The sequence below is a fragment of the Helianthus annuus genome, chromosome 3 (genome assembly GCF_002127325.2).
Source record: "Helianthus annuus cultivar XRQ/B chromosome 3, HanXRQr2.0-SUNRISE, whole genome shotgun sequence".
Lineage (NCBI taxonomy): Eukaryota > Viridiplantae > Streptophyta > Magnoliopsida > Asterales > Asteraceae > Helianthus > Helianthus annuus.
This window is the reverse complement of record NC_035435.2, coordinates 42,386,184-42,458,272: the sequence shown is the minus strand read 5'-3', so window position 1 is coordinate 42,458,272 and position 72,089 is coordinate 42,386,184. Positions and strand designations below refer to the sequence as shown.

The 72,089-nt window shown below is 39.2% G+C and overlaps 3 long non-coding RNA genes and 1 pseudogene across 3 annotated transcripts; 2 read left to right on the top strand and 2 right to left on the bottom strand.

The window, feature by feature from the left end:
- Positions 1-41,080: 41,080 nt before the first annotated feature.
- On the bottom strand, positions 41,081-41,732 carry LOC110928170. Its single transcript, XR_002586182.2, has 3 exons — positions 41,619-41,732; positions 41,444-41,549; positions 41,081-41,142 (listed from the first exon to the last, which is right to left on the bottom strand). It is a non-coding gene; the product is annotated as an uncharacterized LOC110928170 (long non-coding RNA).
- Positions 41,733-42,704: 972 nt separating this feature from the next.
- On the bottom strand, positions 42,705-42,922 carry LOC118490591. The gene is made up of 2 exons (XR_004889448.1): positions 42,837-42,922; positions 42,705-42,749 (listed from the first exon to the last, which is right to left on the bottom strand). It is a non-coding gene; the product is annotated as an uncharacterized LOC118490591 (long non-coding RNA).
- A 12,689-nt stretch (positions 42,923-55,611) lies between these two features.
- LOC118490590 lies at positions 55,612-58,086 on the top strand. Its single transcript, XR_004889447.1, has 4 exons — positions 55,612-55,797; positions 57,262-57,353; positions 57,415-57,517; positions 57,937-58,086. It is a non-coding gene; the product is annotated as an uncharacterized LOC118490590 (long non-coding RNA).
- Positions 58,087-58,133: 47 nt separating this feature from the next.
- On the top strand, positions 58,134-61,072 carry LOC110932370 (annotated as a pseudogene).
- Positions 61,073-72,089: the final 11,017 nt, after the last annotated feature.

Sequence of the window (72,089 nt, the reverse complement as noted above, 5' to 3'; positions counted from 1 at the left end):
CGATCGGCTGACAGCCTGATCGATCAACAGCCTGGTTCGAGTGTTCGGTGCGATGATTTTCGATATTTCGATTTCGATTAAAGACGAGACGAGCACAATAGAGTTTCCTATTCAAATTACTTTCAGTCCCAACTACTATATCTAACATACAATCTCCTATGATTCACCCCATCCATACGTTACCATTCGTCGTAGTTCGATTTAGATTGTATTCGATTTGAGTTTCGAGTTTCGATTCGAGTTTCGATTCGAGTTTCGATTGATTCGATTGATCACCACACAAAACATAAAGTAAACACGCACAGGCAACACATAAGGCACACACACACGTATACAACAACCAAGGTTCGCATAATTCGAGATTCGAGTTTGATGATAGTTAGATCGGTTTGATTATAGATTAGTTAACTTTATCGCATTGTTACTTCCTACTGATCACAGTCGTAAATTGGTTTGCATTGATAAAACATTCAATTACTTCGATTCTTCCTGATTACAACACTTACTCCACATAATACAAATAAAACTGAAAATAGACTATCTATAGTCAAAGAAAGTCAAAGTTGACTTGGACTTGGAATTTGACTTTGACTTTGACATTCGAAAACACGGGGTGTTACAGCCTCCCCTTGTTTAGGGAATTTCGTCCCGAAATTAGGCTCGAAGCTGCACAGCACCGTGAATTACAAATTTGACGCTTCAGATCTTTATTTGAACAACTGTGGGTACTTGGCCTTCATGTCGCTTTCGTGTTCCCAAGTGAACTCTACGCCTCGTTTGCCTTCCCATCGGACTTTCACGATAGAGATGCGAGAGCGCCTGAGTTGCTTGGTTTGGCGATCCATGATTTCGACAGGCTTTTCCACGAAGTGTAGCGTTTCGTTGACCTGAAGATCGTCGAGAGGTACAATCAAATCATGATCAGCTAGGCACTTTCGGAGGTTTGACACATGGAAAGTCGGGTGAACGTTACTGAGTTCCTCCGGTAGCTCGAGTTTGTAGGCGACTTTTCCGATCCTTTCCAGAATCTTAAAAGGTCCAACATATCGAGGCGCCAGTTTCCCTTTCTTACCGAATCTGACTACACCATTCCAAGGGGATATTTTAGGAGTACGTAGTCGCCAATGTCAAATTCAAGGGGCTTGCGTCTTCTATCGGCGTAACTTTTCTGTCTATCCCTGGCCTTTGCCAAGTTGTCGCGGATCTGGAGGATTTTGTCAGTCGTTTCTTGTAGTATCTCGGGACCGGTTAATTGTGAATGACCGATCTCGTGCCACACAATAGGCGAGCGACATCTTCTTCCATACAGGGCCTCGAATGGTGCCATTTGTATGCTGGCATGATAGCTGTTGTTGTACGAGAATTCGACTAGTGGCAGGTGTTTGTTCCAACTACCACCGAAATCTATAACACACGCGCGGAGCATGTCTTCAAGAGTACGGATCATTCTTTCAGTCTGTCCGTCAGTTTGAGGATGGAACGCAGTACTCAGATTAAGCGACGTACCAAGGGCCGCTTGAAACGTTTCCCACAGTCGCGAAGTAAACCGAGCGTCACGGTCTGAAATGATATCACGAGGCGTACCATGATTACAGATGATCTCGTCGGTGTAGATTTGGGCTAGTCGTTCCACCTTGTAGTCTTCCCGTATTGGCAAAAAATGGGCTGATTTGGTCAGACGATCTACTATGACCCAAATGTTGTCCTGACCTGATGGCGTGGGCGGAAGTTTGGTTATGAAATCCATAGCTATACTCTCCCACTTCCATATAGGGATTGGAGGTTGTTCGAGTAAGCCGGAAGGTCGTTGATGTTCAGCCTTGACTCTTGCACAAGTCAGGCAACCCCCAACATAGAGAGCGATGTCCTGTTTCATTCCCGGCCACCAGTACTTGTAACGAAGGTCCTGGTACATTTTATCGGCACCGGGATGAATGGAGTATCGGGACTTGTGGGCTTCCTTCATTATAATCTTTCACAAATCGGTCCGCTTGGGGATCTAGATTCGGTCCAGGTAATAGAAAATCCCATATGCTTTGCTTACAAGCTGAGCTCCGTCGTGATATATTCTTTCCTTCTTCAAAGTGCGTTCGTTGAAACAAGCATGCTAAGCTTCGCGGATAAGAGCTTCGAGGTTGTGCTGGGCTCGGGTATTGCGAATACTAAGCAAATAATTCTGTCTGCTGAGTACGTCGGCAACAACATTTGCCTTGCCTGGGTGATAACGAATCTCACAGTCGTAATCGTTAAGAAGTTCTACCCATCGGCGTTGACGCATGTTAAGTTCTTTCTGATTAAAGATGTGTTGTAAACTCCTGTGATCGGTGAAGATCGTACACTTGGTACCATACAGGTAGTGTCGCCAAATCTTCAATGCAAAAACAACTGCGCCTAGCTCGAGATCGTGGGTTGTACAGTTCTTCTCGTGGATTTTGAGCTGACGAGATGCGTAAGCTATAACCTTGTCTCGTTGCATGAGGACACAACCGAGACCTAGGTTAGAAGCATCACACTAGACAATGAAATCGTCGTTTCCATCCAGCAACGTGAGAACAGGAGCATTGCAGAGCTTGCGCTTAAGGGTTTGAAAAGCAGACTCTTGTTCAGTTCCCCAAACAAAAGACCTGTCTTTATGGGTAAGAGCGGTAAGCGGCACAGCGATCTTAGAGAATTCTTCGATAAACCGTCGGTAATAACCCGCTAATCCGAGAAATGATCGGACTTCTGACGAGTTCTTTGGCGTAATCCAACTTTTAACTGCTTCAATCTTCGCGGGATCGACATGGATACCCTGACTATTCACGATGTAACCCAGAAACTGAACCTCCTCCAACCAGAATTCGCACTTGGAGAATTTGGCATAGAGTTGGTTCCCCTGGAGTAACTCGAGGACCAAACGTAGATGTTGCGCGTGTTCGGCCTTCGATTTGGAATAAATCAGGACATCGTCGATGAACACAATGACGAAGCGGTTAAGATAAGGCTTACATACGCGATTCATCAGATCCATAAAAACCGCGGGTGCGTTGGTTAGACCAAAAGGCATAACAACGAACTCATAGTGGTCGTAGCGAGTGCGAAAGGCTGTTTTATGTACGTCTTCTTCCTGAATGCGCAACTGATGATAGCCTGAACGTAAATCGATCTTAGAGAATCACTTGGCACCTTGCAGCTGATCAAATAAGTCATCGATTCGGGGCAAAGGGTAACGGTTCTTGACGGTCAGCTTATTCAACTCCCGATAGTCGATGCACATCCTGAACGACCCGTCCTTCTTTTTGACGAAAAGGATTGGCGCGCCCCAAGGAGAGGTGCTTGGGCGAATAAAGCCTTTTTCAAGTAACTCCTGGAGTTGGTTCGAGAGTTCCCTCATTTCGGATGGCGTGAGTCGGTAAGGGGCTTTGGCAGCAGGGTTAGCTCCAGGAATGAGGTCGATACGAAAGTCGATATCACGACTTGGCGGTAGTCTAGGAAGATCATCAGGGAACACCTGAGGAAATTCGCGAACCACTGGAACGTCTTTGACTTCAACCTTCTTTTTCTTTTCCTTCTCCACTACTACAATGTTGGCCAAGAAAGCGCTGTATTCCTTGCGGAGATGCTTGCTAGCTTGGACACACGACATAAGTTTAAGACCTTTCGAAGCTGTCTCACCGTACACACACAATGAATCTCCATTCGCGAGCGAGAATCGAATCATCTTTTCGAAGCATACAACTTCAGCATGGTTTTCGCGAAGGAAGTCCATGCCTATTATGACGTCAAAACTTCCGAGTTGCATCGGAATAAGGTCGATTGGAAAAAGGTGATTGTTGAGCTCGAGAGTACAATCACGAAGAACAGAGTTAACGGCGACAGTTCTTCCAGTAGCGACTTCGACTTTGAAAGACGAGGGGAGATAAGAACGCTTACGACTAAGGAGCTTCTCGAATTCAAACGACATAAAGCAGTTATCAGCTCCAGTATCAAACAAACATGATGCATATATACCATTCACAAGGAACGTACCATTAACCACGTTGTTGTCAGCCTGGGCTTGACGGGCATTGATGTTAAAGGTTTTGGCACGGGCTGCTTGCTGTTGCTGCTGCTGCTGGGGTTCCTGCTTCACAACCCGGTTCGGGCACATGTTTGCAAAATGGTTAGGGTCACCACATTCAAAACAGACTCGAGCATTGACCGCGGGTGCTTGAGCTGCAGGTTGGCCTTGAGGGGCTGGAAGTAGAGCTTGATGAGCGGCGGCTTGAACTGGGACTTGACGGGGACCATAGCGGCAGTTCGCAGTGAAATGGTCGTAGAGGTTGCAGTGGGCGCAGAAAGGACAGGCGACTCCCACCAGATGATGGTATGAGCATATCGGGCAGAGCGGGTGGGGACCTGTGTAAGCGCGCTTACCTGATGGCGCATTGATCACTGGAGCTTGTCGGTGGTGTGACTGCTGCTGAGCCGGTACGGCTTGCAGAGGGGCAGCAGTTGTTGTCACAGCACAGTTCTTGTTGCTGGAGCTATTGTTGTTGTGCTTCTTTCTTCTTCTTGACGACTTGGAGGGTTGAGCAGTGGTGGTGTCGACGGTTGACGTGGCGGTGGCTTGGTGCAGAAACTTGGATGGCTTATCCCAGAAACCAGATTTTACTCGCTTGTCATTGATCTCGGCGGCAAGCAAGTAGGTCTCCTCAATTGACGATGTCTTGGCGGCGTGAACAAAGTCGGCTACACAGTCGAGTTCAATTTTAGTCTATTTTACTTTGAATTTAGGTCTCAAACTTTCCAGGGTTTATCAATGTCCAATAACACACAGTCTGTGAAATTTTGAGCGAAATCCGACCGTTAAATCTCTCTGAAATGATGAAAGAAGGTGTAGAAATCAGAATTTTCCAGCGAAATCGAACTAAACAGTAAGAACTCTTCCTCCTGAGCTCTGATACCACTTGTAGGATCACGAGACGACCTGACGAGTCGATCAGAAGAGTGCTCAGACTGAACCAGAGGCGGAATTCATTGATTCAGTCTTTGTTTAGCTTGATTTCACTATTAACTGCTGATTGTATTGATAAAATCACAAATACACGTAGTCTTCACACCGGCAGCACCTCGGTATGGAATTCGTACAACTGTTACATGACTTCGCTTATGAGACCCTATATATAGGGTTGGTGATTTCGCTCCAAGGTACATGACCTTATGAGCGAAACCCCTACATGATCAAATAAGCGAAACCTCATGACTATGTCCCTATGAGCGAAATCATCATCTAAGACACATACATTCTCCTATTTTCTCGTAAAACGTGCCCTAATCTATACAATACAATGTAAGACTTGATCCAAGACGAAGTCGACAGATGTAGTGCATCAACATCCAGGATATTATTTCCAAGAAAAACTAAATAGAGGCGTTACTTACGTAGGGCGTGATGTGAAAACTATAAAAAGGTCGTGCGTGTCATGTGTTAATCGCTTACTCTGGCCAGGTAAGTAGTGGCATATGATACCATGAGCTTCTTATAGCGGACACATTTACATCCGATGTAGTAGGGATAGGGTAAATGGGACAAATTAAAAGTACCCAAATGAATCAAATGAGTAGAATATTTGATAAAATGTAAACGCACAGCCGGGTGACGGAAGCGTATTACATTAAGATAATGAGCCCGAGTGAAGGGACAAATATTAATGTATAACGAACTGAAGACTGTGTGGGAACCGCTCATTGGCATATGGTCTTGGTATCAAAATTTCGTTTGATAGATTTCCGATGTTCTAAGATATGTGGCCTTTATGTTGTTTATCATTTGGGTAACATGGTTTTTTCTTTTACCGAAGACAATGGGGATGCAAGTCTAGAACTTCAATGATACTATACATACGTGTTCATGTAACACCCCGAAAACGGGTTTGGTAATCAAACCACGTTAATACTAAAGGATGGGTAAAATACAGTTAGTGGTAAAACCTACCCGGTAAATATTAGGAATTAAATAAATAAATCAAATATTTATTAAAAGGATGAGAAATACTTTGAGAAAGCAAAGTATATAAAAAGGCCCGAGGTTAACGGGACTTAAAAAAATAAAACGGATTATGAACAAGATAAAGTAACTGGGAATAAATGACCTAGTTAGTCATAAGTCTTATAGTAATAAGAAAATTTGTTAAAACACACTATATGTAATTGGTAAACTATAGGGACCAAAGGTGACAAACTTGAAACAAGTTTGTATTAAATAAAACATTCAACACCAAAACACACACTCTAAGTGTGTGTTCTGGTCGAAAATTGCAGAGGAGCCAGGGAACTCCATGCTCAAACCCTAACTAGCAAAAATCAAGCAATTGAGAAGCCAAATCGACTCCAAATCGAAATCTAAGTTTAGATTAGTGATCACCTCAGTGAAAGGATCACAAGGTATGTCAAATTTCATCTCCTAGTTACATCTCGAAATTTTGATGAACCTATGAAATCGAAAATTTGGCTTGCATGAATGTTGTTTGGTTGAAATTAGAATAAAATAGTGTCTAGGAATAAACCCTAGCCATTAGATTGTTGAAATTATGCTCAATACTTGAGAATTCCATAATCTCCATTGAAGGTGTTAAGTGGGTGATGTAGAAGTATGAAGACACTAGGATTATGATAGTTGTACTAGTGTAATTTGAATTCTATAAAGCAATTTCAGGTTTGTTGATGTTAAAATTGATGTGAAATTGCCAAATTGATGTTAACCATGCTAAAGATAACTAGTTAAGAACTAGTTAGTAAATATGTAAAATTATGCACACTAGGTGTTTGTTAAAATGCCTAAATGAAAACTAAAGTGCTGAAATTGTAAATGAAATGCGAGATTGCCAAACTCGATTTATCCCGTATGATATGGGGTAATATGAATTCTAATCATGATGTTGATTTAATTTAAATGGTATTTGTCATATGGATAACGGTAGTTAACTTTTAGAAAGTTAAGCTAACCAATGATGAAGTCGAATGGTAGATTCGACATAAAATTTGTAAGATGGAATAGTCGTAGCTAATAATGACTAAACTAACCGTCTTACGGATTATGATGATAGTTTGACTCATGACAAGCTAGATGGAGGCTTAGGAGGAAGCGGGTCAAACGAAACAAAAAAGAAGAAAAGACGTAACTTGGATACAAGATAAGTTAAACTTACACCCTCTTTTGAATTACTATACACTTACTAGCGAAAATTGATCGTGAATAATGTTAAGTAATTGAAATACGATGTTCCGGCATGATACAATGCAAGTCGGAATGAATAAAAAGTTAGGAAATCATGAATTATGGTAAAATGGGTAAAAAGGTAAATTAGTCATGTAATGACGAACAAATAAAAACGGTTTTGTGTAAAACGAGTTTAAGGGAAAACCGGGATAGTTTAATGGGATGAAATGGTAACTAAATACCATCTCATACGGATAAATGGTCAGTTAGGCTAAATGGGTCAAATGGTGTTGTTAACACCATTTGACAACTTCATTTGACAATTGCTTGTTGAGTGTTGTAATCACAGGAAACAACATAAACGTGCATTGCATTAACTATAAAGATTTAAAGCAAAAAGTTATGTAAACGGGTCAATACCTTGACCCCAGCCAGGTACGCATAAATAAGCTTTTAATTAAACATATAATTTATGGTCAATTATTTAACGAAAGTCCTTCGTCGTAAAGTGGGGGACTAAAGTGGACCAAAACACCCTTGAAGGGTATATTGGGTAAACGACCCATAGGGGTTGTTTAGGAACTTGCATTAAGATTATGGAATCATTAGATATGAATAAAAGTTACAGGAATACACATTCATGGGTCAAATGCATATAAATGGTCATTTGCGTAAAATGACCAACCGATGGGTAAATTTTGGATAATAGGTTAGTTATGCTAAATCCACCATAAAAAAAATAGTTGTGGTGGAACACAAGCAGATGTGTAGATGTGGCCTTACGAAGTATGAAAAGAAAAGAGTTAGTTTTAGACTAAAATGCATAACAGATCCCCTGAACAGGTCAAAAAGAATTACGCCCATAACTTGGGTGTTTGCCGAGTAATTCTCAAAACTTAAGAATCCAAGATAGTTATTTTAAGTTAAATACCTTGGTTTATGATATACAATTAACTAGAAACACGTTTGGAGGTCTTAAATACAAACGGGTCAACATGTGGATTTTGAATAATAAACCGAATGCTTAGAAATCCCGGATTTTATTAGTTTGAAGGTCGGATTTAAAATCCATGAGATGGAAAATCAAATTTCGATCATGTAGGAAGAAACGGAATATCAAACGGATATGCGGATTGAAAGATACGAAAGTTTTCGTGTCAAAAACGGCAGAAATGGAAGGGTCTGATACAGGGGCCACCGTAACTTACGGTGCCCACCGTAAGTTACGGTGGGGTTGTAATCGTTATGCCAGATACCTACTGCCTTACGGTGGATCCATTTTAAATCAGGGGCCACCGTAAGTTACGGTGGAGGCCAGATTCGAGTCCTTGTTTCTGGGATCAAGAGATTTATGTTGGGATTTCCTGATTTTTTTCCTTTAATTCGATTATTTGACCCATTTTCCTTGTGATACTAGTTATTTAATTATCAAAACTGACTTTTATTTTGGTTTTGAACATAGGTGAATGTCAAGAGCCCCGGATGAAGATCAAGCGTCGAGCAAGAACCGAACACGCGTTAAATGAAGCTTCCGCAAGTTGTTTCGTCGTTATTCTAATACGGCGAATTAAATCACAGTATGTTGTATCATTTTAAATTGTAAAAGTTTTTAATAAACCCGTATTTTTATTGTAATTGTGACCGTGATTACATGATTATGGACTTAAATTATATGAAAAACGTAAAATATTACCAAGGGTGTTACAGTTCATACTGCATACGACCTTCAATAAGTGATAATCTTGTCACATCCATCTCATGAATAAGTGATTTTTAATCACATTGCTTACATCTAGCATTAGAGAGTCTACTCACATATGAATAAGTTTGTTTCTTTGTCGGTGCGATGGCACTAACCTGTTCACGGAGTTGCTCTTGTTAATAAGTGAGTCTACTCACATTCATCTACATGCATTGAAAACCAAGTTTCTCATCAATAAGTGATTTTATAACATAGACCTTGTGTCGTGAGAGGATGAACACCAGTCGGTAAGTATTAATCATACCCTAAGCGTATCCCCAAACTATATGATTACATCAGATTGTTGAGTTTAGGTGGACAACAATACTGATAATTATTATACGATACTTATCCAAAATGCTATCTAATTGAACAACAGGTATTTTAGCATGACCGTACGCTGATACGATTCTCTTACCCTCGAATCTTTGCAAAAAATGTCTGCAAATATCTATTTATTGCTTTTTGTCTTTACATTTGAAAAATGAAAAATACCAAAAAGATTTTAGGTGTGTTTTAATGTAAACTTTATAAAAACCAAAATGATTTTTCTTCTATCTCATTTTTGATGGAAGGATGTTGGAAGTCGAATCTATCCACTTAAAATCTTATCTAAAGCCGGAAAAAAATTGTTCTAACTTTACATCTTCATAACGGTCAAAGTTGACAAATTTTGAAAGTTATAGGTCTACAATTGATTTTTTTAAAAACTTTTAAGATGTTGTTAGTTGGTTGTTGTATGATGGTTGGTCACGTATGTGTCGTTTGTTTGAAATCAATGCTTAGTGATGTTTTCATTTGAAAATTCTCTAGAATTGGTTAAAGTCCTAGCTTTGTTCTCATTATGCTTTTAGCTCTATTGTGTGTGGAGATATGGCATCCAAGCAAGCTAAAGGCAAAAAGAACGTGTCAGATGAAAAGTTATAGGAGTGACGACTCAACATGTCACGGCCCCCGACCCGGTTTGACCCGTTTCAGGAGCCGCGGGACAGAAATCCTGCGGTATTTAATTTAGGCGACAGCGGAAGTCTTTTTAAAACAGGATCTTTAGTATTGAAACTGCTCATTATATATTTTAGGGATAAAACCCAGTAATTTACAATAATGTGATTTCCATGGAAATCTTTATTTTTAAAACATGTTCCTTTATTTATTTACACTGAGCCACTTTTCTAAGCTGGTAGTGCTTCCTGGCACTTTTCTTTGCTCATAACAGATTACCTGAAACATGTTTGAAAAAGGTTTTGTCAGCGGGGAAATACTGAGTGAGTTCATTCAGTTTTTAGGAAATGACCCATAGTTATAAATTACAGCATAAGAGCGATTACAATGGTTTACATCTTTATTTTTATCTGGCTTTCTGCCACAATGGTGACAAGTCACAATGGTGACGATGGTCATACCACTATTAGGTCAATGAACTCTAATAGTGACGTTTCTCCCTAGTAGGTCAATGAACCTAACTGGGAGAAATAGTAATGTGCACAATACCCCACTAACCAATAAATCAAGATATCCACGACTTAGTCCCTGTAATTATAACACTTTGAGAATAATTTGGAGTATTGTAAAACAGTTGATAAAAAGAAGAATGACTCACATTGCAAATTTGAACGAGCAGTGTATAAGCCTACTGATTAGCCTTGATTATTTCTAATTTAACAATAATGCACACAAAACAGTATTAGTGATTAATACAGCAGTTACGATAATTCCCCGAGATCAATTTTGACAATGAATGTCCAAGTGAAATACTTCGGCTCATTTATCAAAATGACAAACGATAAAGTATAGTACTTCAACTCGTATATCGAATTATCGACAACGACAAAGTACAATGCTTCGGCTCATTATCGAATTATCGACAACGATAAAGCATAGCCCAATGTGGGCGGCACTTAGACATTCTTTGAATGTATTGATTCCGGAAACTGAATCGTAATAGCGATCGAGTAATTACCCTGTTCTGCGGCAGCGATTCGATAATTGTGTGTGTGTGTTGGACTGTTTTGCTTATAACTCGACCTACGTAACTCCGCTTTTCGTCGTTCTAGTGCCAAAATTCAAGTCCCAACCCCTGCTATTTATACTGAAAATTTGTCACCGTAGCGTAGCGCGAGGGGTACCCCCTTAGCCGTCGCGCTACGCGAGTGACCACCCTATTTTCATAGGGTAGCCCTTCGTGCAGGTAGGCTTGCTGTGTCAACAGTTTTTAAATTTTCGAATTTTATAATTAGTTATGAGGATAATCGTTGGCTAGGGTTTATCCCCCCCTGAATTTTAGGGGCCCTGATCCTGATTCTGATTGTTCTGGAAATTCTAGGGTTAGTGCAGAGTTACTTGGGTTTCTCAATTAGGGTTTCCTTAATAGCTAATTAATATTCTAATTATTAATTTTAATGAGAGTTGTTACATCCTCCCCACCTTAATAAAAATCTCGTCCTCGAGATTTACTGGAATAGATAAGGATACTTGCGCTTCATTTCTGACTCTAATTCCCAAGTATATTCTGGTCCTCTTTTGGATTCCCATTGGACTTTCACTAACACTAGTCGTTTGTGTTTGAGAAACTTAATTTTCCGATCTTCTATTTGTAGGGGTTTCTCTATCATTTATCTCTATATCTTGAAGAGGTATTACCAAGGATTCGCCTGATAGACGTTTCTTGAGATTGGATACATGAAACACATCATGTACTTCAGCTAATTCTTCTGGTAGTTGTAAATGATAAGCTACTGGTCCTATGTGTTGGATTACTGGAAATGGTCCTACGTATAAGAGACTTAGTTTCTTCTCTTATCGAATTTATAAATTCCTTTCCAAGGAAATACTTTCAATAGCATTTTGTCTCCAACTCGGACTTCGACGGCTTTTGTTTATTATTTGTATAGTTCTTCTAACCGTCTTCAGCCTTTCCTTCGTGATACTAAATATTACAGTCGTAATCATCGAGGATTTCCCTTTTTCCTCATGTTTAATTCTTGTTGCTCAACTATGTATCTTAAAATCTTATGACCCATATGGATAGTAAGCTTACTTAGATAATGTTTTCTAATCTTAAGGGTAACTTGTGGTTCCTAATTTTTAAGCTTACAAGTGGTAAGGCTTTCTTCGTGCTTTTGCGATTGCCTTGATGCATACACAATTACCTTTTTGTGTCGCATTACCATATATCCAAATTTTAACTTTGAAGCATTACCGTATACTTTAAAATCTTCTATTCCTTCTGGTAAGGCTAGCTAGAGGCTTCTTTTTGTTTAGGTTCTGATTTAGAATTAACTGTGTTAACTTAGTTAAGGATGTATCTATCTAAGAGAATCCTTAATAAGCTGCCTATAGTATCCGGCTAATTTCATAGGAATTAGGTTAGCGAAGAATTATAAGACCTGGGAGTTCTATATTTTCCTTTTTGCCTATTTTGATGGTAAAGATTTGTCTAAGTTAAGAGTTTGACAGAATGAAGTATTTTTAAAACTTTGGTGTGCATCAGTGTCAGTTAATACTTTTTGTGTAAATGTTGTAACCTAGGACGTACCGGCTATTACATCTGGAATGAGCTCTGTTTCCTGAGCAGTCAATTGAAAGGCTCTTGCATTCCTTTTTGCTTCTTCTGCAGGTTTGGCTTTAATGTCAGATGGTTTGTTCAGTTTTGGACAATTTGGCCTAAGATGTCCAGTTTCTCCACAGTTGTAACAAACTGAAAATTTCTTCCTCCTGCAGTCTTCTTCCTGATGCCCCGGAATTTTGCAAAAATTGCAGTATCCTTTGCATCTTCCAAAATGCTTTCTTTTGCAAAAATTGCAAAATGAACCAGTAGAAGATTGCCCATTCCCTCCTTTCTTAAAATCGTTATGGTTATCCGAACGGATTACCTGGGTAATCTTTTGGGCTACTTCCTTCCTTCTATTTTCTTCTCTTGTCCGTACTAGTTCGTCAGTCAGAGTATTGGCTAAATCTACCGCATCATCAATCGTGCGAGGTTTCGCAGCCTTGACGATGTTACGGATTTCAGAAATCAATCCCCAAATATATCGAGAAATAAGTACTGGCTCTGGCGAAGCCAGGGTTGGTACTACTCGAGCATATTCGAAGAATGTCGTAGTATACTTTCGACAATCTACATCAACCATTCGGTGGGTTAAAAACTTGTTTGTCATTTGTTCCTTTTCATATTCGGGACAGAATTTTCTTTCTACCAAGCTCTTAAATTCTTCCCAGTTCATAGCATACGCCATCCTTCTTCCTTTTGATTGTAACACCGTATTCCACCATTCTAGCGCTCCTTCTTTGAAAAGATTTGACGCGTACATGACCTGATCATCCTGAGCACATTTACTTATGGCAATTACTGCCTCAGTTTTCTCTAACCAACGTAGTGCCGCAGTTGCTCCTTCGTTGCCTGCAAACTCAGATGGTTTACAAGCAAGAAATTCCTTGTAAGTGCAACCAGGCGTTGCAACTTTCATTTTCTTAGGGAGCGGCGCTGGTTGTGGTTCATTGTCATGATTAACATGATCATTGCCTCCGTTTACGCTATTATTGAAGTTATCTTCAGAAATACGTTTGCTAGGAAAGAGTTGTTGTGGTTCTATTGGATTTTTAACAGCAGCAACGATGGCTGGAATAGCGTTGGCTATCCCTTGAGCTATCATTGTTGGAATAGTGTTGGCTATCCCTTGAGCAACGATATTTTCTATATCCTGCCTAGTCATATATTGATCTCCCGGTTGTTGCTCAGAATCATTAACCTCATTAACTGGTTCATTATTAGCGTTTTCCATTTGACAACTAAGTTATAGATAAATAATTAGTATACAAGAAATAATCCAATATCACACTTAATTGCACATGAACAAAATTTGTAAATTTTCTAAAATTTTCATGCTTCTATATATATATAACCGTTTTATTATTTATCTTACACATACGGATTTTACTATTATTATTACCCAATAACAGTTTCATAAATCCCCTATTCTTTTTGTCAACGATATTCTAGTAACTGTGTTCCCTCTTATCGTAGTTCCAGGAGATCTGTCCCCCAATCTCTTGGATCCTATTCCCAGTATCCATTAGTTCTTTACCAAAGCGAAGTTCAGCCTTATTCTTGTTACTCATTGGTGGATTTGGTAAAGGTTCTAGATGGAACTTGAGGAAAAAGCTTATAGGGATAGTTTTGTAACTGTATTTCATTGATTAACCATTCGTCTATTTGCGAGTGGATTGAAAGGTTTGGAATAGCTGGTTCTAAGTTCATTGGTAGTTGTGTTTCAAGAGAGCGATTAAAAATATTTTCATTAACAGGCTTAATAGTATTATGGCTTGCCATTATAGAATCTAACTCTTCCTGAGATGGTAACTTTTCAATTTGCCTAGAACTTTCCCCAATTTCTATTTCCTTGGGCTTGGGTTTCTCGAGAGGTAAAGCATCGAATTCTATAGGTTCTTTTATATCTAGTATATACCTATTGAAATCTCTGGAAACTTCTACTCTTACTGGATAGAGATTTAAATTTTGAAGGGCCTCTGACAAGTTACTCATGCTGTTTAAAAATAGACATAGTCAGAATTCATTAAATTTATAGAAAACTTTTCAAATATTAGTTCCTACTGGGTACTATTGGAATTTACATCACACGAGGTTTTATTTGTAAATTTTATGATTTTCTTGATAAGACTTCTAGACTGTAGATAATAAAGGTACTAATACTTGAGTCAAATTATTTAAGAATTTGTATGACTTACTACATTGACTAGCATATAAAGATCTGCTCATACTGTACACAATTAGTCAGATAAATAAACAAATAATCACAAAATAGCAATTAATGGAAATTAAGTATTTTCTAAATACTTAATTGGCTTAAATCAGTGGCTTGAGAAGTGGCTCTGATACCACCTTATTTCTGTCACGGCCCCCGACCCGGTTTGACCCGTTTCAGGAGCCGCGGGACAGAAATCCTGCGGTATTTAATTTAGGCGACAGCGGAAGTCTTTTTAAAACAGGATCTTTAGTATTGAAACTGCTCATTATATATTTTAGGGATAAAACCCAGTAATTTACAATAATGTGATTTCCATGGAAATCTTTATTTTTAAAACATGTTCCTTTATTTATTTACACTGAGCCACTTTTCTAAGCTGGTAGTGCTTCCTGGCACTTTTCTTTGCTCATAACAGATTACCTGAAACATGTTTGAAAAAGGTTTTGTCAGCGGGGAAATACTGAGTGAGTTCATTCAGTTTTTAGGAAATGACCCATAGTTATAAATTACAGCATAAGAGCGATTACAATGGTTTACATCTTTATTTTTATCTGGCTTTCTGCCACAATGGTGACAAGTCACAATGGTGACGATGGTCATACCACTATTAGGTCAATGAACTCTAATAGTGACGTTTCTCCCTAGTAGGTCAATGAACCTAACTGGGAGAAATAGTAATGTGCACAATACCCCACTAACCAATAAATCAAGATATCCACGACTTAGTCCCTGTAATTATAACACTTTGAGAATAATTTGGAGTATTGTAAAACAGTTGATAAAAAGAAGAATGACTCACATTGCAAATTTGAACGAGCAGTGTATAAGCCTACTGATTAGCCTTGATTATTTCTAATTTAACAATAATGCACACAAAACAGTATTAGTGATTAATACAGCAGTTACGATAATTCCCCGAGATCAATTTTGACAATGAATGTCCAAGTGAAATACTTCGGCTCATTTATCAAAATGACAAACGATAAAGTATAGTACTTCAACTCGTATATCGAATTATCGACAACGACAAAGTACAATGCTTCGGCTCATTATCGAATTATCGACAACGATAAAGCATAGCCCAATGTGGGCGGCACTTAGACATTCTTTGAATGTATTGATTCCGGAAACTGAATCGTAATAGCGATCGAGTAATTACCCTGTTCTGCGGCAGCGATTCGATAATTGTGTGTGTGTGTTGGACTGTTTTGCTTATAACTCGACCTACGTAACTCCGCTTTTCGTCGTTCTAGTGCCAAAATTCAAGTCCCAACCCCTGCTATTTATACTGAAAATTTGTCACCGTAGCGTAGCGCGAGGGGTACCCCCTTAGCCGTCGCGCTACGCGAGTGACCACCCTATTTTCATAGGGTAGCCCTTCGTGCAGGTAGGCTTGCTGTGTCAACAGTTTTTAAATTTTCGAATTTTATAATTAGTTATGAGGATAATCGTTGGCTAGGGTTTATCCCCCCCTGAATTTTAGGGGCCCTGATCCTGATTCTGATTGTTCTGGAAATTCTAGGGTTAGTGCAGAGTTACTTGGGTTTCTCAATTAGGGTTTCCTTAATAGCTAATTAATATTCTAATTATTAATTTTAATGAGAGTTGTTACACAACATGAATGTGCCCAGTGGATCAAGAGAATCAATTCATGGCTGACCACTCATCAACATCTCGAGGATCCGAAGATATAAAGATTGAAGATTCACCAGCTTCATTGAAAGGGGAATTTGTTGATTCACCTCATGCTTAGAACTAGTAATGACTTTTGAAGATCCAAAGATGTGAAGACAGAACAATCACAAGTTACATTCAATGGGGAGTTTGTAGATGCATTGTGTAGATGCAGCTAGTGTTCGTTTGGTTTTGACTGAAGTCAATGACATTCCTCCATCAGTTGACTCGGACCACATGATACAAGTGCATGAAAGGTTAAACGATATAGGCATACCATAGTTTGGTATACTTCAGACCATCATTTAAATTGTGGTAAGTCCAAATGATATTGTATCATGGCTATCGTTTGGAATGTTATACATGGCTATCACTTGGAATACATTGAAGACAACAAGCCATCGTTTGAGTCTATCACATGGGATTCCAAACAATGGTGATTGTCAATTGGAATTCCAAACAACAGTAACTGTCACTTGGAATTCCAAACTATAGTGGGCATCATTCCAAACTATATTGTGTGTATTGTGTGTCACTTTGAAACAATGCTTGCAAGAGCAAGAACATAGTGTGTGTGAGAACAAAGTGTGAGAGCATTTCATTGTAAAACCTTGTGACCAAACTCTGTCGCAATCAATATACGGGCGTTAAACATTGATATCTTGTGTTCTTGATTCACACTTGTGCCAGGTTTGTGGTGTAACTTGCATTCCGCACTTGTTAGACCAATCGCAATAAGAAATCCATGTGTAACGCTTCGCTTTTAGGTACTTTCCCTATTTAGAAAGTCTGTTTGTATTTCTATTTGAAAACTTGTAATCTTAGTGTATTCGTATTTCCTTTTCCAAACATTGTAATTCAAGACTTTGATCATAATAAAACTCGGTTATTTTACACATTTTTTATACATACTTGTTACATACTCGTTACATACTTGTTTTACATGCAAACTTGAATACATACTCATACTCTCAAAATTATACTTAGAATACATGCAACATCAGTTTATACATGCATTTTATTCATACATTATACATATACATTATACTTGCACGATTGAAATACTTAAAACCGGCTAAAATACGCAAAAACGGACAACTTAACTCTTTGAGCTACTGGACACGTCTCTTCGTGCGAAGAGGCCTTGCCCCTTGTGCGACTGACCCACCTGTCCTAAATCCACTTGCACCAAACCTCCACTCGTCCTAATCCATTCGCACAAATACCGTCCTCCCCTACAAATACGAACCCGTCCCCTCATTTGTCACTTTCCCACACTCCAACTGTCACACCCCAACCGATGGCGGAATCATCGGGCATGGCACTGAGCGAAACAGATTGTCCAAAAGTTTCCATAACAACTATCTATATAATCCAGTTAAAGATACGTGCCATACTGTATCCCGAATAAACAAATACATTATTATAGATAACATCCAAACAAGTAATTCTGTTCTGACAACACAGATTTAAGTTAGTACAAAACATAAATATTGTTCAAATGCTCCTAAAGACCCAGCCTGACAAGATCTACAGACAATTATGCTCTAGTTGCACTTTCCTGACAGACAACTATTTGTTGGGGGCCTCTGGAGCTTTATTCTAGCCTCGCTTTCCTAGCAAGCAAACATCTTAAACACCTGTCACATACGTTAAAATATAGTCAATACATAAATGTAAAGGTGAGCATACAAGTTTGATATAGCATATAGAGTTCGAATAGTTTACGCATAACCAGCACGTACACAGAGGAAAATGAAGCATGTTAATTATCGACATGGACCTATAGATATCAATGACTGCGGGTTGACCGTCTGAGACGGTTCACAATACATGATTACCACCGTAATCCGTGCAAGTAATTGTCCTTAACAACCCCCGTGTGAACGGGTGCTGTGTCAAAACTATAGTACTACGTCGTTAAGGCAGGTAGACAGCATTCCACGTGTAAACACAATCAACAAGCATTCATATAGTCACGTAATACATGCGAATCGGTTAGCGTTCAAGTAGTTGAGTAGTGTGTTCGATAGTGGTTTTGATAAGTAACGTATGTAACACCCAAAAGTGCTAAAAGCAAAAAGGGATCGAGTATACTCACAGCGATTGGTTGATATATTGAAGGGAGCGCTTGAGAGTAGGGTTAGCCTGAACACTTCGATGGCATAGTGATGAAAACACATAGAATGAGAACAAGTGTAACGGGTCGAACAACCTAGTCGATCGAACGGAAGGTTCGATCGGGTGGGTTGTTCGTTCAGCTAGACAATCCGTTCGGACAGCCTACCCGATCGGCTGGTAGGCTCGATCGGTTGGGCTGTTCGAGTGGATTGTTTCTTCTTTTGATGTGTTTGTGTGTGAGGATTTGAACTTTTGAAGTTTTCGTTGTAGCATTTGAGAACACTGAAGTGTTCTTACCTTTCAGGTCGGTCGATCGAACGGTTTGTTCGATCGGTCGGCTTATCCGATCGGTTAGGTACTTCAGTAGTAGCCCTCGTTAGGTTGTCACTCGATCGAGCAGCATATCCGATCGAACAGTCTATTCGTTCTGATAGCATGTTCGATCGGGTGGCACCCCAATGCGTCGAACGAGTTGGAGATCGATTAAGTGTTGAAGCATAGTATCTCATGATCCGAAGAGTAATGTTTACCAATCGATTAGGTCGTTCGGTCGGTCATTACTTCGTTCAATACCATCCCTCATGAGTTTGTCAAGGTGTGGGGCCACATGTTACCCGATCGGCTGGCCTGGTCGATCGGCTGACATGTCCGATCGGTTGGGTTGGGTTGTTCTTTCAAACAGCCTAACCATTCGGTCAGCATCCTGACCTGGTTGGCCTGTTTGTCTAACACTTGGCTGTTCCGCTTAATTGGCGTTATGTTGAGGTAGTCTGACAACCAGTTGAACTATGACACTGTCGTTCTTACTGGTTTCTCCTGCTCGGACAAGAATCACCCAAGTCCGGCCGGTGAACGGTTCGGATCGTCAGTTTAACGTTTAACCTATAGTCGGTGAACCTCGTAGATAGAACCCGAATCTTGAACCACCCAACCATTGGAATGATCGGTGAGTTGGCTCAAGCTCCGTTTCTACCGGTTTGAAGGCATTGAGTGTAAAAGAGTTGAAAGAAAGTTGGAAATCCTTCTTTCAATCCTTTATACCATGTAAATGTTTAGATCTTTGGTAGATCTTGACTTGTTTATGTGGAAATCGGTTAGATCCGAGCTATTCATGGTGGATTGAGGCCAAACCATGATGTTCTTGAAGAACACTATGATGACATCATCCTAGAATGCTTAGATCTTGATGATTTCGCGGTTAGAAATCAAGATTTGAAAGATGGAAAGGAAATGGAAGAAATCTTGATTAAGAAAGTACAAGATTTAGGGTGAAAACTTACAGGAAATGGAAGAAATCTAAGAAAAAGAGGAAGAGCACGAGCTGGTCGGTCAGAGCTTTCCAAAAGTGGAAAGGATGACAATGACAGACTTATTTATAGGCCCCAAAAGAGGAAAGGGCTGGCCGATCGGCCAGGCATCCCGATCGGACAGCCTGCTCGATCAGACAGTCCGTCCGATTGGCTGGGCTGTTCGATCGGCTGACAGCCTGATCGATCAACAGCCTGGTTCGAGTGTTCGGTGCGACGATTTTCGATATTTCGATTTCGATTGAAGACGAGACGAGCACGATAGAGTTTCCTATTCAAATTACTTTCAGTCCCAACTACTATATCTAACATACAATCTCCTATGATTCACCCCATCCTTACGTTACCATTCGTCGTAGTTCGATTTAGATTGTATTCAATTTGAGTTTCGAGTTTCGATTCAAGTTTCGATTGATTCGATTGATCACCACACAAAACATAAAGTAAACACGCACAGGCAACACATAAGGCACACACACACGTATACAACAACCAAGGTTCGCATAATTCGAGATTCGAGTTCGATGATAGTTAGATCGGTTTGATTATAGATTAGTTAACTTTATCGCATTGTTAATTCCTACTGATCACAGTCGTAAATCGGTTTCCGTTGATAAAACATTCAATTACTTCGATTCTTCCTGATTACAACACTTACTCCACATAATACAAATAAAACTGAAAATAGACTATCTATAGTCAAAGAAAGTCAAAGTTGACTTGGACTTGGACTTGGACTTTGACTTTGACTTTGACATTCGAAAACACGGGGTGTTACAGCCTCCCCTTGTTTAGGGAATTTCGTCCCTAAATTAGGCTCGAAGCTGTACAGCACCGTGAATTACAAATTTGACGCTTCAGATCTTTATTTGAACAACTGCGGGTACTTGGCCTTCATGTCGCTTTCAAGTTCCCAAGTGAACTCTGCGCCTCGTTTGCCTTCCCATCGGACTTTCACGATAGAGATGCGAGAGCGCCTGAGTTACTTGGTTTGGCGATCCATTATTTCGACAGGCTTTTCCACGAAGTGTAGCGTTTCGTTGACCTGAAGATCGTCGAGAGGTACAATCAAATCATGATCAGCTAGGCACTTTCGGAGGTTTGACACATGGAAAGTCGGGTGAACGTTACTGAGTTCCTCCGGTAGCTCGAGTTTGTAGGCGACTTTTCCGATCCTTTCCAGAATCTTAAAAGGTCCAACATATCGAGGCGCCAGTTTCCCTTTCTTGCCGAATCTGACTACACCCTTCCAAGGGGATACCTTTACGAGTACGTAGCCGCCAACTTCAAATTCAAGGGGCTTGCGTCTTCTATCGGCGTAACTTTTCTGTCTATCCCTGGCCTTTGCCAAGTTGTCGCGGATCTGGAGGATTTTGTCAGTCGTTTCTTGTAGTATCCCGGGACCGGTTAATTGTGAATGACCGATCTCGTGCCACACAATAGGCGAGCGACATCTTCTTCCATACAGGGCCTCGAATGGTGCCATTTGTATGCTGGCATGATAGCTGTTGTTGTACGAGAATTCGACTAGTGGCAGGTGTTTGTTCCAACTACCACCGAAATCTATAACACACGCGCGGAGCATGTCTTCAAGAGTACGGATCGTTCTTTCAGTCTGTCCGTCAGTTTGAGGATGGAACGCAGTACTCAGATTAAGCGACGTACCAAGGGCCGCTTGAAACGTTTCCCACAGTCACGAAGTAAACCGAGCGTCACGGTCTGAAATGATATCACGAGGCGTACCATGATTACAGATGATCTCGTCGGTGTAGATTTGGGCTAGTCGTTCCACCTTGTAGTCTTCCCGTATTGGCAGAAAATGGGCTGATTTGGTCAGACGATCTACTATGACCCAAATGTTGTCGTGACCTGATGGCGTGGGCGGAAGTTTGGTTATGAAATCCATAGCTATACTCTCCCACTTCCATATAGGGATTGGAGGTTGTTCGAGTAAGCCGGAAGGTCGTTGATGTTCAGCCTTGACTCTTGCACAAGTCAGGCAACCCCCAACATAGAGAGCGATGTCCCGTTTCATTCCCGGCCACCAGTACTTGTAACGAAGGTCCTGGTACATTTTATCGGCACCGGGATGAATGGAGTATCGGGACTTGTGGGCTTCATTCATTATAATCTTTCACAAGTCGGTCCACTTGGGGATCCAGATTCGGTCCAGGTAATAGAAAATCCCATATGCTTTGCTTACAAGCTGAGCTCCGTCGTGATATATTCTTTCCTTCTTCAAAGTGCGTTCGTTGAAACAAGCATGCTGAGCTTCGCGGATAAGAGCTTCGAGGTTGTGCTGGGCTCGGGTATTGCGAATACTAAGCAAATAACTCTGTCTGCTGAGTGCGTCGGCAACAACATTTGCCTTGCCTAGGTGATAACGAATCTCACAGTCGTAATCGTTAAGAAGTTCTACCCATCGGCGTTGACGCATGTTAAGTTCTTTCTGATTAAAGATGTGTTGTAAACTCCTGTGATCGGTGAAGATCGTACACTTGGTACCATACAGGTAGTGTCGCCAAATCTTCAATGCAAAAACAACTGCTCCTAGCTCGAGATCGTGGGTTGTACAGTTCTTCTCGTGGATTTTGAGCTGACAAGATGCGTAAGCTATAACCTTGTCTCGTTGCATGAGGACACAACCGAGACCTAGGTTAGAAGTATCACAGTAGACAATGAAATCGTCGTTTCCGTCCAGCAACGTGAGAACAGGAGCATTGCAGAGCTTGTGCTTAAGGGTTTGAAAAGCAGACTCTTGTTCAGTTCCCCAAACAAAAGACCTGTCTTTATGGGTAAGAGCGGTAAGCGGCACAGCGATCTTAGAGAATTCTTCGATAAACTGTCGGTAATAACCCGCTAATCCGAGAAATGATCGGACTTCTGACGAGTTCTTTGGCGTAATCCAACTTTTAACTGCTTCAATCTTCGCGGGATCGACATGGATACCCTGACTATTCACGATGTGACCCAGAAACTGAACCTCCTCCAACCAGAATTCGCACTTGGAGAATTTGGCATAGAGTTGGTTCCCCTGGAGTAACTCGAGGACCAAACGTAGATGTTGCGCGTGTTCGGCCTTCGATTTGGAATAAATCAGGACATCGTCGATGAACACAATGACGAAGCGGTCAAGATAAGGCTTACACACGCGATTCATCAGATCCATAAAAACCGCGGGTGCGTTGGTTAGACCAAAAGGCATAACAACGAACTCATAGTGGTCGTAGCGAGTGCGAAAGGCTGTTTTATGTACGTCTTCTTCCTGAATGCGCAACTGATGATAGCCTGAACGTAAATCGATCTTAGAGAAACACTTGGCACCTTGCAGCTGATCAAATAAGTCATCGATTCGGGGCAAAGGGTAACGGTTCTTGACGGTCAGCTTATTCAACTCCCGATAGTCAATGCACATCCTGAACGACTCGTCCTTCTTTTTGACGAAAAGGATTGGCGCGCCCCAAGGAGAGGTGCTTGGGCGAATAAAGCCTTTTTCAAGTAACTCCTGGAGTTGGTTCGAGAGTTCCCTCATTTCGGATGGCGCGAGTTGGTAAGGGGCTTTGGCAACAGGGTTAGCTCCAGGAATGAGGTCGATACGAAAGTCGATATCACGACTTGGCGGTAGTCTAGGAAGATCATCAGGGAACACCTGAGGAAATTCGCGAACCACTGGAACGTCTTTGACTTCAACCTTCTTTTTCTTTTCCTTCTCCGCTACTACAATGTTGGCCAAGAAAGCGCTGTATTCCTTGCGGAGATGCTTGCTAGCTTGGACACACGACATAAGTTTAAGACCTTTCGAAGCTGTCTCACCGTACACACACAATGAATCTCCATTCGCGAGTGAGAATCGAATCATCTTTTCGAAGCATACAACTTCAGCATGGTTTTCGCGAAGGAAGTCCATGCCTATTATGACGTCAAAACTTCCGAGTTGCATCGGAATAAGGTCGATTTGAAAAAGGTGATTGTTGAGCTCGAGAGTACAATCACGAAGAATAGAGTTAACGGCGACAGTTCTTCCAGTGGCGACTTCGACTTTGAAAGACGAGGGGAGATAAGAACGCTTACGACTAAGGAGCTTCTCGAATTCAAACGACATAAAGCAGTTATCGGCTCCAGTATCAAACAAACATGATGCATATATACCATTCACAAGGAACGTACCATTAACCACGTTGTTGTCAGCCTGGGCTTGACGGGCATTGATGTTAAAGGTTCTGGCACGGGCTGCTTGCTGTTGCTGCTGAGGTTGTTGCTGCTGCTGCTGGGGTTCCTGCTTCACAACCCGGTTCGGGCACATGTTTGCAAAGTGGTTAGGGTCACCACATGCAAAACAGACTCGAGCATTGACCGCGGGTGCTTGAGTTGCAGGTTGGCCTTGAGGGGCTGGAAGTAGAGCTTGATGAGCGGCGGCTTGAACTGGGACTTGACGGGGACCATAGCGGCAGTTCGCAGTGAAATGGCCGTAGAGGTTGCAGTGGGCGCAGAAACGACAGGCGACTCCCACCGGATGATGGTATGAGCATGTCGGGCAGAGCGGGTGGGGACCTGTGTAAGCGCGCTTAGATGACGGCGCATTAATCACTGGAGCTTGTCGGTGGTGTGACTGCTGCTGAGCCGGTACGGCTTGCAGAGGGGCAGCAGTTGTTGTCCCAGCACAGTTCTTGTTGCTGGAGCTGTTGTTGTTGTGCTTCTTTCTTCTTCTTGACGACTTGGAGGGTTGAGCAGTGGTGGTGTTGACGGTTGACGTGGCGGTGGCTTGGTGCAGAGACTTGGATGGCTTATCCCAGAAACCAGATTTTACTCGCTTGTTATTGATCTCGGCGGCAAGCAAGTAGGTCTCCTCAATTGACGATGTCTTGGCGGCGTGAACAAAGTCGGCTACATAGTTGGGTAGAGCTCGAATATACTTCTTGAGGGCCATGTCTGGAGTCTTGACCTGATCGGGACAGATGATGCTGAGTTGCTTAAAGCGTGCAGTTAAAGCAGCGTTGTCTCCGTCCTTCTACTTGATGTTCCAAAACTCGTCCTTCAGCTTTTGCGTTCATGGGGAGGGCAAAATTCGTCCATCATAATTGCCTTTAACTCCTCCCAAGTCAGCTCATAAGCTGCATCATTTCCGCGCTTGTTTCGTTCAGCCGTCCACCAGTCTAGAGCTCAGGACTGGAAGACGCCTGTGGCATTGAGGGTGCGGAGATTCTCAGGACAACCACTTTGGCGCAGAGTGCCTTCAACTGAATCGAACCATTGAAACATGGCGGTAGGGCCATCTTCTCCGGTGAATTTGTCACACCCCCCAAAAATCCACCTACGGAGTATCACCGCTTGGGAGCGTGACTGACCAGGATCAAGCCACCAATCATATAGAACAATATATATAGTAAAAGTAATTGCCATTAAACCAAACCAAATCCATATGAAAGGTGTTCCAAAACATAAGTAAGTTATCACTGTTTAGCGGAAGCGTATAAATAAAACCCATCAAAATAAAGTATCAAATGTCATAAGTGTTTAACAAGACAATCACTATCCAAGCCCATAACGACCAGCTCCTCCATGTGCAAGCTCCCTGTACCTAACGACCTGCAAGGCATGTAGCAGAGGATCAACAACTAGTTGAGCGAGTTCACAGAAAGTAAGTGCGTAATAGTAAGTTCTTAAGTAACAGGTGGCTCTACTGGGCCGATATTAGTTTCTATTGGTGGGGGCTTCCCATGTTGTATAACCACTAGACTATTCGTAACCATAAGCATTCTGCATATCCCGAGAACAGTAATACGTACAAGTTTACGTAGGTTTTACTTAAGTATCCTTCACAACCGAGGATAGGGGTACGCGGGGGTTTACGTAGGTTTTACGTAAGTGCCTGACACAACCGAGGCAGTAGTGAGTATAAGTTCACGTAGGTTTTACGTGAGTGTCCTTCGCAACCTGAGGACAATGAATAGCATAAGTATACGTAGGTTTTACGTATGTGTCCTGCACAACCGAGGACGATGGTACGGTAGTCTAGTAACAGTGTATGTACGAATCTATTCAATCTCATTCCTTCAATCCCATTCCCAAGCCCTTGGGAATCCCATGCCTTAGTAAGGGTGTGAACTCACCTTGGTTTGCTCGGTATGCTAAACTATGTGCTCAAAGTAATCAATCCCGTCCTAAAGTACGCACGTATGCAAAATCAGTTTTGTTTCGAAATATTTCACATGAAATCTATGTCGTAAAGTGCTTAGCAAATAACGTCATGTATCACGTAAGCAGTTAAATCAATTAACAGGTTTAACAGAGTTAATGTACCACCGAATTGACGTATCAACAGATTTATCATTCTAACAGGGTTATGTAACTTAACCGAGTTAACAGAGTTACTAAACTAGTAATGTTATAAACTTAACAGTGTAATCATGTTTGTCATAATCAAGAAATCTAACAAGAGTTAACAACTTAACAAGGTTAATGACTTAACAAAGTTTGTACCATTAACAGAGTTACAACTAACAGAGTTAATAAATTACTAGAGTTTGAGTAAACTAACAGAGCAAATCAAGTAATTAACTTAATTAAATCACATAGTTAATGGCGTTAATAGTTAACAGTATACAATGTGACGAAATCGCCTAAGTGGCGAAAACCCTTTGGGCCGAAATCCCTTGGGCCGAAAACACTTGGAGCCGAAAACACTATATGGGCCGAACTCCCTTTGGTTTTCCTCGGCTTGAAGTATGACGAAAACACTTGAGTGTTTTCGTCCAGTTTGTGTGTTTTCGCCTGGTTGTTTTCGTCGAGGTGAGGAATCATCATCAAACAGTAGTTACGCAACAGCAATCTAATTATCATCATCATCAGCAATGGTTACAATAACACAACAACCCTAGTTTCCTCTAACAGTTATGTACACTACCACAACCTTAGATCGCGCTAACAGTTTCAATGATTATGACAAGAATCATTCAATCGGATTAACTAAGACACTTAAATAAACTCTACAGTCATCCGTACGATCCGAACTGTCATCCAAATATCATGTTCACAGAATCTCATTCAGTTCAACAATCAACATTCATACCTAGTATCCAGTTGGTTAATATATATATATATATATATATATATATATATATATATATATATATATATGTCGAAATCGAATACTAACATCATGTTAATATCATTCAGATCATCAATAGCAGACACACACAGTCGAACATCTCATCCAATAGACATAACAGTTTGTGAACAACCACATAGATATGCATACATAACGATTAAACAACCATACATGCCAAATCATTCAAACAAGATTACGTCGAAATCATACGATAAGCATCTTAGTCAACAGAAACATGTAGGTCACTAACCAAAGATCAAACAAGAAGGGTTTGGCTTCGACCGAAGAGAAGGGCTGTCGTCGGGTTCCAAGGGTAGTGAGAGAGAGATAGAACGTGATAAGTGGTTAGGGTTTTCAGATTAATCTCTAACGTAAAGGTTAATATAAAAACCTTATAGTTGTTCGCTACTGGGCCGAAGCCCATTCCTGATTTCGTTGGTCACAAACAAGGTGGACGAAAACACCTTGTGTTTTCGTGAGTGGATGTGTTTTCGTGGGGGGGGGGTGTTTGGCCAAGTTCCAAACTAAACAGTTCAATATTAATACCAAATATATTATTATTAACTTACACTCACTAATGCACACCAATTATCACATATCGATTACAACGAAAACACCTTACGATTTAACATGTTACAAACGTATACAAGTCGTGTAACTAATCAACTAAAACAATTACGTGCAATAATGCGAAGATGGAAATCTTGGAAACTCGAGTTGTCACATTATCCCCAACTTGAAAGAAATTTCGTCCCGAAATTTAGCATGCGGGTTACTGAGGAAGCTAGGTAAGTTGTATCGTTTACTGGTTTTCCTGGGGTGTCACATCATCCCCCCGTTGATTTGGAATTTCGTCCCGAAATTCTGTAGTAGCTTCAGCCTCAGTAGTGGTTGCATTGGTTCCGAATAACTGGGGGTACTTTTCTGTCATCCGATCTTCGCGTTCCCAGGTGTACTCTGGGCCACGTTTGGAGTTCCAACGAACTCGGACAAGAGGGATTCTCTTGTTTTTGAGGACCTTAACATCCCGGTCCGTGATTTCAACTGGCTCCTCGAGGAACTACAACCGCTCGTCGATAGTGAGTTCCTTAAAAGGAACTATGAGGGTCTCATCTGACAGGCACTTCTTCAGATTCGACACGTGAAATACATTGTGAACTGCACCGAGTTCAGCTGGTAGGTTTAGCTTGTAGGCCACCTTGCCTATTTTCTCAATGACCTCGAACGGTCCGACATATCGCGGATTTAGTTTGCCCCGTTTGCCAAAACGAACCACACCCTTCCAGGGTGAGACTTTTAGTAAAACCCGGTCCCCGACCTGAAATTCCAACGGTTTCCTACGCTTATCCGCGTATGCTTTCTGACGGTCGCGTGCTGCCGCCATGCGTTGTCGTATTTGTGCAATCTTTCCTGTGGCGTCCACTACAATCTCCGGACCCGTGATCTGACTATCCCCCACCTCTGCCCAACAGAGAGGTGACCGGCACTTACGCCCGTACAATGCCTCGAATGAAGCGGCTTGTATGCTGTTGTGATAGCTGTTATTGTATGAGAACTCCACTAAAGGGAGATGCTTTTCCCAACCGTTGCCGAAATCAATAACACACACCCGAAGCATGTCTTCTAGAGTCTGGATCGTTCGCTCAGACTGCCCATCTGTCTGAGGATGATATGCTGTGCTCATGTCTAATCGTGAGCCAAAAGATTTGTGCATCGCTTGCCATAACTCTGACGTGAATCGTGCATCGCGATCCGAAATGATGGAAGTGGGCACCCCGTGCCTCGAAACAACTTCTTTAAGATAAACGTCTGCGAGAGTGGAGAACTTATCCGTTTCCTTTATAGCCAGGAAGTGTGCAGACTTGGTGAGTCGATCCACGATCACCCATATGGTATCATTCCCACGCTGGGATCTGGGTAGGCCTGTAACAAAATCCATGGAAATTTCTTCCCATTTCCATTGCGGTATCTTGGGCTGCTGAAGTAGGCCCGCTGGTTTCTGATACTCCACTTTGACTTTTGCACAAGTCAAACACTTGCCGACGTAAGTAGCGATGTGGGCTTTCATGCTAGGCCACCAATATGTTGTTTTAATGTCGTGGTACATTTTATCCGACCCTGGATGTACCGAGTACCGAGACTTATGAGCTTCATCCATTACAAGTTCTCGTAAACCGCCGTATAGTGGTACCCAAATACGTCCCGTTACATAGTAGGCACCGTCTTCCTTTTGTTCCATTCGTTGCCTTGAGCCGCGTAAGGCTTCAGCTTTGACGTTGTCGGGTTTCAATGCTTCGATCTAAGCAGTTCGTATCTGTGCAGGAAGACTGGACTGAATAGTGAGCTGCAAAGCTCGTACACGCCTAGGTAGAGTGTCTTTCCGACTGAGAGCGTCAGCCACAACATTGGCCTTGCCTGGATGGTACTTGATGGCGCATTCGTAATCATTAAGTAACTCGACCCATCGTCGTTGACGCATGTTCAAATCCTTCTGCTTAAGAATATGCTCGAGACTCCTGTGATCGGTGTAAATTGTGCACTTGGTACCGTACAGGTAGTGTCGCCATATCTTTAGTGCAAAAACAACAGCTCCCAGCTCTAAATCGTGCGTCGTGTAGTTTCGTTCATGAACCTTGAGTTGACGAGAGGCGTAGGCAATAACCTTATCCCGTTGCATCAATACGCAACCAAGACCCTGTATCGATGTGTCACAATAAACCACGAAGTCATCCGTGCCCTCTGGCAATGAGAGAATAGGTACGCTGCAAAGCCTATCCTTTAGGTACTGGAAAGCGGTTTCCTGGGAATCTCCCCAACGGTAGGTGACACCTTTCTGTGTCAGTAGCGTAAGCGGCTGTGCGATCTTCGAAAAGTCTTTGATGAATCATCTGTAGTACCCTGCCAAACCCAAGAATTGGCGTATTTCCGTTGGTGTACGCGGTGCAGGCCAGTTCCTGATCGAATCTACCTTGGATGGATCGACATGAATCCCATCCCTGTTCACCACATGGCCTAAGAAGTGGACTTCACCAAGCCAGAAGTCGCTTTTTGAAAACTTGGCGTACAGTTGTTCCTTTCAAAGAAGTTCCAAGATAAGACGTAAGTGCTGCTCGTGTTCCTCCTGACTCTTGGAGTAGATCAGAATGTCGTCGATGAAGACAATGACGAACTTGTCTAGATAGGGTTTGCACACCCTGTTCATAAGATCCATGAAGACTGCAGGCGCGTTCGTAAGTCCAAATGGCATGACTAGAAACTCGTAGTGACCGTAGCGAGTTCTGAATGCTGTCTTGGAGACGTCCTCATCCCGGACTCTCAGCTGATGATACCCTGACCTTAGATCAATCTTGGAGTAATAACTCGACCCTTGCAACTGGTCGAATAAGTCGTCAATGCGTGGAAGAGGATAACGGTTCTTCACTGTGACCTTGTTCAGTTCGCGGTAGTCTATGCACATCCTGAAAGTGCCATCCTTCTTTTTCACGAATAATACTGGAGCTCCCCGAGGCGAAGAGCTTGGACGAATAAAGCCTTTATCCAAGAGCTCTTGTAGTTGCTTTGAAAGTTCTTCCAGTTCAGTTGGAGCTAAACGATATGGTGCGCGAGCTATAGGTGCTGCTCCTGGAGCTAGCTCGATTTGAAACTCGACCTGGCGATGAGGCGGTAGACCAGGTAAATCTTCAGGAAACACTTGAGGAAATTCGCGTACAACTGGAATATCCTCTATCCTTTTCTCTTTCGCCGATGCATCTGTAACAAGTGCCAAAATAGCCGTATGACCCTTTCGTAAACATTTCTGAGCCTTCAAGAAAGAGATGATGCCTACCACAGCACCACTCTTGTCGCCTTGAACTTCGAGAGGTTCCTTACCCGAACGAGGAATACGAATGATCTTCTCCTTACAAAGGATCTCTGCCTGCTGCTTGGATAACCAATCCATGCCAATGACGATGTCAAAACTACCCAGAACTATTGGAATAAGATCAATCGAGAAGGTCTGACCCGCTAGAACAATGTTACAACCCTTGACTTTATGCGTGGCTTCTATACTTTTACCATTTGCTAGTTCTACTACATGTTTGGTGCTTAGGGGTGTTGGTGTACGTTTTAACAAATTACTCATTTTCAAAGACATATAACTCGTATCCGCACCCGAATCAAACAAAACAGTAACATAAATATCGTCGAGAAGAAACTTACCCATAACTACGTTGGGATCATTTATGGCATCACCCTGCCCCAACACAAATGCACGGCCCCTTGCTTCATTGTCGTTGTTGTTCCCACCATTGTTGTTGTTGTTGCCATTTCCCTGATTGTTATTACTGTTGTTGTTTTGGTTCCTGTTTAGCTGAGGACAGTGCCTTTTGAAGTGCCCTTCTGCGCCGCAATGAAAACACCCCTTGTTGCCCTGTTGCTGATTCTGTTGCGCTTGTGGCTGCTGCTGATTCTGCTTCGCAGGCCGAGGGCTTCTACAATCTTTGGCCTCATGACCCATCTTGAGGCATCTTTGACAGCGACCCTTGTTACACTGGCCACTGTGGTGTCTGTTACAGTTGTTACACTTTGGGAGGTTCCCTCGATATCCGCCCTGCCTGTGGCTACCTGAAGAGTGCTGACTGGGACTCTGATAACTGTCAGTCTTTCGCTGCTGAACCTGTGACTGAACTGAAGCTGATCCCTTGCTAGAATCCCCATCCCATTTTCTCTTGTTGTCACTGGGAGTAGCAAGTGTAGCGGAAATAGTAGCGGTAGCAGTAGCGCTGATACGTTTTGGCAGTCTGTTCTGATCCACTGCCTGATCTGTGAGACGATGAGCGAGGCGTTGAATTACCTGGATGTTGTCAAGATTGGCCGATGTTACGTGGCTCTGAATTTCTGGCGCCAAACCTTTGAGATACAAATCAATGCGCTTGATTGGAGGGTCCACCATAGTTGGGCACAGCACAGCCAACTCGTTTGATCTCTTGGTATAAGCCTCGATCTCTGACCCAGTCATTTTTAGATGGTACAACTCATCTTCCAACTTGTGAATGTCTTCCCGAGTGCAGTATTCCCTTTTAATCAGTTCCTTGAAGTCATTCCAAGGGGTGGCGTTAGCAGCTGCCAACCCTAAGATCTGCACTTGCGCGTTCCACCAAGTTAGAGCAATCCCCTCTAAAGTACCAGTGGCATACTTGACCCTGCGAGCGTCAGGGCATTCACACATCTCGAACACAGACTCGAGCTTTTCAAACCAGTGGAGGAGTCCAACCGCTCCTTCAGTGCCACTAAATGTGCTAGGACGACAATCCATAAAGTTCTTGAAAGTGCAGACGGGCTGCTGAGTGTGTTGACCTATTGTGTACGAATAGGACAAGGTTAAACACAAGAGTTAATGTAGGATCTAAAGATCCTAGTGTGAGTCTAAACTGCAGGGTATACTACCTGCTTGAGCAGCTGCAAGTGCCGCAGCAACTTGTTCATTATCGAAAGCCGTCAACTGGGCCTGTGTCATGTTAATTCGTCCGGCCATTGATCTTCACATCAAAGGCAACATAAGTGAGAAAGGTTCGCGAATAGTGCGATGACAGAAGAGTGTAAGCACATAGGTGTTCTCAAGCAATAACAAATAGTGAGCAATGTAATCTAAGCATACCACGAGCAAAGTTCTATGTAATTCTAGCATGTAGGCAATAAACATAAACCTTATTACCTAGGATGTTGAGTCTTGCACGTGGAGCGAAGCGTCGTTGTGGATCGTTGAAAGCACTGTTCTGGTTATAGTCTGGTTTTAATAAAAATGTTTTCCCCGTATTAAAACCAAGTTCTCTATAACCAATGGCTCTGATACCAATCTGTCACACCCCCAAAAATCCACCTGCGGAGTATCACCGCTTGGGAGCGTGACTGACCAGGATCAAGCCACCAATCATATAGAACAATATATAAAGTAAAAGTAATTGCCATTAAACCAAACCAAATCCATATGAAAGGTGTTCCAAAACATAAGTAAGTTATCACTGTTTAGCGGAAGCGTATAAATAAAACCCATCAAAATAAAGTATCAAATGTCATAAGTGTTTAACAAGACAATCACTATCCAAGCCCACAACGACCAGCTCCTCCATGTGCAAGCTCCCTGTACCTAACGACCTGCAAGGCATGTAGCAGAGGATCAACAACTAGTTGAGCGAGTTCACAGAAAGTAAGTGCGTAATAGTAAGTTCTTAAGTAACAGGTGGCTCTACTGGGCCGATATTAGTTTCTATTGGTGGGGGCTTCCCATGTTGTATAACCACTAGACTATTCGCAACCATAAGTGTTCTGCATATCCCGAGAACAGTAATACGTACAAGTTTACGTAGGTTTTACGTAAGTATCCTTCACAACCGAGGATAGGGGTACGCGGGGGTTTACGTAGGTTTTACGTAAGTGCCTGACACAACCGAGGCAGTAGTGAGTATAAGTTCACGTAGGTTTTACGTGAGTGTCCTTCGCAACCTGAGGACAATGAATAGCATAAGTATACGTAGGTTTTACGTATGTGTCCTGCACAACCGAGGACGATGGTACGGTAGTCTAGTAACAGTGTATGTACGAATCTATTCAATCTCATTCCTTCAATCCCATTCCCAAGCCCTTGGGAATCCCATGCCTTAGTAAGGGTGTGAACTCACCTTGGTTTGCTCGGTATGCTAAACTATGTGCTCAAAGTAATCAATCCCATCCTAAAGTACGCACGTATGCAAAATCAGTTTTGTTTCAAAATATTTCACATGAAATCTATGTCGTAAAGTGCTTAGCAAATAACGTCATGTATCACGTAAGCAGTTAAATCAATTAACAGGTTTAACAGAGTTAATGTACCACCGAATTGACGTATCAACAGAGTTATCATTCTAACAGGGTTATATAACTTAACCGAGTTAACAGAGTTAACAGAGTTACTAAACTAGTAATGTTATAAACTTAACAGTGTAATCATGTTTGTCATAATCAAGTAATCTAACAAGAGTTAACAACTTAACAAGGTTAATGACTTAACAAAGTTTGTACCATTAACAGAGTTACAACTAACAGAGTTAATAAATTACTAGAGTTTGAGTAAACTAACAGAGGAAATCAAGTAATTAACTTAATTAAATCACATAGTTAATGGCGTTAATAGTTAACAGTATACAATGTGACGAAATCGCCAAAGTGGCGAAAACCCTTTGGGCCGAAATCCCTTGGGCCGAAAACACTTGGAGCCGAAAACACTATATGGGCCGAACTCCCTTTGGTTTTCGTCGGCTTGAAGTATGACGAAAACACTTGAGTGTTTTCGTCCAGTTTGTGTGTTTTCGCTTGGTTGTTTTCGTCGAGGTGAGGAATCATCATCAAACAGTAGTTACGCAACAGCAATCTAATTATCATCATCAGCAACGGTTACAATAACACAGCAACCCTAGTTTCCTCTAACAGTTATGTACACTACCACAACCTTGGATCGCGCTAACAGTTTCAATGATTATGACAAGAATCATTCAATCAGATTAACTAAGACACTTAAATAAACTCTACAGTCATCCGTACGATCCGAACCGTCATCCAAATATCATGTTCACAGAATCTCATTCAGTTCAACAATCAACATTCATACCTAGTATCCAGTTGGTTAATATATATATATGTCGAAATCGAATACTAACATCATGTTAATATCATTCAGATCATCAATAGCAGACACACACAGTCGAACATCTCATCCAATAGACATAACAGTTTGTGAATAACCACATAGATATGCATACATAACGATTAAACAACCATACATGCCAAATCATTCAAACAAGATTACGTCGAAATCATACGATAAGTATCTTAGTCAACAGAAACATGTAGGTCACTAACCAAAGATCAAACAAGAAGGGTTTGGCTTCGACCGAAGAGAAGGGCTGCCGTCGGGTTCCAAGGGTAGTGAGAGAGAGATAGAACATGATAAGTGGTTAGGGTTTTCAGATTAATCTCTAACGTAAAGGTTAATATAAAAACCTTATAGTTGTACGCTACTGGGCCGAAGCCCATTCTGATTTCGTTGGTCACAAACAAGGTGGACGAAAACACCTTGTGTTTTCGTGAGTGGATGTGTTTTCGTAGGTGGGGGGGGTGTTTGGCCAAGTTCCAAACTAAACAGTTCAATATTAATACCAAATATATTATTATTAACTTACACTCACTAATGCACACCAATTATCACATATCGATTACAACGAAAACACCTTACGATTTAACATGTTACAAATGTATACAAGTCGTGTAACTAATCAACTAAAACAATTACGTGCAATAATGCGAAGATGGAAATCTTGGAAACTCGAGTTGTCACAGAATTCCTTGGGTCCGCATGCTTTAAACTGTTTGAAGCTAAAACCAGTCTTGCTGGCATCTTTGGGAGCGTTGGTTCGCGACTCTTCAGACGACTTGCTAGCGTTTTCATATGTGTCGCTTACAGCTTTTGCCACACTCTTTACGATGAGAGTAGCGAGACGCTTGTCTCTCTTCTCTTGGCGGGTCAGATGGTGTCGGGATCCAGATGACGACATGGTCTGCAACAGGCATCGTCACAGGACTCAACACAATGTAATTGAATCTCTCCTCACACGTCTACTACTTACTAAAGCTTAGGAACACGTCGAAACATGCATCACACAAACATGTAGGCACATAACCACAGATTCACGTAATTACAGAAGCACATAGGCACATAGAGCACAGAAACACATAAACACAGAAGCACATACACATTAAAACACAGAAGTAGTCAGAATACAGAAACCTATCATTCAAAGCTCGCGTGCCGTTCGTAGAGCATGTCGAGTAGTTTCGTATAATCGTATAGTATGCCGAGTATAGTATAGTGTATATCGTATTATAGCGTCGCCTAGAATTGCAATGACTTGTTAGTGTTTTGAGGTAGGTTAGCAATACGAGTCATGTGTGTTGGTCGAAGTGATAGCAAAAATCGAACGAACATCAAAATTAAACACATAAACAGGCAAATACACATAAAACACATAAAAATCAAGGTAATAGATTGTCTGCGGCTACTAGACATTGACTACCCAAAGCGATTCGACTATTCATAATAGACTTGCCGTCACTTTTCGACTTTCGGGATCGCGTTCCTGCCTCGATTCTTGGGCATTCAACATGTTTCCTTAAGTCATACTGGTGAGTTCAGGTCGTTGGAGTCCGTCGAGGCTTCGGTGAGATGAGTAAAAGTTGGAATAAGTTGCCAAGGTTCGGGTTTCACACCTGGCTTAGCAATTTCTTCCTTGTTTTAGTAAAATTTGAGGAGATTATGCATCAAAATATGGATTTCACTCCTGATTTGGTATAATTCGCCTCGTTTGTTGCTCGATAATTGCGAGAAAATCATAGGTAAATTGATGAAATCGACATTAGTCCAGTAATCTAGCCGGGAGTTTGCGGCTTTCACACCTATTCCTGACTAAATCGCTCGACCTTAGTCATAAATTCGAGTGTAGTGCTAGCGAGGGTACCTAGTTACAACACCTAACTGAGTCATGCTGGTTCCTAACTATAGTCTAGGTCTCTAAGACAGCGACCCGGACTAGGTCGTGTCTTGCCTAATTCCCTATAATTATGGCTCTGATACCAATCTGTCACACCCCAACTGATGGCGGAATCATCGGGGCATGGCACTGAGCGAAACAGATTGTCCATAAGTTTCCATAACAACTATCTATATAATCCAGTTAAAGATACGTCCCATACCGTATCCCGAATAAACAAATATATTATTACAGATAACATCCAAACAAGTAGTTCTGTTCCGACAACTCAGATTTAAGTTAATACAAAACATAAATATTGTTCAAATGCTCCTAAAGACCCAGCCTGACAAGATCTACAGACAACTATGCTCTAGTTGCTCTTTCCTGACAGACAACTATTTGTTGGGGGCCTCTAGAGCTTTATTCTAGCCTCGCTTTTCTAGCAAGCAAACATCTTAAACACCTGTCACATACGTTAAAATATAGTCAATACATAAATGTAAAGATGAGCATACAAGTTTGATATAGCATATATAGTTCGAATAGTTTACGCATAACCAGCACGTACACAGAGGAAAACAAAGCATGTTAATTATCGACATGGACCTATCGATACCAATGACTGCGGGTTGACCGTCCAAGACGGTTCGCAATACATGATTACCACCGTCATCCATGTAAGTAATTGTCCTTAACAACCCCCGTGTGAACGGGTGCTGAGTCCAAACTATAGTACTACGTCGTTAAGGTAGGTAGACATCATTCCACGTGTAAACATAATCAACAAGCATTCATTTAGTCACGTAATACATGCGAATCGGTTAGCGTTCAAGTAGTTGAGTAGTGTGTTCGATAGTTGTTTTGATAAGTAACGTATGTAACACCCAAAAGTGCTAAAAGCAAAAAGGGATCGAGTATACTCACAGCGATTGGTTGATGGATTGAAGGGAGCGCTTGAGAGTAGGGTTAGCCTGAACAGTTCGATAGCATAGTGATGAAAACACATAGAATGAGAACAAGTGTAACGGGTCGAACAGCCTAGTCGATCGAACGGAAGGTTCGATCGGGTGGGTTGTTTGTTCGGCTGGACAATCCGTTCGGACAGCCTACCCAATCGGCATGTAGGCTCGATCGGTTGGGCTGTTCGAGTGGATTGTTTCTTCCTTTAAAGTGTTTGTGTGTGAGGATTTGAACTTTTGAAGTTTTCGTTGTAGCATTTGAGAACACTGAAGTGTTCTTACCTTTCAGGTCGGTCGATCGAACGGTTTGTTCGATCGGTCGGCTTATCCGATCGGTTAGGTACTTCAGTAGTAGCCCTTGTTAGGTTGTCACTCGATCGAGCAGCATATCCGATCGAACAGTCTATTCGTTCTGATAGCATGTTCGATCGGGTGGCACCCCAATGCGTCGAACGAGTTGGAGATCGATTAAGTGTTGAAGCATAGTATCTCATGATCCGAAGAGTAATGTTTACCAATCGATTAGGTCGTTCGGTCGGTCATTACTTCGTTCAATACCATCCCTCATGAGTTTGTCAAGGTGTGGGGCCACATGTTACCCGATCGGCTGGCCTGGTCGATCGGCTGACATGTCCGATCGGTTGGGTTGGGTTGTTCTTTCAAACAGCCTAACCATTCGGTCAGCATCCTGACCTGGTTGGCCTGTTCGTCTAACACTTGGCTGTTCCGCTTAATTGGCGTTATGTTGAGGTAGTCTGACAACCAGTTGAACTATGACACTGTCGTTCTTACCGGTTTCTCCTGCTCGGACAAGAATCACCCAAGTCCGGCCGGTGAACGGTTCGGATCGTCAGTTTAACGTTTAACCTGTAGTCGGTGAACCTCGTAGATAGAACCCGAATCTTGAACCACCCAACCATTGGAATGATCGATGAGTTGGCTCAAGCTCCGTTTCTACCGGTTTGAAGGCATAGAGTGTAAAAGAGTTGAAAGAAAGTTGGAAATCCTTCTTTCAATCCTTTATACCATGTAAATGTTTAGATCTTTGGTAGATCTTGACTTGTTTATGTGGAAATCGGTTAGATCCGAGCTATTCATGGTGGATTGAGGCGAAACCATGATGTTCTTGAAGAACACTATGATGACATCATCCTAGAATGCTTAGATCTTGATGATTTCGCGGTTAGAAATCAAGATTTGAAAGATGGAAAGGTGTAGGAGTGTATATTGATTAAGAAAGTACAAGATTTAGGGTGAAAACTTACCAGAAATGGAAGAGATCTGAGAAAAAGAGGAGGAGCACGAGCTGGTCGGTCAGAGCTTTCCAAAAGTGGAAAGGATGACAATGACAGCCCTATTTATAGGCCCCAAAAGTGGAAAGGGCTGGCCGATCGGCCAGGCATCCCGATCGGACAGCCTGCTCGATCGGACAGTCTGTCCGATCAGCTGGGCTGTTCGATCGGCTGACAGCGTGATCGATCAACAGCCTGGTTCGAGTGTTCAGTGCGACGATTTTCGATATTTCGATTTCGATTGAAGACGAGACGAGCACGATAGAGTTTCCTATTCAAATTACTTTCAGTCCCAACTACTATATCTAACATACAATCTCCTATGATTCACCCCATCCTTACGTTACCATTCGTCGTAGTTCGGTTTAGATTGTATTCGATTTGAGTTTCGAGTTTCGATTCGAGTTTCGATTGATTCGATTGATCACCACACAAAACATAAAGTAAACACGCACAGGCAACACATAAGGCACACACACACGTATACAACAACCAAGGTTCGCATAATTCGAGATTCGAGTTTGATGATATTTAGATCGGTTTGATTATAGATTAGTTAACTTTATCGCATTGTTACTTCCTACTGATCATAGTCGTAAATCGGTTTGCATTGATAAAACATTCGATTACTTCGATTCTTCCTAATTACAACACTTACTCCACATAATATAAATAAAACTGAAAATAGACTATCTATAGTCAAAGAAAGTCAAAGTTGACTTGGACTTTGACTTTGACATTCGAAAACACGGGGTGTTACACCAACTCTCTCTCAAAATTCTCTGCACTTGCACACTTCGAAGATAGCATTTCAGCAGCTACAAAGTGAGTTCTAAGCTCGCTAACACTATCATTTTTACCTGATTTCTTCTGCTCTCTTCTTCATTTTCTTCAAATCTCCTTAAACTTAGATTAACCTCTTGTATGCTTCCACAGACTTGCCTTGGCAGTCTACTAATGAAGCTCAGCACATTGAGGTCCAAGATGAAGATTGAAGTCACGTTTTCATTTAAACTTTTATAAAAATAACCTTTTTCAGTTCTGGAACTTAGCGAAATCTTAAACCCACCGTGTACCGCCCCAAAATCCCTTTATTGACGAATGTGGGTGTTTAAATAATTTAACATGATGTTGGATAACTAGGAACAGATAACCTAGTTAAATGCAATGTTAACTTTTAAGAGTAAGGAATTAAGTTATGGGAGAAGAGATAAGATGGCAAACTAGAGGGACTAAATTGTAACATGGGAAAACCCATGTTTTATAAAAACAAGAATTCAACACAACACACACATCGTGTGTGTGTGTGTGTGTGTCTGGAACGTTCAGAAGAACACAAGGGGAGCCAAACCCTAGTTATGAAAGATCTTCAAATTAAAGGGTGAATCGAAGCTCAAACCTATAAATGAACATGAATTAATGATCACCTTCACAAGAGGATCATGAGGTATGTCTTGAAACTTAGATTGATGATCTTGTATGAAGTGGGTTATGTTTATTCCGCGAATTGATATGAAATTGATCACGTATAGGTATTAGAATCACCATATAGAACATGAATTATGCATGATTTTGCTTAATTTGATGTTTTAAGGTGAAACCCAATTGTTATTGTGAAGATGGTGAGATGGATATATCTTCCATGTCCAATTATTGTTCAATATTGATGTATTATGTTATGTATGATGGATTCTTGTTAGATGAATTGAAAGAAATGTGGTGTTTGATATGTTTGATGTCTATGTGTGAATGATACTTGTTGATTAGTAAGAAGATTTGATGAACTAAGTAAGAGCTTAGAAGATTATGCATGAATTAGTTGTACATTGTGCTTAGAAAGTGGTATGCACCAAGTGTATGATGAAATGTCTAAGTGAAGTTAGGATGCGAAATTGCATGAAACGGCTTGATATATATATATATATATATATATATATATATATATATATATATACTAGTCGTTTACCCGCGCGATGTGGCGGGAAATATATCACTTAGGTTGGTGAATTTAGGGCTATGTACGGGGCGGTTCAGTTCGGCTATATTGGCACTGGTTTTTCTGTTAGTTTATCGATTCTTTGGTGATATACTCGGGTAATTTTTTTTAGCTGTAGCTTCGGCATGATCTATCTACAAGAAGAGTACATGTTACCGAGCATTTATACAGATGCAAAAAGCTACGGCTGAACAATACACATTTATTTTACAACACATGTAAACTAAAACAATACAAAGCCAGAGAGCATTTATACAGATGCAAAAACACAGCGAGATGTAAAAAGCATACAGAACAATACACATGTAAACTAAAACAATACAGTTGAGCTTGATGTTGAATTTATAGACTTCCAAGCATGCTCCATGTCAGACAACTCTGAATAGTTATTGCTTTACCGCTGCATGCAAAAAGCAGGCTCTCTGACAGACAACTCTCAATGGTGTTTGCTTTACGGCTGCATGTAAAAGTAAGTCTCGTTAGTAGTAAAAATACCATTTGCGTGCAGCAGTAAAACTTGACAGCTGTAAACTGCTTCTCTATTTAACTGGTCAGTGTATTACTTGACTGGTCACTCTATAATTTCTCACTCCTAATCTTATTGGTTAACACCCTCAATTGTATATTTTCAATGCATAAAATCTTTTTAAATCTTTACTCAAAAAATTAAGATGTTAATTGAAATTATATAATTTCCTTTCAAAAAAAAATGAAATTATATATTTGTGTACATAGAAAAAAATGATCTCTTGTTATACCTTTAGAGAACAACACAAAATGGCGTCTTGATGTTGCCAAAGATCTTTCAATAACGATTCCCCAACTACCGAACCCGAGCTTAACAAATCTGCTCCTAAATGATACCTGGAAAAAAACCAAAAATCAGAATCAAACGTTTTCAAAACGTTGCGTCTGTTCGAAGAAAAAAATTACATGTAGCTCTGGCAAATCCATTGCGCTAAAGTGAGTGCTTCGGGCGAGCCAGGAGACGTTTTGGGACCGACACACAGGCTCAAACCAGAAGGAGATATAGCCATCGCAACTCTCTGAACCAAGTTGATGACACTTCGAACATATTTTGTCGAGCCATTGTGGCCACACTTTCGGCTAGACTATTCTCAAACGGGAACTGAAAGGTGATATTGTGGTCATATGGGTCGAAATAAGTCAGAAAATACCCTCATTAATATAGTATAGAAGTATAGATACATGCATGTATATATGTATGTATGTATATACCTGCTGAAGGCAATCGGCCTTGGCTCTAAAAGATGCCTCAAGAAGGTAAAATTTCCGTTGTCAGTGGTGTTGAATATCCATCCAAGACAACCTGCAAATAGGGTTAAAGATCAATTGAAGCCACAATACCAACGTAGGATGAAAAGATTCAGCATACCTGAATTGTAGCAGCTTTTCTTAGTACACCATCTCCTTTCTCAACCACAAATTCCACAACCGCTCTCCCCGTGAGCCTAAAATATATAAATATAATTAAAGAGTAAAAATTAAAAATTAGAAAAATCTAAGTGGACTTATACCTAGCTTAGTTTGAATATCGTGCAGGCAGCAAGAAAGATAGCCCAGGAGCCTGTCAAAAACAAAATACTGCAATTATATACATATAATAAAAGGTTTGCATATTCAGAATTTCTCGAACTTGGAATTAGTATTGTTATCAAGAAAGCACAAATATAAGTTGCTGAAATGGAAGGCGAATATCTTTGATGCTTTTGCATAGAAGACAATTTGTATTACATGCCATGTACCTGTAGGAGCTCTAACTGGGCTATAGAATCCAGTGAAGATGCAAGAACTACTGATACTCTATCTGGATCCTTGTCCATCATATACCGAAGCAGAGTCTGCAATTCCCCCTGCAACGCCAAAAACATTGTTCTAGAACCCGTGGCCAAAAACGTTGTGTATATTTAACGTTGTGTATATTTTCACGTATAATCATGCAAGGTACCTTCTCATCAGTAAGAGAGATATAAAGTGCCAACCCTTTTTCCTTTGATCAGCTGGTAGGCTTGCCAAAATAGAATCCTTTTCATCGACTGCAATCTGATCAAGGAATATGAAATAATGAGGAAAACGAACAAGGTCACTCTTCATTATAAACATGTCTAAAGCTTAAAGGTGATTAACTACCTTTAAAGCTTTCTTTACATTGCCCTCCATTGTTCCATAAGGCTTTCTCTGAGGAATCCTTAGCAAGTATGACAGTTCCTCAAGCGCAAAAGGCGCAAAAGCGCAAAAGGCGTGCGCCTAGGCGCTCGAGCGCAGCGAGGCGAGCTTATAGCGCCTGGTGGTAGCCTAGCGCGGGTAGGACTTGTGATATATCACTTACTTCTTTGCCATCTGGATTTCACATCACGACACTGTCAACAACCGGAGATTTTCTTGCCTCAACGTGTGCATACTCCGCACCAACTGTATACACCTACAGCATAAGCAGTAAACAGTGAGCAAGATTTTACACATATGCATAACAGCTAATTGACTACCAAGAAGACAACTGAAATGATACCCAAGTCCTCAGGGTTGCATAATAATAATATCCATATTTCAAGAAAAAAACATGAAAAAGTGTTCAATCAAGAATTTAGATAACCTTAACATTTGTTCCTCCAGTTGGCATAAACTACTCGTATATATAAGAACCGTCACGTCTCACTCTTGGGACCTCTGGATGGAACTCACTTGATCTGTTCCAAATTAAATACAAAACACACATAGTAGTCATGAAAGAGAAGATTTAGCATTAAAATGTTATTATGTTTTTCAACCCGTTACATAATGACAAACAGGTCAACATTTAAATGGTTAACATTAAACTTAAAGAGACATTTACATCCATCTAACACAACTACAACAGCATCGTGTAACCTGGTTGTTACCTGAATTGTACTCATGGAGTTGTAGCTTCTTAGATCTTGCTTTCTCCACAAGCTCCTTGCACTTCTCAGATATCAAATAACAAATCCAACTACAACACAACACATGGAATAAAAATCAAAATAAGAAAAAAAATATCAACCATTAGAAAAAAGTAATTGGATCTCTCGAAACTGTTGTTGAACAAACTTGCTAAAATATATGTATCAGGACATGAAAATTGTATCAAACATAAAATCACCACATAGGAAAATATCCACACATGACCAACATAAGCTTCAAACATAGCTCGATTACCAAAATCGTAAAACTGGATCACATCAGGTTAAGAGCATAAACCAAACCAAACCAAACCACCCCCTAAAAAAAACACTTCTATACTTCCATTCATGTAAATGTTTCTACTGATTCAAACAACTGAGATGCAAACCAATATTACTATTTTTCAAAAGAATTTATATTGATTCGCAGTCAAGTCACTCATTGCAAATCATGACAAGCTATTTTAACAACACATTTGCATAACAAAATTGATAAAAACTGAAAATTAAAGCTACAAATAAAACTCTCTGTTGATTTTTTTTCTTGATCCAGTAGTTGCTTTAATAATTTAGAAAAACTCGAAAATACAACATGAATTTATACAAAAATCATGAAACTTAAAAGAAACCTGAAGCATAAAAGCATCAGATCTGAACCAAACCTGAGCAGTAGCAAATGGGACCTTCTTCAAATTAGACGAACAACGAAAGGGAATCGAGCCTCTCTGGTAAGACATTTTAGGGTTTAAAGGTTACCTTCATGGTCCCATGCTATTTCGATCTAATTTAGAGCTGTAGTCGCCGAGTGCTAATCTTCGACGGATTTCACAACGACATCTGATCTTGCTGGTGAGGACTAGGGACGATGGTGATGTTTGATTTCCAGATCTGATGTTTTGCTTCGATGCTTCGATGATTTACGGATGAATCGAGAGGGAGGGAGTAGATCCAGATCTAATTCACATGGGATTTGAGAGAGAGAAGGAAGAGAAGAGGTGAAATTGCCATGAATGTAGAGAGAGAGAACAATGGGGGCGGATGTGAATGATATGTAGAAACCCTAAATCGCCAGAGAGAGAGAGAGAGCAGAGGATGAGAGGCGGACAAAATGAGATTATGAGAGAAACCCTAGTTGTGTCCGCGTGTTTAGTTTGGGGAAAGGGTATAATTGGAAACTGAAGTTCAATGGTGCTTAAAAGACTTGTACATAATGCTTTAGGGGTGTTTTAAGTAAATTTCAATGACCTTAAGAAGTCCTTTGGATATGCTTATTAATATAGTATATATATATGAATGAAATATGACAATGATGTTGAGATTATGTTAAATTACTAGTTTGAGTGTGGTTGTAAGCATTTTTGCATCGTGAATATGAAACGTATATGGTGTCATTTGTATAGCCTAATATGATGTACGGATATATATAAGGATAAGCCGAAAGTTCACATGATAAACCGTTGACTTCTGAAAGTCAAATATGCATAAGAAGCATGACTAGATTTGTTGTCGTAAATGTAAGATTATTGAAAGTTATATGGAATGACATGATGAATTATATGAGTTTGAATGGACGTGAATTTGAGTATATGACTAACGCTTGTTAGGATTGACGAATGAGAATCAAATGTGAAATATGCAATTGATATGATCGTTAATATGTACAACTATATATACTTACAAGAATGTGATTACGATGATAATAAAGTATAGGGATCATCTCGAGATGGACTCAAGCATGAAAGGCTAACGGGTCGGAAGGAGCCAAGGAAGCGGATGCGTATACGGACGCTTAAGGTAAGTGATTTCTGGAATCACTTCTTTAATAAATGAAGTTTGGTGTGTTGAATGTAGGGAACCATGTAAGTAGATTATGGGTAAAAGTAAGTACAAAAGTAAGAAGTGTTATGGTAAGTCGAAGGTAGTTGTTTATGTCAAAACTACACGGTAGAAACGAACGGGTCAAAATGTAGAAAGAAGTATGGCGTGATGTAATAGTTGGTTTGATAATGGGATTATGATTTAGAAGGATATGGAGCTTGGTTATGATTAAATGAAAGTACATGGAAGTTCAATTTGTACAAGGTTTGAATTTTTTATTGATGCCTGCCGTAGCCTATGGCTAGCATACCGACAGGGTGAAATAAACGTCTGGGCTATGACAACTTGTCTGGGTTATCCCTGATAACCTAGATGATGAGGTAACTTGTCTGGGTTATGCCTGATAACCAAGATGACGAGGTAACTCGTCTGGGTTATGCCTGATAACCTAGATGACTAGGTAACTCGTATGGGTTATGCCTGATAACCTAGATGACTAGGTAACTCGTATGGGTTATGCCTGATAACCTAGATGACCAGGTAACTTGTCTGGGTTATGCTTGATAACCTAGATGACCAGGTAACTTGTCTGGGTCATGCCTGATAACCCAGATGACCAGGTAACTTGTCTGGGTTTTGCCTCAAAAATTAACTGGTAAGGACGATGAGACTTATTTATATGGATGTTTGTGACTAGGATATGTTAGTATAATCATGTGGGAATGTAAGTGGTATGTAAGAGCTTCAATGTATGTATGTATGTATGTATGTAAGAGCTTCTATGTATGTATGTATGTAAGAGCTTCTATGTATGTATGTATGTATGTATGTATGTATGTATGTATGTATGTATGTATGTATGTATGTATGTATGTATGTATGTATGTATGTATGTATGTATGTATGTATGTATGTATGTATGTATGTATGTATGTATGTATGTATGTATGTATGTATGTATGTATGTATGTATGTATGTATGTATGTATGTATGTATGTATGTATGTATGTATGTATGTATGTATGTATGTATGTATGTATGTATGTATGTATGTATGTATGTATGTATGTATGTATGTATGTATGTATGTATGTATGTATGTATGTATGTATGTATGTATGTATGTATGTATGTATGTATGTATGTATGTATGTATGTATGTATGTATGTATGTATGTATGTATGTATGTATGTATGTATGTATGTATGTATGTATGTATGTATGTATGTATGTATGTATGTATGTATGTATGTATGTATGTATGTATGTATGTATGTATGTATGTATGTATGTATGTATGTATGTATGTATGTATGTATGTATGTATGTATGTATGTATGTATGTATGTATGTATGTATGTATGTATGTATGTATGTATGTATGTATGTATGTATGTATGTATGTATGTATGTATGTATGTATGTATGTATGTATGTATGTATGTATGTATGTATGTATCGCATGTATCGCATGTATCGCATGTATCGCATGTATCGCATGTATCGCATGTATCGCATGTATCGCATGCATGTATGCATGTATGCATGTATGCATGTATGCATGTATGCATGTATGCATGTATGTATGTATGTATGTATGTATGTATGTATGTATGTATGTATGTATGTATGTATGTATGTATGTATGTATGTATGTATGTATGTATGTACGTATGTACGTATGTATGTACGTATGTATGTATGTATGTACGTATGTATGTATGTATGTATGTATGTATGTATGTATGTATGTATGTATGTATGTATGTATGTATGTATGTATGTATGTATGTATGTATGTATGTATGTATGTATGTATGTATGTATGTATGTATGTATGTATGTATGTATGTATGTATGTATGTATGTATGTATGTATGTATGTATGTATGTATGTATGTATGTATGTATGTATGTATGCACTAGGTTGCTGCCATATGCCGCGCGTTGCGGCGGCATCACTTAAGTTGTTTGTAGCAGGTGGAATTATAGTAGTTAATAGTATATATTTATAGGATTTTAAGTGAGATTACTACAAACTTCATGTACCAGAAAATAATTAAAAGGAGAAACAAAAAGGAAAGTAACAAATTACCATATCTAGTACACCAACTTTGTCCTAACTACTTCCCAGTTATAAATTTCAAAAATACACCAATGTTCCTCATAAGTTTTACATGTAGCAAGCAAAGAGACATGGCAAAACGTGGCTGGTTCAATTGTCATAAACAAACATTAATTTCAAGAAACACATCCCAGTTTCATATATGTAATAAACTTGAATGGTATAAAATTACCTGTTCTGAATCGTTGACCAACCCTTTTTGTTAAAGAATTGACTCTAGGACCAAGTAGCCTTTGAACAAAATTAAACTAATATCCAAAAAGATCAATATTGAAGTCCTAAGATTGATGAATTAAGTTGAAATGTATAGAATGTACGAATGAAGAGCACATACATTTGGTTAAGTATCAATTGGTATCTCTAACCGCAAGAATCTCTTCATGGTGTATGCACTTTGACTTTCTGGAGCTCGGTGTATGCACTTGGACTTGTTGGTGCTCCTTGCCAGTTCATTGTTGTTACCGGTAGTCCACTTAACCGCTGTACTAAAATGTAAAGAATTTAGTAAGTTTATAATGTTACCAAAGGGTATGGCTCAATAATCTTTGAACATCTGGATTAATATATCATTCTTATCATCTATGTGGGTCAAAAGGTCAAGGCACACTCAAGACACAAAAAGGCTCATCTTGTCACCTAGGTGCAAATGCACAAAAAGAAGGCAAGCTTGAGAAAAAAAATATAAAATTATTATAGTCTTGTAAATTTAATTTTTAAATGTAATGAAGATCCGATATATTTTTTATAAATCAAAGTCCATGACAATTATTTTGTTTTTTTTATACCACACTGCCTCATGTAAAGGAACTTGGAAATGTATATATATGACTAAAAAGAAGAGACAGATCAAAAAAGAGACCATAAAAAAACCAGAGCTGACATAGTTAGTTTTAGACCGGTGTTCATGTCTGGACTTAACCAAGCACTCGTGTTCCCTAACTAACCGCACTAAAAACTCAAATCCAATTCACATAGGTTCTCAAATCTTAACCAAATTCAGCTTATGGTGACTTCAATTCATCACAATGGTCAATCATAACAACTTTGAAACAAATAAGACAACTCTTAAAACCTTCAATGAAAAAAGATGACCATAAAGTATCTATTTTCCTAAACTGCTGCAATACAACTGATGAGGCTGGTGGTACCACCCCGTCTTCACGCCAGCTTCTAAGAAGAAATCGCCAGCCAACTTCTACTTTCCGGCCACACACCAAAGGCTGTGTGTTGCAACGTATTAAACTACATAGGCTACACGACATTGAAATTTTACATATATATATAAAAAAGATGGACCGCACTTACGAACCGAATAACATTATAATTAATTTAGAATTTAATTAAAATTATTAAATATATTAAAACAAAATAATATATTTATTATATAATCAAGTACAAACAGAAATAAAAGAAAGTTTAGTAACTTCTTATTCAATGGTTATATTCTCAAATGGCTTTACAAACCTGCTCTTGATCTACATTCTAATAAAGTTAAAAATATATATATGTACTGACATTATATATTTTACATTATTTTTAGATTAGCCGTTATTTCTTTGCAGGGTTTGGGGGAAGGAAAAAAATACTTGGATTCAAGATCCCTCAAAGATATTATTTCAGAAAATTGAGATTGTAAATGTAAAGCTCTGGACATGGAATTGCTTTTTGAAGATACCATAATCTAAAACCCCCCAAATCAACTACAACCTACATCAAATCACATCAACTTCAGATTAAAAAAAAACCCACAACTACAAACCTTGTGAGTCTTCCCATTGAGTTCCAGAGCTGTGCCGCTGTGGTCGGATAGGTCACCGCAATTTGATACCGGAAAACTCATACTTTAACAAATTGTGCACATCCGAACACTTTGCAGTCCACCATGTTTCTCCTGATTAGCGGCGGAGATTCGCAACCAATCTTTGTCTTAGAATTTTTCATTGAAGTGTATGCGTCAACACTTTGTAGTTCTCGTTGGGGCGCTTCATTCACACAGCGCCGCCGTGAGGGCTGGTTTTGACTATTAGCAGAGGGATACGGGTGAGCGCTGACTTGGTGGTTGGATCCCAGCCCTCCATCACTTTATGGTGGTGGTGGTGTCTTGGTTGTATAATCGGAAGTCTAGCCCTAGACAGAGAAAGAAGAAAAATGTTTTTGCAGTTTGCAATTATGTAATTTGAAAGAGGGCATTTTTGTAGTTATGTCGGTGCACTGGTTGCACCGACTTTCTCTTTTAAGTTTATAACAACCAACAATCGAAGCATTAGGTTACAAATCTCATTCAATCGAAACTTATCTGACAACAAACAGCTACTTACTCAAAATCCAAAGCAAAACAACACCTGGATCATCAACAGTCAACTTTTCGTTGCATCATAGCTAATAAAATCATGTATAACATACAGAAATTGATGAATCATACCGATGACTATCACGTGATGAGAAGAGCTTACGACGCAAAGACAGATGAACAGGATGGACAGACAACAAAATAACACAAAATCCAAACTTACAGGCAACAGAGACAACTCAGAGAAGGAACCGAGATACAGAAACACAGGAGAAGAAGAGAACCTAAAAAAGGCTTATAAGGCACGCAGGATTGCAGGAAGGACTAAGGCAAACAAACAAATAAAAGGAGAAGGGGTGAAAGTGTAACAAAAAGAAGGACCAAAACGGTAAAAACCACCGACATTTCTTTTTAAGATATAGATAATGTATGTATGCATGCATGCATGCATGCATGCATGCAGATGTATGTATGTATGTATGTATGTATGTATGTATGTATGTATGTATGTATGTATGTATGTATGTATGTATGTATGTATGTATGTATGTATGTATGTATGTATGTATGTATGTATGTATGTATGTATGTATGTATGTATGTATGTATGTATGTATGTATGTATGTATGTATGTATGTATGTATGTATGTATGTATGTATGTATGTATGTATGTATGTATGTATGTATGTATGTATGTATGTATGTATGTATGTATGTATGTATGTATGTATGTATGTATGTATGTATGTATGTATGTATGTATGTATGTATGTATGTATGTATGTATGTATGTATGTATGTATGTATGTATGTATGTATGTATGTATGTATGTATGTATGTATGTATGTATGTATGTATGTATGTATGTATGTATGTATGTATGTATGTATGTATGTATGTATGTATGTATGTATGTATGTATGTATGTATGTATGTATGTATGTATGTATGTATGTATGTATGTATGTATGTATGTATGTATGTATGTATGTATGTATGTATGTATGTATGTATGTATGTATGTATGTATGTATGTATGTATGTATGTATGTATGTATGTATGTATGTATGTATGTATGTATGTATGTATGTATGTATGTATGTATGTATGTATGTATGTATGTATGTATGTATGTATGTATGTATGTATGTATGTATGTATGTATGTATGTATGTATGTATGTATGTATGTATGTATGTATGTATGTATGTATGTATGTATGTATGTATGTATGTATGTATGTATGTATGTATGTATGTATGTATGTATGTATGTATGTATGTATGTATGTATGTATGTTGTATGTATGTATGTATGTATGTATGTATGTATGTATGTATGTATGTATGTATGTATGTATGTATGTATGTATGTATGTATGTATGTATGTATGTATGTATGTATGTATGTATGTATGTATGTATGTATGTATGTATGTATGTATGTATGTATGTATGTATGTACGTACGTACGTACGTACGTACGTACGTACGTATGTATGTATGTACGTACGTACGTACGTACGTACGTACGTACGTACGTATGTATGTATGTATGTATGTATGTATGTATGTATGTATGTATGTATGTATGTATGTATGTATGTATGTATGTATGTATGTATGTATGTATGTATGTATGTATGTATGTATGTATGTATGTATGTATGTATGTATGTATGTATGTATGTATGTATGTATGTATAAATATACGTATGAAGGTACGTATGCACGAAGTAGGATTTATTGTTTATGAAAGAATGGAGCTTGTATATATGTATACATGGCTTCAATACGTTTGAGTATTTATGTTACTAATCGTGTGCCTTGAGAATGAAATGAAAATGCAGGTATACTATTGTGTCCTTATGAAGAGTTGATGATTGGGATGCAAGATTGTTCTCGGAAAGATAATCGAAAAGATTAGCATGAATAGAAGAATGCGGAATGGTCATTTAATTGCGTATGTCTAGGTTAAAAATGATGTTAACAAATATTAATGATGCACATGTATGTGGTGATTGCAGGTTGCACGGAATTAACATCATTGTGGAGACTAAGAGGTTGAAGATCGAGTCAAACAGCAAGGTTTGTACGGGAAGAGCGGTCTCATAGCTTGTATTTATGTATTACATTTAACGTGTTAATCAAGAATGAATGATGTAAATCCTTTAAAGAAGTGTACGACAGATTATAAATGAACTTTCAAGTTTGTTGTATAGACAATATAAGAAAGAATTTTTGAGCCGGTATTCCATTGCATCTCTTATGGTCAAAACATTTTAGGGTTTTACACACCGAGCTCACAGCTAAATCCATAGCTGTGGGTTAGTGTAGAGGTTGATTACAGCCAAGAAACAAGTCTGTTAAAAAAGAACCTACTCGTTCAAACAGAGACCATTTACACGACTCAGCAAGTCCAGTCGCGCGACTGAACAGTCTGTTCGCACGACTGGACATCCCATTTTCGTGAAGGGACTCCCTGTTACTCCCGTTCCTGCGAAATCCTAAGTGTTGAATGTTATCTCGGATCCCCATCTTCAATATAGGTGAATCTGTGTTAAACAGAAGTGTGAACCGTGGAAGCCTTGGCTTTCCAATCTAGTTCCACCGCCTCACTTGGACCTGCAAATGAACACCCAAACAGTCTTTTAGACTCAGAATAAGTTAACCCCGCCTCGCCTCCAACACTTGCCATGTTGGGAATGACACGCTCGGGTTGTCCTTGTTCGGCTGTTTAGAATATATGTATTTATTTAATTCTGTTATATTCGTGACCAACCGGGTTTGTTAACGATGTTAATAAACTTTGTGCTTTGGTGAAACATATAATGAGGTTTATACCTCCATACATGACTTCCATGAACTCTCTGACACATTGAACTATTATTATGATGCTATATAATATAATAAAACATAACCGAAATCAGAACGTTAACCGATTAGTGGTTAAAGTGTCACAAAGAGGCCCCTTCGCACGAACAAACCATTCGCACGACTGGGATTTTCCCACTCGCATGAACTGACCTGTTCGCAGAGACACCTGTTCGCACGAATGGAACTTCCATTCGCACGAACAGTGTTGTGAGCTTCGATTATCTGTTTATCTCAGTTCTGAGTTCCTCGTTGCTGATTCTAATGGGCAAACCAGGACCCATGAAATCACAGTAACTTAGTGTCATAACGAGTGCCTAGACGAGATGTATTTTTCTGTATAATCATACTTTCTATACTTTAATATTTTAACTTCCAAATCCAAACCCTCCATTTAACTCCAAATGACTCACACCTTTGTTTACCCCACGTAGGGTTACCTCGGTGTTCCAACGCTCTCAATTCAACAATTCGCGGAATTAACAAAGGAAGCTTTGCAAAACCGTGAGTATACTCGAACACACTTTTTATGTTTTACACTTTTGGCTGCAACATATTTACTTTATCAACTTACACAATCACACATACTTATTGCAATCTCAAACAAACAATCCAATTATACATGCTTTTAACGTTATACTAGATTCATACGTGCTGGAACATTCTTATGTGGTATACTTGTCATTAACTTCGTACAAGCCTCCCCTTAACATGTATAGTGCTATAGGAGTAATGTCCTGCCCGTATTCTTGAGGTCATGTTAAGTTAAAATAGAACGGTCCTATCGTTGCTACGATAGGATTATGCTAGCGGTAATCTTTAGGTTGACACGTATAGTTACATGCCAGTTTTACATTAATTTAGATAACTATTTTGCCATGTGGATTTGTTTAAGCATTTTCTACTTATGTTATTTATCAAACATGTATACTCGCCAATACTTGTTGTATTGAACTATACTTTAAACATGTTATAGGATGATGACGTTGATGATTATGGAATCTAGTAGGGATGGCTGGAAACACACTTAGCAATCTAGATTATGTTGTTGTATTTGTTTCATGTATTTTTGTTGTATTGTTTCTTGAAGTTGTTGTACTTTCTGATTTCCATGTTGTACTTGACAAATTATTCCATGAATTGAAAGTCGGTTTTGATTAAATGGTGTCGCAATTAGTGTTGTGAAGTCTCGAGCAATATCATTTTCATCTCACTCAGATGTTTCCGCCATCGGTTGGGGTGTGACACCATGTGTTCAATATCCGAATCAGGACCTACAAAACCGACATGGATGTTAATGTGCATACCATTAAAGTAAACCTTATCACAAAAATATTTACTTAGACTCAAAGAATTGATTATATGGAAACATAATTTAATGCTAGTAGCTAAATCAGAATTTTAGTTCTCATCGCCATGTTTTAGGACTACAAGGTATAGAAAATGGACGTCAATATGACTTTTCTAAATGGTCATCTTACTAAAGATGTATATATGGCCTCATGGGTTTTAACGAGCCAAAGGGTCCTCAAAATGTATGCAAGCTCAAAAAATCCATTTACGAATTAAATTAAGCATCTCGACGCTGAAACTTTTGTTAATTATGATAAAATCTAGGATTTTTATTTTATTAAGTGCCAAGATGAGTTATGTTCTTAACAGGAAGATATTTATGGATTTTATAAAGTTGTTGTCACTTTCTGTACCTCCGATTATTGTTTTTATTTCATAATGCTAGGGTCTACCTACCATTTGAAGAAATAGTGATGGCTTTGGAAAAATATGCCACTTTTGTCACACACCGACCACGTAAAACAACAAATTGTGGCGGAAAAGTCGGGGAGTGTTGTAACAGAATCATTGTTTCATAACACATGGAAATTGAAATTTTGTTTTATTGATTAAAAGTAGTTCCAAAGTCTTAACAAACAAGGAGACATAACATAATTAACTAGTCTTGCGTCTTTTAATGTCACTAAGGCTCAAGTACGCCTAAGTGTATTTTGATCAATCCTATGCATCATCTCCTGAAAACACATGTGAAAATAGGTACGTCAGCATAAAAATGCGTGTGAGATACATATCACTACAAGAAATTAGGGTGTTTACCCAGACATAATTTACCTACACATGTAAATGTGTGGGTATTTACCTACACATGTTTGTATATGTGTGGGTAATGGTTGATAATATATTTTAATAAATGATTAACACTTAATATGTGTTGGTAATGGATTTTAGCTACACTTGGTGTTGGTGGGAAAATTTCCCCCCAAAATTGGCAATCAATTAAATATTAAATTACCTACACATGTGGCAAATTTTCTTCATTTGTAGGTAAATTATCTACACATATGTAAAAACCTAATATATGTGTAGGTAAATGATTATGTTTGCCAACACATAATTTTTTTTAAAAAAATACGTAGATAAACTAAGTTAATATGTATTTATTTTATTTTTTAAAAATGACGTGGCAAATTAAATGGCTACACATTTTTAAATGTACAATATGTGTAGATATTAGATATATATAAAATAAGTAAATATATATTTTTTGATGACGTGGCAAAACAAATATCTACACATACTACTACAAAATTGGGCAATTGTTACCAAAATTTGCCCAAAAAAAACCATAGTAAATTTAGCCATCAATTTTCCACGACGAAGTAAATTAAGCGTATTTGACATGGCATGGTAGCTAACTGGTCAAAAATTCTGTGACCATTTATTTTTTATTGCAAATTCGTGAGAAAAAATGATAATTTATAAAATAATGTCGCCAAATCATCTGAAAAAAAAATGATGTGGCTGAATTGCCACCGTATTTGCGACCGGTGAAATTTGAGCGGGTTATTTCTAATTTTTTATCCAGCGCGCCATCATACATTATCCACGTTTCACATAACCGACCTCTCCCCATATTAGGGTTTCAATCCAGTTTTACTTGAAGAAAGATATCAACCTCCCTATACACCATTCTAGGTCTAAATCAAAGAACACAACCATCGACCTGTCTGCTCCATATATTAGGGTTTTGTTGCTTCACCATTCCATGGTATGATTCTTGATTTCCCATGACTTTTTTATCCTATGCCTTTCCAAAAATTTAATTTCAAATGATGTACACTTCAACAAGCCTAAATTTAACAGTTAATCAAATGAATTAAATCTTGCTCTTTTCAAGATTTCTTGTGTGGATTTTTAATTGCTACTTAGATAAACCCTAGATATTGGAATTATTATGCGATTATTGAATTAATGGCGACTCAATCCACTTAAAGACTCCAACTTCTGAATTATTATGCGATTGTTTTTTGGAGGGTGTTTGATTTTACTAAAATATTCAAGTTTATGTAGGTCATATCTTGATTTTATAGGTTTACATTTATACAAGATTATGGGTAGGTTTATATATTGGAATTGGGAATCTGAGTTCTTGGTACGATCAGTTTTGATCAGTGATTGAAAGAATCTGATATGAATTTTGATTTTGTTGGACTGGTATCGATCTTTGAAACTAGGGATGAGCATTTGGTACCGGGTGCGGGTACCGAACCATACCGGGTATATTCAGTACCAGTACAGGTTCCTATTTTTCCCGTTTTTCGGTACCGGTACAGTACCGATATTTACGGGTAAAGTAAATACCGGTACTGTATAGGTACCGGTAACGAACCGGTATATTCGGTACCGGTACCAATTTTCCCCGTTTTTTGGTTCCGGTACTTTCCGTACCGAACGGGTACCGTGCTAATCTATATTTGCAACCGGTGATTGTTGCCAAACATGGAATCAAGGATTCTTTCATGTTTCAAATGTTTTTCTGGGTATTAATAGATGCTAAATGCATTGTGTTTTTTATAGGTTTTAGTCAAACATAGTATGGAACAAATATCTGAAACATACATTATATTTTAATCAATCATATTTCCTTTTTATATATCTATCTTACATTCAAAATTGGTTTTCAGATTAAATCTTCAACATTTTTTTAAAAAAACAGTGTTATATGTTCTTTTAATGGTATTGGTACTTTTAATGGTACCATACCGACTAAAGATACCCGTGTTTGGTTTTGACTTTAACTCAATTTCGGTTGTCTGCGCTATGCAGTACAGTACCGGTACTTTTAACGGTACGGTACCATAGCCTACCTAACATAATGGGTATAGTATTAGATTTTGAATTTACTTCAATTTCGGTAACATCACTATGCAGTATGGCGCAAGTTTGGGACTTTTAAAGGGTATTTTACCATACTAGAACCGACCAAAACATACGAGATAATCCTGATAGGAAATTATATGTTTGATAGGTATTTCCAAATCTGAGAAAATAACCTAGATAAACCATAGTTGTCAATAGCGAGCGTAGTGATCGCTATAGCGCACTACATAGCGTATAGGTCTAGGCTCGCTATTAGGGTTGTAGCGATAATAGCGGTTTTTTTGTTTTTTTAATATAACTAGCAATTAAATATTTGAGTTTTAAAACTACTATATTTGCAATGCATGTGCAGCTCAGGTGTTCGATAAAATGCTTGTACCAGATCGTTGAAGAAATTGGATTCGTTGAACAAAAAACGGCTCTATATTTTCCTTTGGTCATCAGGTAATCGATTACTTAATAGTTTCTACTTTCATCACTTGTATCTAATCTTTTCTACACACAGCTCGTCAAAATTAGGGGCTTTTTTGGATTGGAATTTGGTGCATTTGGAGTCATGAGCACTGGGGATTTCCTCAACTTTTATTTTTCTAAACTTAAGTTTCCATGTAAGTTTTTAGGCTTTATTTTAATGTTACCACTGTTCTTTTGATGATGTCGTTTATTCAAGCTAAGCTATCTTAGATATCAACCAACAAATTTGGATTAAATATTACATCTTCTAATCATACACTAGCAGTAGCGATAGTCTGGGGTTCACTTAGTTCCAAATAGGTCAATTAGGATGGATGTGTTTATCTCAAATTTAGGTGAAATGTAAAAATTAAATAAACAAGGACAGGTCAAACATGTTAGTTTTTTCAAAATATAATCTTATTATTACGATCTTCTAAAGGCATTCATTCAAATATTCATGTTATTATTATTATTATTATTATTATTATTATTATTATTATTATTATTATTATTATTATTATTATTATTATAGTAATAAACTAATATTATTGTTTTTGCATGTTTCATCAAGTCGTCACTGAGTTCTTATCATTGGGGTCTCTCGAAAGCTATCGGAACACTCTAGTTAATTAACTATATTTAAAAATAGATAAATGGATGAGAAGTTTTGTTGGTCAACCAAAAGAAGCAGCCATGCCCGAGCAGCCGCATAGTCGATATAATTAGCAAATGATAATGTTGAGTTATTTATTACTTTTACAGCTAAAGATGGGATGGTGGATGGCAACATGCTGCGATGGCTGCAATGGTGAATGGCAGCGGTGCTGCAAGCAACCTCGTGGTCGATCCATAGGTCAATAGTAAGTTTTTTATTGCTTTGAGACAAACTTAAAAAACCATTGCAAATGGAAATTTTGAATTTTTTAATGCTTTTGTAGATTACAAGAAGATAATTGGTATGTCAAAGTTTCTATTAACCAACACAAGCAACTTGAAGGATCTCTATTCTCTCCTTTCTTCTGGAATTTTCATCCATCATGAAAAACTGGTGATTCAATCTCCTAAACCACGTATGTTTTCTGCTTTCCACACGTTTACTTTTTTTTTTCTTCCAGCACGTCTACTTTGTCCGATCGATGCTATCATCCTTAACAATGCGAAATTAACATTAACTAAACTTAAAATAAACTAGAAAGGAGGTTTTTGCGGCTCTATCAGAGTAGAAAGTTTAATGCGGCATTGATATAAGTTTTTTTTTCTTTATGTAATTATAAGTTAGGAATCGTTAGAGGACACTATAAATTTTAAGTTTACATACATGTTTTTTTTATTCCTCTTCTGTCTTGTATTTGTTTTCTTTTCTAAAAGAAGGCTTCAAATGGTGCCAATGCAATGCAGTCACTTCTTAACATGCTAACTTTATTGACAAAGTTGGCACATCTTTTTATCTTCCTTTATATCTTGCTACAAATGTGATTTACCTATATCCTTTGAAAGATGGCTGAATACATAATATATATGTGTGTGTGTGTGGGGGGGGGGGGGGGGAGAAAGCAAAGCGAGTGGGACAATTTCGCGAGTTGGATTGTGAATTAAGTTGCTAGAAAAGCAGCTGAGCTATCAGAAACAAGGGCGTGCGACCCAGTTTCACTCTAAAGCTGCGCGTGATTAATGGCTTCAAAAAGATATTGATAAGTATGAAATGCTTCTGTCTTTAAATGAGAAGCAGGTAATCATTGTATTGTTTAAATATAGACATTCAAGCATTGGATTATGAAAGAATAGATAAGGTAATGGAATATGAAATTAAAGACATATATATTTAGTCTTTTACGGTCACTAAATCATGTTTGGTTTTCTTGTACATTATAGGAACTGAATGATAATATAGTAAACTTGAAAGAGATTTGGCAGCACAAACACATGTCAAAGGTCGTGAAGCAGAGATAGCTGCTTTGGAAGCTAGAATATCAGGTTATCGAAAAGGTTTTAATCGGCAAAAGGCAAAGAGGGACGAACTTCATGATAAGCGAAAGTACACCTGCATTTTTTTCTATTAATTTATCAATTTAGAGGTGTGCAATGTAACTATATTGGTCTGAACGAAGAACATGATTTTTGCAATAACCAGAACTGATTATACTGGTTCCGGTTTGGTTGTACAGTTCTGTCCTAATTTTGCATCTCATGGTTCGATTTATTGCACCAGACACTGAAGGTCATTACTTAGGTAGGTTATTGTGGGGGACAGAAAGTGCAGTTAATGCTGAAATTGTGCGTCTTAAAGCTGAAGTTGTGAAGGCAGAAAAAGCCTTAGATCATGCTACTCCTAGGGTATGTTTATATCCGATCATACAAATTTTATGCATCAGCTTTATTCTCTTAAATCTATTTTAGCTTCTAGGAGGTGTGAATGTTGTTACATACATGTAGGTGTTGATAGATGATATACATGTACTGATGTACATTGATTTACCTAGACACATATCCATATATGAAGAAGTACTTGTATTCACTACATATGTATGTGAACATACTTCTATCAGTGTTTTAGAACTCCTGCTTTGAACTATTGAACCCCATTAAGTATCTGCATACACATATGTTCGGACATATATACTTGTATACTCACATAAATAATATGGAGATGTATCTTCACGTGTACGTATACCTAGATACATATCCTAAGTTTTATCTCATTTACTCATATGGTGATATCAACAGGACATAAGAAGGGGAATCAATTGTATTTGGAGAATCTGCAGGGAGTACAACATTTCCGGAGTGTATGGTTCAATTATTGAGTTGCTTGAATGTGATGAAAACTTATTTACTGCTGTTGAAGTGACCGTTGGAAACAGGTTTACATAGTCTTTTGACGTACTGGTTTTCATAATTGCCTGCTTCTTTCTATACATTTATATGTTTGTCTGTGCAGCTTATTCCATGTTGTGGTTGAAAGTGATGAAATATCAACTCAAGTAAATCGACACCTTAGTGGAGAGAAAGTTGGTAGAGTTACATTTATACCCCTTAACAGGGTTAAGGCTCCTTATGTCACTTATCCACCAACTTCTGATGCCATTCCTCTTCTTAAGAAACTGAAATATTCCCACAGTTATCATCAAGCATTTTCTCTAGGGCTGTTCGTGAGCCGAGCCGAGACGAGCTAGGGCATGCTCGGGCTCGACTAGATTATAAACCGAGCTAGCTCGGCTCGGATTTGAAACCGAGCTGAAAATCTAAGCTCAGGCTCGGCTTGGTTTTAAACCGAACTGGCTCGGCTCGGCTAGCTTTGCGCTCGGTTGGTTGATCACAAACGGAACTGGTCTAGCCTCGTACCCGATTGACACAGTGCGAAGAAGAATGATGATGACATCTGGGGAAGCCGTCAAGTACTAGAACATATTTGACGCGTTCAACCAAATCGTGAAAAAGGAAGGTGTCAAATCATTGTTCAAGGGTGGAGGTGCTAACATTCTCAGAGCTAGAGCTGTGGCTGGTGCAGGTGTGCTTGCCGGTTGACAATGGTCAAGATCCAACTCTTGATTCTCTTGTTAACTTGGCAAGCCTTTTGATTATTTATGATTTTATTGCCTTGTAGTTTACATTTGTTTCATGTATTAATCAAATTGGCACTTTGTTTCATGTATTAATCAATGGTGACGTTTGTGACATTATGTATGATTTTACTACCTTTTAGTTTACATTTGTTTCAACACATATTAAGATCAATACCAACACATCTTTAACATTTACCTACACATAATATTACTTTTACCTACATATAAGATTACCTTTACTTACACATATATTCATGCCACGTCATCTGCCACGTCAGATGCCATGTCACTTGCCACGTCGGATGCCACATCACCTGCCATGTCAGATGCCACGTCACCTGCCACGTCAAATGCCTTCTAAACAAATTGTTTTACTTTTAACCACACATATAAATGACTTTTAGCCACACATATATGTGTAGGTATAGCTTGCTATATACCTACACATAACTTATGTGTGGGTAATGGCCTATATCCACAGTCACGAGTCTACACATCATTACACTTAATTTATGTGTAGGTAAAGACAACTACCAACACTCTATATGCTTTTTCCCACGCATACTTTGTGTTGGTAAAGCACTAAATTTCTTGTAGTGATAGGTTTTATTGATTTAGGATTCATGACTTATAAGTTTGAAGAGATGTTTAACAATGGTAGTCATGAACCTTGTAAAATGTTTTGTTTTGTAAATCATATGAAAACTTGATAAGAAAATCAGATAATATAAAAGAAATATGTATGGTTAAATAAATAACCAAGTAAAATGAGTTGTATAAAACGAACTGTTTGTAAAACAGTGTCTGGTGAAAAATATGTCATTTGTGTAAAATGTTATATGTCTAAATTGAAATGATTTCAAGAACGCTACGATATGTAATATCATATAAGCACTTATATATAGGAAGTACCAGCGACGTATCCACCATGCTTGTATCCTATTACACACGCCTCGTTACTTAAATCACTTACCCAAACAAACCATCTATGTAAAAATGTTTATGTATAATCAAATGTCAAAATGTTTGTGTGAAAAACCATGTCTAATGTCAAATGTAAATCATGATATGTGTAAACAAATGTCATGTATGATAAGCAAAAAGTGACTACTTAATCATATGTAAAAATGTACAAAACAAAGTATTTGAATAACTGATACAAACATCTATGCGGTATTGTGAAAATGCATACATTCAAGCCTTGTGACTGTGCCGATAAACCCTTAAACGAATTTAAAGGATTATCTGAGTTATGTTTATCGAATTCGGTCATTCCTTCCATCCAAACATACCTAGGATGTTAGGAACGGGAGTTGTCAATTCCTATGGTACCACTACCTACTAACGAACGACGTGATCAATGTTAATGAATGTATTTTGGTCCCACTTAAACAAACCAAATGTCATACCAAAATGTAAGCATGTGATGAAAATAAATGTACTAAATATGATGAACATATATAGCATGAAAAGGTAATGTAACACAATGCACTAGGTATGCACTAAATGAACATACATAGTGTGAAATGTAATGTAAATCAAATGTACTAAGTATGCACTAAATGGACATACATGTGACAACCCTCACCAAACCAGGTATCCGTACGAATTAATTAATATTTAATTAATGCTTGATTACTGTGCTTGCTTACAGTTGTGAATAAACTGCTACATGATTTCTAAAATATACATAACCATGCATCATACTTTATTTGCTGTCACTCCATTATTTACACAGAACTATAGTGACAAACTTGATGCATAATAGCACAGTAGCACAATGAGCGGATAAACCAGTAAACGTGCTGACATAGCCAGCACCAGACAGACACTGTCTCTAAGGCCAGTATGAGCCGGGAATAGATCACTACACTAGTAGCGAGTGTAGGGAAATGAGGATTATAGAACTGCATCACTAGGTGATAGTTATAATGACCGGATGTGCCTAAAACATGTTTTAAACACAAAATTCTGCACTTTAATACAAAATTCAGCATTTAAGCTAATTTGTAAAATGCAAAAACATGGAAAAATAATACTAGACACTTTCCAAAGTGTCAGGAATTCATTGTGTCACTAAAAATAGCATTAAGGACACTTTAAATGCTTATTAAGCACTTTAACGAATCAGTATCCAACCGAACAACCGGACTTTACCCGGAACATAAAAATATTGTCAATGACACTATTTTTCCTTTTCTGAGCCAGTTAGGGTCCCCGAACACCCTAACACCCGTCACAAAACACTACACACTAGTAACTTACTTAAACTCCCTAACTAAGCAAACTAACACCTAACTATCTTGTTCAAATTCAACCATGACCCCCCCCCCCCTCCTTGACCGAAATCGGTCCCATGTGGGGACACCCCACAAATTTTTGATTATTTTATGTGGTCATGTTTAATATCTTGATGGCATAGGATCCAATGGTTAATTATGATGAATGGTCTATAAGTAGACCCATAAGATCACTTCACTTCTCATAAACCACACAACAAAACTTGAACTCTCTCTCCCTCTTACCATTGTTCTCGGCCGAACACAACCATACCCACCTCACCATCATCCAACTTTGATCTTGCAATTCTACTTACTTACAAAGGTGAAAGGGTTCATACAAGGAGGCTTGGTGCTTACGGAATCACAAGGACCTCTCTACAACGCTATTATCCACCTTGTTTTCGCTTGATTTCTTCCCTAGCCTTGAGCTAGTTGTAAGTGATTCTAAACAACCTCTTGATCTTGTCTAACGTGGTTAATAAGAGATTTAACGGGTAAAAATCATGAACACTAAAGATCAAAGCTTAAAGACTTAAAAGTATGATGAATATGGTGGTTAAAGAGTGAATAGTTGTGTAAAACTCATGAATCTTTTTTAGTTATTGTTATTTTATGTTGTTGGTTGCTAGTTGTGGAACGGATCATCATCTAACCACGCTAGATCATGTTCATGGAACATGAACTAGCATTATGTTAAGTAGGAAAGTTACTAGATGACGAACCCTTTCATACATAAACATGAACTTGTGTAAAAATAGTTTTTCTTGTAAAATGGAGTTCTAAACTAGTAGATCTAAAGATCTACAAGTGGTATTTTCGAAGAACCAAGTGTAAGACGCAAATCATGTTTTAAACCCGGATCTTACACAAACTACAAGCTTTTTAGTGAAAAAGCAAGTGTGTAAACACTTATGTAACAAAAGATTTAACAAAGAAATATTTTCGTAATCCTTGGACTAGAAGTTGTAAACTTGCATTTTCTTTAAAAATAAGAGTTCCGAGAAACTGATTTTATTTTTAAAGATGGAAAGATCTACTAAAAATGTTAGAAGATTACTACGTATTTTTACACAACTTACAAGTTCATGTGTTTGCGATTTATACTTGTTTTGACTAGCTTAGTGTTTGAATATTGTTTGTTGATGTTGGGAAAATTGTTGATTGAAATTTGAAAAGAAAATGATACGCTAGAAAGCGTGGCCACCTCCAGTTATAGAGGAAACTCTGGCGAAATTTTTCCAGAAATATAACACTTGGAAATATTTTTGTAACAAGTGTTGTGAATGTATTTTTAACTTATTTTCCAAATAAAAATTCGCCATGATTTTTATTACAAAACTTCTAAGTGTCGGAGGTGGAATTTTTATAAATAGAACTTGCTAAATATATATTTAGAATATATATTTTCATAGTAACACTTGTGTGGATTTTACGATTATCTTGTGAACTAGATATTACCCTAAAAATAATATTACTGGAATACACTGAGCAGTAACGACTCCAAAATAATACTAACGCTCTCACAATAAATATTTAAGTTACACCGGTATTATTATTACCACACAAACTCCAAAAATGTAACTTATGTATTTTCAGAAAAATACTCGTAAGTATGTATTTTGATAAAGGTATTATTTTGGAAATTATAAGAAGTAAAATATAATATTTTTGGGAAAAATATGTATATTTTGAAGATAGAATATTTTAGACAAATAAATTAAAATATATTTTATTAAGTGAGACTTAATAATATATTTTGGAATTACAAAACGCGCATGTATTAAAACCCCCATCCTTGGGAAGGAATATAAGTAATACATAATTACGAAGTGCAAATACGAAATAGTTGCCTAACTATTTCCCAAAAACTTAAACCTTAAGCCAAGGCACGGCCGTCCGCCTAATAGAAGTTAGTACGTGTAGGTCGTCACGCAGCGGGTTGACTGGGAGATTACTGTTTCGAGACGCACTTCTGTGTGTTCATGTCCCCCCTTTTCTCTTAACTGTTTTTAGTTTTTTTAAACTGCGGGGGTGAAATACATGTTACTATGATTACGAATTCTTTTTACATGGTATGGTTAGCGTAAGGAGGGTTACTACTTAGATCATGTGAGTGGGTAGGCAGGAAATGGAGGCCATTAATCCTCAGTGTAGGACCGAGGGTCTTTAGCGGTAGATCTATCTGGGTGTAGCGAGCCCAGCCCCAGGCCCAACAGTACGGACCTCGGGGTGACTTGGTACCCGACGCAAAAATCTGCTAGGTTTGAGTCTTCCTACTACACTTCACACATATCAATGGCCTTGCAAACCATTGGTGATCTCTTTATTTCCTTATTTGCTACATACCAGGATTTTTATACTTACAAAGGTTTACATACTCACTACACATGAACTCGCTCAACATTTTTGTTGATTTTCCAACTTACATGTATTTCAGGAAACTAAGGATCTGGCACGGTATGCTACGTTTTCGCGCTACGTAAGATTTATGAGGTCATCCAAGTTTAGGGGTTGAGGCTTTTATCTGGATGAGTCACGGTTCTTAAACTACGTCTGTTTTATGTTGTGGTTATGTTTTCTGAACAATGTTTTTTTTATATTATTAGGTTGTAATTTCCGTTGCATGTGTCAACGCTTTAAAACAATGTTGTGGTACTTTTATTTTAAAACTTAAATCAGTGGATGATCTGCATGGTTTTACTTTCATATAGCTTTGTTGTGATTAAGCTATGGTATTTAGAAGTCACACCAAATAAACCCACGCTTCCGCAAAGCCAGGGTGTGACAGCTTGGTATCAGAGCTTTGATCATAGCGAACTAGGATTCCTTCTCGAGTCTAGACTATCATCACTAGGGCTCTCACGAAAACATTTTTACATTGCATCCACTAAGTCCAGATCCTGAGAACAAAATATCATTTTTTTAAACAAAAGTTGAGCACATTTTATTCGTTAGTTATGGCTCAGTCAGGGAGGCTGAGGGAGTGGTCTAGTGGGACTTGGAGGCTCAGTCTGGGAGGCTGAGGGAGTGGTCTAGTGGGACTAGGGAGTCAGTCTGGGAGGCTGGGAGATTAGTCTAGTGGGACTAGGGAGTCAGTCTGGGAGACTGGGAGATTACTCTAGTGGGACTAGGAGGTTCGGTCTGAGAGACTAGGAGATTCAGTCTGAGAGGCTGGGAGGTTAGACTAGTGGGACTAGAAACAAATGCTTGCTTATTTATTGGTGACTAACATGTTTAATTGACTATGTGATTGATTATTTGTGCATATGTGTGTTTGTGTTACAGACGTCATGCCTTCATCTGGTACTGGAGAGTCAGACACTACGGACCCCATGGCTATAGTATCAGACGACATAGTTTCATCAGAGCACGAGGTGTATACTTCGGATACTACCAGCACGGACGACGATGACTTCCAGCCCTTTGCGCTGCCGGATGTCGTAGTAGAGCCTGCTGATGGCCATCTTGTTGGGGATTTGCCGCTCGCGGTGATCCCTGCTCCTGTACCTCTTGCAGCTTATCCCATTGTTGAGATGCCCCTCGACGTAGTCGCTGACGACGACGTTGACTTGTTTGACGAGGACCCACTCGAGGATGACTCTGAGGGCGAGGCCCATATTGCTGCTGGTGATATTCCACTTCTTGCTGATGCTCCTGCGGAGGAGGCACCCGTTCATTCACCAGTCCCAGACTCCTTTGAGTCTGTGGCATCTACACCTTCACACGCGCAGGGAGTGCAACACTGATGTGCGTGAATTATATATATTTTTAATTGAGTTTTTCTTCACACAAATTTAGTTTTAAAATGGTTTTTCACCTAGAAACTAACTACACACACAAAGGGCAAGTGTACCCGTCGGGTGGTAATATAGCTAATCGGCAAGAACCGGATATCAATCCGTGGATGCGGTGTCTCGATACTAAACTTTTGCTACTTTAAAGCCTTTTCAAATGATTGGGTTGATTTTTCTAACTTAGCATGCAAAACTAACAAACTACTAAAAATTCTAACAAATAACAATATCTAAGAAAGGTTGCCCAAACTAAGTATCCACTCATTCACATGTGACAACAAAGAGGAAGGGATTATGATGATGCAAGCTCTAATTTTAACTAAGTCCCCAATCAAGGTTTCCTAGCCTATAATTCTTAGGAAAATTAAAAATGAATCAACATTCTAATCACCTAAAAATTATTCTTTTAAGCTCACTTGCTAAGTTGATGTTAATCTTTAATCATGAGTTATTTGTTTGTCAAAACTCCTAACTCTACAAATTAGGGAAAACTAATATGAGGAACACACTAATCACCCTAACTTGGTTTTAAGTAGTTGGCACTATCATCATGTTCTTGATATGAACCACAAGCATGGTCATGCTAGCTAACAACTTTGGCCTAAATCATCAACCTAACATGAACACAAACTATAGAATCCATATAAACAACCTTTTGATCTTTCCAAATCTAGATGCAAGAATTCACACACAAGCTCAAATCATTGTTCATATCATATTAGCACTCACCATTCCTAGTTTCATGCTATGAATCATACTAACAAGTTAACAAGATTCAATAATCATAACCTCTACATGGGCTTTCCAACACAACATGTAAATACTTATGAGCAAACATTCAAGAACAAGAACTTTAAGCATGCATATGAATTCCAAGAACAAGACTAAGTGACAACATGAAGATTAACAAGAACAATCATCACCTCTACTTCTATATTATCACATGTTGATAAGCTTCAACATAGTTTAGACAACACAAGTGTTTAGCCCATAAGGCTCATGACTACCAAATCAAGCACAAATAAACATAAATTGTTCATAATGTAGTAAGCTAACCAAGTTAAAGGCAAGATTTAAATGGTGTTGAGTAGATCTTCAAGTGATTTAATCCTCTTCAAGGCTCCCTCTTGGCTCCAACAAGCTTCCAAGACCAGATTCTTGAGAGAAAAAGTCACCAAAATGCTCCAACTCCCTTGCAAATGAGCTAGAAACTCGTATTTAAACTGCTGGGCGTTTGGCACTACCATGCCACCTTTTGGCACGGTCGTGCTTGGCAAGTGCCAGAGTCACTTTTCGTCTGTCAATCTTGTTTGCTACCATTTCTGGAAAAATCCCGCTCAAAAGTTCCCGAGGTCGCACGACCGTGCTCGGGCATGGTCTGGTCGTGCGAGCCGATAGTGCTCGGTAACAGTCACATCGTTCTCGGAAACAAGCTGGTCAGGAGTTGATTTTGGCCTAGCACGGTCGTGCCACTGTTTGGCGCGGTAGTGCTCCCCTGAATTTTGATGATTTGGCTGATAGATGCTAGTGCTGGCTGAGAGTGCCGATGTCGGAGGGCTTGGCACGGTCGTGCCACTGTTTGGCACGGTAGTGCCATATCTGCCAGTTTGCTGGAATGCACCATTTTAGCTCCATTTTGCTCCAAAAGCTTTCGTTTCATCACCGGGCCGAAGCCCGGACCTGTATTTTCACAAACAACTCAAATGAGTACCAAAATCAATGAAAATACAAAGAGTTTTCGCATAAACGGGGCGTATTTGACGTTTAAAAGATGCATAAATTCTTATACATCAAACATCCCCACACTTGAACTTTGCTTGTTCTCAAGCAAACTAAAATCAACAAAACTCTCTAAATGGCAATCATCTCAACTAGCATTTCATAAGCACAAACAAATAACTTGGGTCAAAACAATCAAGGAGTGCTCAATATAAAGAAACAACCGAAAAGAGATATGTAAAATAAGTTTATGAGCAATGGTCCATCTTAGAAATCCCTACCAATTCACCAAGCATCCTCACAATGTTCACACACACTCGGCTTAATATAGGTGCACATACAATTCATGGAGTATGTTTAGAACACTCGATGCCAAGACGATAACTATGCGATATCATAAGCTTGTGGAAGGATCAAATCTAATCACTCGGCAAAAATATAGCATAAATCATGCGGTCTTGGTTGGGTTGTAACTTGGCTTGGATTAAGGGTGTGGAAGTGGATTTTCAAAAGTGGCTAAAACGGTTGTAACCCGACAGTTTGACTAACTTAAAGCATAAGAAAAATAGAACTATACAACTAAATAGTAACTAACCGAGAGCTAACCAACAAGTATTTCTTTTCGCTCCCAAAATCGCTCTAGCAAAGCCATTTGATAAGGCTTTTTCAACTATATTTCTTTCGGGTTTTTTTTTTACAAGAACTAACCCATGCTTTGGAGAGAACTAAGTACGTCTACCTAGCTAAAAACTCTTGAACATGAGGGATATAACAACTAAGAAGAACTATACAAAAGCTACAAGTTAATCATTAACCGAACCGGGCTTCCAACCAAAAATGGGCTAAAAAATATAAAAGGCTAATTTGGCTAAGTGGCTAATGTTTTGGGGTTTTCAAGAAACGAACGGGAAAGGCTCAAATTGGTTTAACTAGGGGAATAATTCGGGTAGGGAGGTGAATGAAAATGGCTAAAATGAAAAGGTTTCCTAATGCCTCAATCACTTCTATGCTTGTATTCTCGCTTTGTGGCCTCGAAATGCATACCTAACACAAGATCTAAATCGCAAAAGTTATCCGGCTCACTCAATCTTTGCCCGCAAAAACATGAGCAAAAATAATCTAAGGCTATAAGGCTCAAAAAATAACTCACGGAAACGGGCGTATTGGGTAAATATGCAAGGCAAACAAGTAGGTCAATCGCTTGATTTCTCATGCTCAATTTTATACAAAAAAAAACAAGTTACTTAACGGTTTTTTTTCCTTACACGAGTGAACCCCCTTTTTGTGTCAACCCAATTTTATTTATCAAAAATTTTGGTGCTTATTTAGATACTTATGTTGATTTGATTTATATGCCACAAAAATTGTTAAAAGAGAGCTTTGCATTATTATTATTTTATTTTATTTATTATTATTATTATTATTATTATTTATATATATATATATATATATATATATATGACAACGACAAAGCTCAAGCGATAGACCACCTCCCCTCACTTGAATTGTACATCGCCCTCGATGTACAACAAAAAAAAATTGAATAGGCAAAAGAATTGCGAATTCAATACAAATAAAGGAAGGCGGGAACACGAAAACTCCCCTGAAACATGAAGCTAGAAGCGGAACAAGATGAAGCAACTAGGAGCATCCACAGCGAACCACAAACCCTTCCACCAAGCCAACACCTCATTTAACCCAACACTGCACATGTAGCAAACAAGATCAAACACATAAGAAGTTTACCCAACCCATTTCTTACCTTGCCTTTGTTTATTAATTTAACCCACTAATAAAGCGATAAAAACTAACACCTAAAACGGAGGGATGTACGTACGATGGAAAATGGCACATCCCTCAAACACGAAATAGTAATACAAATACGAGATGGGGGCGGGACTAAAACCTCCCACCGGATCCCGAAGGACCGCGTCGTCCCTGCGATCAAACCTGGATCTACGCGCAAAATACGGCGGCGGCTGTGTGTATGGATGGTTGATTGAGTTCGCGATGTGCTGCTGCGAACCGAACAACCAATCCATGCTTCGTATGGTCTGCTCGTGCAATTCCTCTAAATAATTGCCCTGCCGGTGTTGCTCCGCGCGTATGAGACCCATATCTCGCCTCACTTCTTCTTGGTCCAATGCCAGCCCGTCCATGTGCCTCCAGAGGTCTATCGATGACGGCTCGGAAGGACCGTAAGTGCCATAACCACCCTGCTCATAACCTCCACCACCAAAGCCACCATACATGTTTTCCTAGTTCGGGCTATCAAACCCATGAACCACCTGTCCAATCTGCATGTGGGGGTCCACTACTCCAGCGCCCCCAGCCTGCCCCTGAACCGGGATATCGTGCATGTGCATGTCATCATCGCCACCATCACCACCATCACCATCATCACTATCATCACCCTCCTCAACTACAGGTAGCGGGTCCCAAATTCTTCCCATTCGGTTAACAAGCTTTGGAATCCCGTTCACTTTCCTGGTCAGATGCATCGAGTTCAACTGTTGCAAATCGAGAAGGCCGTAGTCGCAGGTTTCGGTCAGGTGGTCTAACCGAACCCGATAGAATTTGGCAAGTCTAGTCGCAAAGGCTCCTCCACAAATCCGTGACATGGGTGTCGAACCAACGCCTCGAAATATCGATTCTGCAACGCTGACCGCTAGGTTGCAGTTTGAACCAGAGATGATGCAATATAGGTGAAAGAGATCACGGGTGGTGACGTTTCCGGTGCTATCACCCCGACCTCCGATCACGTGGAAAATGGCGCGCTCGATGACTCTATGGAGCGGGCCAAGTATCCATGTAGCCTTGGCTCTACGAGGGTCCCAAATCCGACCCGGCACAGTGATCTCCTCCCAAAAAGCTGCCTTGTTCGTGTCCGGCTCCCAATCTTGCAAGCTCCCATGAAACAGTTCCGAGTCTATCTCATCGTTTTCGTACAACCCCAACACCATTCCGAATCGACTCATTGATTGGTGATGCCATTTCCTCCCCAACTGGAATTTAACACCAACATTTTTGTCATAGATATCCAGGCATGGGAAAGTGAATCGGAAGGATGCGAAAAACTCGATAACCAGCTCCACGTACTGAGGTTCCGCGATCTCAAAAAGGCGGGACCAAGGTGGAGTCATCAGATCATTGAACCTCTCGGACTGTCCGAGAAGATCCAAATCAACCATCTGTAGCCTCCTCATGGGCTCAATAAGGTGTCTCCTAGCCCATAACCTCTCCACCTTCGGGATGCAATACCCTTCCTTAGCATTGTTGTGAAACCTCAAGTACGGGTGATCCATCTGCAAGATTGAGACAAAATTAATCAGCAGCCAAAACAAACAGGCAAAAATTCCGGGACTG